The sequence below is a fragment of the Prunus mume genome, linkage group LG1, assembly GCF_029339155.1.
Source record: "Prunus mume cultivar Tortuosa linkage group LG1, ASM2933915v1, whole genome shotgun sequence".
Lineage (NCBI taxonomy): Eukaryota > Viridiplantae > Streptophyta > Magnoliopsida > Rosales > Rosaceae > Prunus > Prunus mume.
The window spans coordinates 13,082,867-13,154,955 of NC_142698.1; the positions used below are offsets into that span (position 1 = coordinate 13,082,867).

At 38.0% G+C, this 72,089-nt stretch overlaps 6 protein-coding genes and 1 pseudogene across 6 annotated transcripts; 3 read left to right on the plus strand and 4 right to left on the minus strand.

The window, feature by feature from the left end:
• Positions 1–4,429: 4,429 nt before the first annotated feature.
• LOC103340055 (protein SODIUM POTASSIUM ROOT DEFECTIVE 3-like) lies at positions 4,430–6,047 on the plus strand. Its single transcript, XM_008243424.2, has 3 exons — positions 4,430–5,222; positions 5,356–5,431; positions 5,631–6,047. Exons 1-3 carry the CDS (start codon positions 4,545–4,547, stop codon positions 5,804–5,806), a joined length of 930 nt encoding a protein of 309 aa, XP_008241646.2. The 5' UTR covers positions 4,430–4,544; the 3' UTR covers positions 5,807–6,047.
• Positions 6,048–6,994: 947 nt separating this feature from the next.
• On the plus strand, positions 6,995–7,680 carry LOC148921044 (uncharacterized; annotated as a pseudogene).
• Positions 7,681–10,865: 3,185 nt separating this feature from the next.
• On the plus strand, positions 10,866–11,995 carry LOC148921045 (uncharacterized). Its single transcript, XM_089043851.1, has one exon. The coding sequence runs from the start codon at positions 11,040–11,042 to the stop codon at positions 11,838–11,840; it is 801 nt and encodes a 266-aa protein (XP_088899977.1). The 5' UTR covers positions 10,866–11,039; the 3' UTR covers positions 11,841–11,995.
• A 6,248-nt stretch (positions 11,996–18,243) lies between these two features.
• Positions 18,244–23,540, minus strand: LOC103340045 (uncharacterized). Its single transcript, XM_008243414.2, is given in 6 exon segments — positions 18,244–18,543; positions 18,545–18,996; positions 19,355–19,541; positions 19,918–21,915; positions 22,130–22,218; positions 22,998–23,540. Coding segments are annotated over 6 exon segments (2,988 nt in total). The 5' UTR covers positions 23,095–23,540; the 3' UTR covers positions 18,244–18,378.
• Positions 23,541–28,595: 5,055 nt separating this feature from the next.
• LOC103341092 (uncharacterized) lies at positions 28,596–32,100 on the minus strand. Its single transcript, XM_089048461.1, has 2 exons — positions 29,322–32,100; positions 28,596–29,170 (listed from the first exon to the last, which is right to left on the minus strand). The coding sequence occupies exons 1-2, from the start codon at positions 32,032–32,034 to the stop codon at positions 28,752–28,754; spliced, it is 3,132 nt and encodes a 1,043-aa protein (XP_088904587.1). The 5' UTR covers positions 32,035–32,100; the 3' UTR covers positions 28,596–28,751.
• Positions 32,101–41,000: 8,900 nt separating this feature from the next.
• Positions 41,001–44,575, minus strand: LOC103341061 (uncharacterized). Its single transcript, XM_089043924.1, has 2 exons — positions 41,714–44,575; positions 41,001–41,593 (listed from the first exon to the last, which is right to left on the minus strand). The coding sequence occupies exons 1-2, from the start codon at positions 44,433–44,435 to the stop codon at positions 41,148–41,150; spliced, it is 3,168 nt and encodes a 1,055-aa protein (XP_088900050.1). The 5' UTR covers positions 44,436–44,575; the 3' UTR covers positions 41,001–41,147.
• A 21,708-nt stretch (positions 44,576–66,283) lies between these two features.
• Positions 66,284–69,747, minus strand: LOC103340036 (LRR receptor-like serine/threonine-protein kinase EFR). Its single transcript, XM_089043923.1, has 2 exons — positions 67,001–69,747; positions 66,284–66,868 (listed from the first exon to the last, which is right to left on the minus strand). The coding sequence occupies exons 1-2, from the start codon at positions 69,726–69,728 to the stop codon at positions 66,420–66,422; spliced, it is 3,177 nt and encodes a 1,058-aa protein (XP_088900049.1). The 5' UTR covers positions 69,729–69,747; the 3' UTR covers positions 66,284–66,419.
• Between the last annotated feature and the right edge of the window lie 2,342 nt (positions 69,748–72,089).

Here is a 72,089-nt window from a genome sequence, read left to right on the forward strand (position 1 = left end):
GCCCCACGTGGCTTCTTCCGATTGGTTTCTGTTAACGCTGACGTCAGAGGCTGAATTCATTTTATTTTATTTATAACCGTTGGCGCGTGAAATGACGTTACGGCTGACATCAGTAGCCTTCAGACAACAACCTAGTCGATTCTTGCATGTGGGCTTGCTTGGGCTGGTGGGTCTCACCCCTTGCCCGGACTGTATCTTGCTCGCTGGAGGGAGTTTTGGGGCCTGGGGCTGCCTTTTGCTTGGACTAGACCCTTGCGCTAGAGCTGCCCTTAAAGAAAAGAGTGGTAACTGTTTTTGTTGTTGACTTGTTTAGCAAGAATGACTATACTCCTTTGACTTCATCAAATTCTTTTATTTTAATTTCCTATACACGACAAAGGACTTGTAGCTCAAGGATTAAAAACAGTTACTCTTGTACTTGAGGTGTGTGTTCGAATCCTCTTTTCCCAATATAGCTTATATCAAAGAAAAACAAAAATCTTATATATGAAACCCCTTTAATCTAGAGATGTCAAACGGGACGGGCCGACCTAGCATGGCACGAGCCCAGCCCGTTTAAATGAGGTACGGCATGAGTACGAATAGTAATGGGCTATGCTCGGCACGGTACGAAAACTTGAGCCAGGCCGATATAAAAATGAGGTCCAATGGACCGGGCCACGGCTGAGCCCGCTTCAAGCACAGCCCACTTAACTTTTTTTTTCTTTCTCAAATGTCAAAATGCAAAAATTTGACATCTAATATCATTGTTTATATGGTTTTTTATTTTTATAATCATAAACATATATTTGATGTCTTTCATTTTAGGGAAATTTCTTGAATCCTAAATTAATTAAACATATCAACTACAAATTAATTTAACAACATTGGACTTGATATCTAATAAGTACATATGACATATAAGCTTCTCTTATAATCAAAGCAAGACATTTCTTCAAATATAAAATAATAAGTTTAAAGATGAAAAGTTGAAGTGGACTTTGTGGAGTTGCACACTTTTTGCCCTCCGCCTTTTATATTGTTTGGATGTTTGATTGATTAATGTTTTCAAATAATTCATCATTTATTGCCTCTAATTATATTTTTAATGTTTATAATTTGAATTATCAAGTGAAAAAAAATAAATCAAGTGAAAAAACTTCAAATTAAATGGATTGGTTCTTGGGCCCGAGTATGGCACGAGCACGAGCATGGGCACGGCACGAGCACGGCTCGGCCCGTTCCAATGTGGAAATGGACTTTGGATCGGGCCGGGATCAATGATTTTACTAAATGAGCTAGCACGGCATGGCCCGATAAATTAAATGGGCCGGCCCGACACAGCATGAAAACATTAAAAGCACGAGTTTAAATAGAACGGGCCGACCCGACACGACCCGTTTGACACCTCTACTTTAATCCCAACAGCTTTACCGACCTAAATTCAAGAAAGTTTTGCTTGTTGCCTTTTCTTATGATGGGTAGGTAAGGTTGGGATCAATGCATGCCCATGCATGCATGGTTTGGTCACTTGGTCCAGGGACCATATAATATATAGCTGCTAAAGGGGAAAAGTTGCAAACCCCATCTCATCGATTCGAGTGAATGAAAAGCTTTCTTCATACAGCACGCATCTATAATTTTCTAATAAAGTTATGACCAAACTTAAAGCAAGAAAGCCTACCTTCTAACATCCCCACCATTTCCACCTCCGTGCAACAGAATTGAATGTGCCATTTGGAGGCCCCTTGTTTAAGGCACAGTTTGAGATTGCTGTCACTTTTTAAAAAAGTTGTTTATGCTGTACTTTGAAAATAATTAGTTGTAAAGTAAAACATCTCTATGTTTGGTAAACAATATTTTTAAAGTGCTGTTAGTACAAAAAGCAGTGTCAAAACCGTTTGGTAAATTTTAATATAAAATTGTTGTAACTGTGAATAATGACTAAAATAGACATGATGTTAAAAGTGTTATGTACTAATCATTTGGTGGTAGTGGTAGTGATGAAGTGGAGGTAGTGGTGGTGATTAAGGTGGAGTTGGTGGTTGTGGTAGTGGTGGTAGTGGTGGTAGTGGTGGTGGTGGGGATGGCGATTGTGGAGGTGATGGTGGTGGTGGTGAAGGTGGTGGAGGAGGTGGTGGTGGCGGCGGAGGATGAGGAGGAGAAGGATGTGATGGTGGTGTCATTTTTTAAAATGAATGATGGTATTTTGGGAATTAAAAAAATTCATTAAAAGTTCATATGTGCTTTTTTTGAAAGCAGCTTTGAAAAGCAACCTGCAGAGCATGCTTTTAAAAGATCTGTCAAAAGGCCACTGCTTTTAAAATAATCGGAATATTTTATTTTTACCAAACACCTTAAACTGCTTAACTTTAAAGTGAAACATATTTTTGGCGAAAAAAAGCAATCCCAAACGGGGCCTAAAGATAATGATATCTAAATATAATCTCAACTCCATGAAGCTGCAAAAAACAGAGAGAAAATTCTCTCAATTTTCACCGAAGTCCCTTTTATGCTTTCACTTAAAGAAAAGCCCCCACGTAAATGTGGATTAGGTCAGTTAGCCAAGATGATATGCCCGCACTGCACTTGAGTTCGATCTCCTTTCCGTACATTTAGAGTAGTTTAGAATATATATCGCTTTGTCAAAAAAATAAAACCCCAATCTTTCAGAACATGGTGACAAACAAAGTGGTTTGAGTGTGGGAGAGACACTAGGTCAAGGTATAACACGCAGTGAAAAAAAAAAAGCAAAAAAAGAAGGAAACGTTTAGAATTGGGACTCTGCACTGGTGAAAGTTCATGGTGGGCAGGGGATATAAAGGAAGAAAAGGAAAGGAGTAGATGAATGATGAAAGTCATTTTACTGAAGCATCCGATTCCATGAGCAATTGCAAATGGTTTTGGGTCTTATCTCATCTTCACAAAAGAAAGAAAAATTCCAAATGGCTTTTTTTTTATAAAAAAAAAAAAAAAAAAAAAATCTGCTGGCAGCATTTATTCCACAGGAATCTAAATAATTGCATGCTAAATATCATCTGGAAAGATCTTTGTTCCATTTCTTGCTGGTATGGTATGATTGGTTTCTTGGTAACATTTTTGGTAGTAGGTCCTTTTCCTTTAATTATTCATACCTTTTTTGTATTTATTTTTATTTTTCAGTGATTTTAATTTCAATATGAATTAGCAGAGGAACTGAGGAAGCCGTTGGGGTGTCTCTTCTGAGCTTATATCATTTCGGAAAACTGAACTCTTATGGGGACAAGCTGCTGCGAAGCGTGAATAAATAGTGAATATAAATTCGTAGGACATGCATGCCCAGCAGGATTTAATGTACTTGCAGTTGCAGGATGTGCTTTTATAGTAAATTAAATTTCCTGCAGATATAATATATTTATGTTTATATTATATAGTTTTTAAGGATCAACGCATCCTAAGGAAATGTCACGGGTGCGTGCTCCACTCTTATCCAAGCCAAAAATAAGCACTTCAGCCTGACCACTGACCAACCATATGATATTTAGTACAGTATTAACATTATCAAATGCCCTAATTAAATAGCCATTTATATTGGTCTTAGTGCACCATCTGCAATATCATATGCAACCCTCTTAATTACTTGAAATAAAGAAATATACCAAAATGAAGGAACACCCAATTTTTTTTATTAAAATATTTAGCTAATAACCGACACTCGTAATTTACTTCATCTAATAGGCCTAATGCTAACTTTGAGTTGCCAACGCTCATGTTCGAACTTTGATGGCACCGTGATAGTGTGTGTACTAATTAACTTTGAGTTTGAGGTGGATTTGAGCAAACTTGAGTAGATACTTTTTTCTTGAGAGTTTTGAGGCTATATATGACTCAGTTTTAGGTCTAAATTGCATGTGTTTTCATAAGCAAATGATAGGTGAGAATGTTGAAAATTTATGACTCGTAATATAACTGGAAAAGGAAATAAGGCACTTACTACACATCATTTTCATCCATTGAATCCACAGAAAAGTTAGCTGCAGATCATAAAGATGACTTTCTGGGTAGGCTTCTGTTGAGGTAAAAGCTTACCCCACTTTCATTTTACCCTTATACAATTTAATCCAGGAATACCAATATTGTGCAAAAGTAAATTTTTCTTTACCACAATCTCAACATCAAGTCCTCTGTACTTGTTCTGCCCATGAACTGTGATTGGTTAATGACAAACTAGTAATGTTCGACTGTAAAAGTCCAATTTGGCAAATAGTCATTGGCATAGTAAGAATCAGAGTTCTGAAAATTTCACTATGGATGAAAACTCCATAATCTGCATCAATATTGTTTTTTTGTAGTATATTATACAGTTAAACTAGTTTTTTACTGTATAATTTGCTTGGAATCTACAACCATATTATTATGATTCTTCAAAATCTCCCCCTTTATCTGCAAGAGTAAGCTTGAAGCTTAAAAGCAGAAATTAAACTAAGCTCTCTCTCTCTCTCTCTCTCTCTCTCTGTCTTTCTTTCTCTCTCCCCTCTTTTATGCAGATTCTGTAAACCACTAGTTCCCGAGTCATCATTATCAAAATGAAGATGAAAGGCATAGATATCTTCTGTGCATCCCAAGCTTCAACAGCCATATGTTTGAGCATGGATCAAGCATCATCCTCCTCATCCTCATCAATCATTCAACTTGGTGGCAGAGCAATCGACCGCCACAACCCTATTATCAAAGATGCAAGAAGAAGCACAAGCACCAGAACTCTGCCCATTGCTCCATGCTCTTCTTCTCAGTCGCCAATCAATCCCAAGGCTTACCATCAACTCCAAAAGAGCAAGAAGAAAAGCTCCTCCTCCTCATCATCAAGACCAAGCACTGACCATCACCAAACCAAGAAGAAGAGCTCCTCTTTTAGCTCCACAAAAGAAAATGACCAGAAGAGGAAGAGCAGTGCTTCTAATCCCAAGCCAGATGATAATGTTAAGAAATTCTCCTCTGTTCCAAGTGAGAGTGTTACTAAGAGCTCTGCCAACCCAATTGATCTCATCACCCCTCCTGGCTCCTCCAGATACCTTTTGAGTGACACTGTGTACTTTGATGGGTTATCTGATTATGATCCAGTTTTGTCATTGGTTCCAGTTGGCCACAAAAAGAACCCAGCTACAGTGCTGAACCAAGAAAATCAATCTGCCAATAATTCTTCCACAGGCTCTTCCTCATCTCTGTCAAAACCACAACCACCACCACCACCTCCTTCCAACCAGGTTTGTCCAAATTGTTTTTTTTTCTTTCTCAAAATTAATCTAAAATCATATCCACCTTATGTCATATAAGCAGCTAGCTGTATGTATATCAGTAAAATAAATTTTTTTTAAAAAGTGTACGATTTGATTGCAGGTTGTAGTTTTAAGGGTGTCCCTGCACTGCAAAGGCTGTGAAGGAAAACTGAGAAAACATCTCTCTAGAATGGAAGGTAACCCCCTATGCTTTGTTACCATACAGTAATTGTTTAGCTCCTTGAAATTAAGATAAGAAATTCAACAAGATTGCCTCCTTTTTATCTATGTTAAGAGTCATAATCAAGAACTCATTCAGTAAATTTAAAATCCAATTAATGGTCATTCTCATAAATATATGAACTTAATATTACTGTTGTCAATTTATGTGAGCAGGAGTGACATCTTTCAACATAGACTTTGCAGCCAAGAAGGTGACAGTCAGTGGAGATGTAACCCCATTGAGTGTCCTTGCCAGTGTCTCAAAGGTGAAGAATGCTCAATTTTGGCCAACAGTGTCTGCATCGTCTACCTCACCAGCTTGTCCTACCAAACTAGAGGCCAAGAAATAATATAACAGGTAATTGAAGAGAGAGAGAGAGACTAGGCTACTGTAGCTGTATGGTTTGGATGTGAATGAATTAAATGAATTAATAATTAATCTTAGTGTAAATACACTATTAGCAGCATGGGTGGAGAGGAACCAGATTCTGTATTGCTTGGCAGGAACTAGGTAGGAAGTTGAGTGAGTGGTAGAATAGAATCCATATCATTATCATATTATGGTTCACTCTTTTTAGTTTGCTTTGAGTATGGGACCTTTGCTTTCTGTTTCTTATAACAAAAAAGGTGGAGTCTTTTAGGGTACCCTACAAATTAAAAGTCTGCTTGGCTGGCCTCCCCATTTTATTCTATTTAACAAGTCCCCGTGTTTTTGTTTGATTCTGCCAGAAGGTCCTTGTGCTTCCTAAAAGCTATTTTGTTCTGTATTTTACCACTGTTGTGCGCTGTAAATATTGCTTAGGAAACAGTAAAAATCTGATTGTTGGGTTGCCGGCTCCAGGACCATATTCTTGGTTGCAGCCAGGTAAAACCAACCAAGGTAAAGGCACCATTTTCTCATCAAAACGGTTAACTCTAGATGACCCAACTTTTTTTTCCCAATGTAGGTGGCATTTTAACATTTAGTTATCCAAAATTGTTATTTTTCTTCCCCCCTTCTGTAAACTTAAAAACATAAAGAAACAAGAATATTACTAAATGGGTCTTAAAATGTATCACAGTAACCCCTATACCAAACAAAAACGTCTGAAGCCCACACCAATTATTTGATCTTGACTCATGCAAGAGGTTCCAGTTGCACATGGCTGAACATAAGATGTGTCCAAGGGAGCAACTTACCATTCTATGTTTTGATACAAGCGATATTGGGAGAAGGGATTCGAACACAGAATCTCGGGTGCATGAGTGCTCATAACCACTTAAACTATAAGCTTCTTGTCCAAAAACATGTAAAAGCAAAAGAAAGTGAAAAACATGTGATGATTAGCAACTTAATTAATAATTAGTATTGTCCTAACAACCCTGACTCTTAATGGGCTATTCTTTTGGGCCGAATTCTTGTGAGCAGCCAATCAGAATATGCTTGTAAATTCAAATATGTACGAGTATATATCATAACAATCTTAACAAGTTTTTCATTTATAATTTTACTCTCATCAGAGCACTTATGATTGCCCACTACTTATTTTTCTCACAATCTGTTAAACCTCAAAAAAACCTTCAAAATTGATGAAAAAGATGAAGATTATCTACTAACCTTCTCTCTCGTCATATAAAACCCATCAACACCAAGCCCTACAAATTAACTCTCTCCCACATAAACCCTCCTGCCTCTGCCAGCCTCTCACAATGCTCAAACAGCGCAAACCAGAAGACATAGAAGCCCCATTCCCTTGGGCTGCACCGAAACGTGCCACGGTCCATAGTCTTGAATATCTCCATTCCAATCGCATCGGAATGATCAGCGGCCTTGTTCAATGCCAGAAGTGTGACGAAAGCTATGAGATTTCCTATGATTTGAGGCAGAAGTTCACGGAGATTGCGAGTTACATTTCGGAACACAAAAGCGCCATGCATGACAGAGCACCAACCGTTTGGATGAATCCCGCATTGCCTGATTGCAAGCATTGTGATCAGAGGAATTGCATGAAGCCTGTGATTTCCAAGAAACGGTCCATCAATTGGTTATTCTTGTTTTTGGGTCAAATGCTTGGGTGCTGTCAGACTTCTGAGTTGAAGTATTTCTGCAAGCACACCAAGAATCATAGGACTGGTGCTAAAGATAGAGTCTTGTATCTTACTTATTTAGGCATCTACAAACAGCTTGCTCCCCATTGGACCCTTTGATATATTTAGATTATGGGGCGCTATTAATTTATCTTAGTTTTTCATGGGTCTTCTTTGAATTATTTCACGGGTTTTCTTTTAATTTTCAAAGATTATATGTAAAATAAGGTTTTGTGTTGCTTATTTTGTTTCGTATGCAAATATTGTTTTTTACGTTTTACTTTAATCTTATTGTCAAAGTCAAAATCCTTAATTTTTTCTGACCAGAGAATATGGAATTTTATCTCATCTGCTACATTCGAATAAAAATCAAATATCGATCGCTAACATATATGTGCATTGGATTTGATCAAAAGAAAAGTGACAACCTCACATTGGATTTTGGATTTGACCCAAAAGAAATACAGGTTTTACTAATGAAATATCATCTGTATAAGGATAGGAGATTGGTTTTCACTTTTATGGATGCCAAAAGAGAAATCTAACTTGTTACATTTACCTACAGAGACTTGGTTGGGAGGTTTAACATTCAAAATGGAGGGTTTAACATTCAAAATGTAGGTTTTAACATTAGTTATGAATACAATTATTGCTTAATCTAAAAACAACAACTCTACTATTATTGATGCCAAACCCCATAAATACCAAAAGGGCAACTTAACATTCTGTGTTTTGAACACCAATTAGATGGGGCTAATTTGGCTAATTTTGAAATTATATAATTCTTGGGGGGCTTCCGTCATGTTCTCCATGCTTTATTATAAGATGACTAGATTATACTTCACTAGGAATTTTTTGAAATTTTGAAATTCTTTTATTTGATTTCATCCCTAGTAATTAATCAAGTGTTGGATATGGGGTTCACCAATTGTACAGGTTTTATGTGAAGCTAACAGAAAAAATGACAATGAATTCTAAAAAACTAGCCCCTTGGCACATGATTGGTTTTCTTTGTTCTTTTTTCTTTTATTTTAGAATTAAGAAAATATAACATGGGTAGTTATGTTCTATAAAAGTAGGACCTATTATCTAATTTTGTTTTTAATTTTAATTTTTTTAATATGAAAAAAATATGAATTTACCATATTATCATCATTTAATTAATAATTTCAATTCTTAATGTTTGAATTAACCAAGGGTATTTTATGGTATTTTGAATATTTCATCATTCTCTACCTTTTGCTTTATATATATAGATTTAGAACAATCAAGATTTGTCGGTGCTTGGACACTCAAAAGGAGAAAAGAAAAAAGACATATTGGTAAAAAAGGAAAAATAAGATATGTAAAAACACGGCATTGAAATTTGGAATGTGAAAATATAAGATAACCAATGAACCTATTGGTGGTTTATTGTTTCAGTTTTGTGGAGGAGACAAAGAAGAAGAAAATTTGGGGAAGAAACCTCAGAGGAGAAGAAAAAAAGACAAGTTTTAATTGAAGGAATATAATGGATTTTGAGAAAATAAGAAGTACTGGTAAATCAAAAGTATTCTGATGGGGTAGAATTCTAATTGTAAATTTTGATTCACTACTACTTCTTATTTTCTAAAATCTGTTATATTTTCAAAACAAAACTGTCTTCCCTGAAAAATTTCTTCCCCAAATTTTATCTGAAGCCTTCTTGTCTCCATTAAAAAAATTGAAACTCTAAACCGCAAAGCCCTCTAAACCCTCTGAGATTGATGAATAAGATGAAGATCTTCTAAACATATCCCTCTCAACTGGCCATAGCCCACCAATGCCTACAAACTCACCCCAAACTCCTCCCTTGACATCAACACCTTTCACCAGTGCCACAGCCACCATCCTCACCACAACCTTCTGATTTTCACCTCTCCAATCTCCAACACAACCCTACTGACTGACTGGAAGATCTAAGCTAGAAATATCTAGCTCTAACATGTAACTCATCTTGAAAACTTATATATGTGATATACTTGTATTTTTTATTTCGGCCCCAACCTTACAATTCTAACTCCACCCCTTGGGCTACAATGAAACGCACTCCTGTCCAATCGCATGAGAATGATCAGCAGCCTTGTTCAATGCGAGAAGTGTGACAAAAGCTACTAGATTTATTATGATTTGCACCAGAACTTCATGGAGATTGCAAGTTTCCTTTCGGAACACAAACGCACCATGCATGACAAAGCACCAGCCGTTCGGATGAATCCCGCATTGCCCAATTGTATGCATTAATTGTGAATAGAAAAAGTGTATGAAGGCTGTGGTTTCGAAGAACGGTCCATCAATGTCCTGTTCTTGCTTTTGGGTCAAATGCTTGGGTGCTGTAAGCTTTTTGAATTGAAGTATTTCCGTAAGCACGCCAAGAACCATGTAGAACTCATAATCCTTTTGTTTGCTTCATTTGAATAAAAATCAAATACACATTACATTGGACAAACGACAACAAGAATCTAACACATGTCTTCTTCCTCCTCCTCATGATCCATCACGAACTTTGAATTTGGGATACGACTAATTCAAATGTGTGACAAGTACTAAAGATACCAATTACTAGTCTAATCCACATGTCATATTATACGTGAATTTCTTGCATCACATATCAATAAATTAATGAAATATCGACGAATTCATTAAGTTCGTACTAGTTGATACGTTGACTTTCAATATGATGGTAATAGTTAAAACATTGACTTTCCATTTGGTCATTGTCATTCCCTGCTTTCAATTTGACAGTAATTCATATATCAAACAAAAACTTGAAGTTGCACATGGCAGAACTTACCATTCTGTGTTTTGAACACCATATAGTAAGTTGATTTTAAAAATCGAGGATTTGAAAGGGTGCTCAGCTACTTTTGAAGTATTTACTTTGTAATTGAACTACTACAGGTAATTTTGAAATATTTACCTTGTAGTTGAACTAGGTAATGTTGTAGGAGTGATATCCCACAAAACCTGCTGATTATATCCCACTGTCTTATCTAAATCAACTTCCTATAGACTAGGGACTAGGACTAATTCAAATCTAAAGTAATCAAAGACAACAAACCCTGCTAAAACAAAAGAAACTAAAACACAGACGATGATATTAGCAACTTATTTCACTATTTGTTTTAATTAAAACACATTAATTCGATGTTTAGCAAATTATTTCCTTGTTCCTCAGTTCAGAATTTTTTTTTTTTTCAAACAACATCGATAAATTCACGGTGGAGTTCCAAATTTAAATTGGAAAAGCAAATTATCCAAAATATCGTATCTACAAGCATAGACCATAACAATTGTACAAGGTTATCCTTTTAAAAAATAAAATAAAAAATTTAGAATTATAGTCTCATCAGAATACTTTTGATTCCCCACTAATTTTCTCAAAATCAGTTATATATTCCTAAACAAAAACAAAACTGTCTTCCTTCTTTGTCTTGTCTTCACTCAAATTCTTTCCAACGCCTTCTTTGTCTCCACCCTAGAAACCCTAAAAACACCATGAAGAAAAACTTCAAACCCTCTGAAATTGATAAAGAACATGAAGATCTCCTAACCCTTTCCCTCTCAACGCCTCATAGCCAACACATGCATTCAAACTCAAGCCGACCTCCTCTTTTCTTGGCTCCAACACCACCACCACAACGCTTGCCTCTCTTTTCAGCAGTGCCACAGCCACCGTCCCCACAGCCGCCTTTTGATTTTCACCTCTACCATCTCCCACACAACCCTCCTGCCTCTCACCATGACCTACCCGGCCCGTCCCGCCCGACTCGAACCCGAAGATCCCCTGCTCAAACCCTAAGCCAAGGCAAAACAGAAGCGATACCAGCCTCATACCCTTGGGCTACAACAAAACGTGCCACGGTCCACAACCTTGACTATCTGCAGTCCAATCATGTGAATACGATCACAGGCCTTGTTCAATGCAAGAAATGCGACCAAAGCTTTGAGATTTCTTATGATTTTCCCAAGAAATTCCTCGAAGTTGCGAAGTTCGTTTCGGAACACAAATCCGCCATGCATGACAGGGCACCAGAATTTTGGATGGATCCCACATTGCCCGATTGCAATCATTGTCATCAGAGCAAATGCATGAAGCCTGTGATTTCCAAGAAACGGTCGATCAATTGGCTCTTCTTGCTTTTGGGTCAGATGCTTGGGTGCTGTAAGCTTTCTGAGTTGAAGTATTTCTGCAAGCACACCAAGAATCACAGGACTGGCGCCAAAGATAGAGTCTTGTACCTTACTTATTTGGGCATCTGCAAACAGGTTGATCCCAGCGGACCCTTTGATGCTTAGATAATGGGGAGCCAATTTATTAGGTTTTCAGTTGAGTTTTCATGGGTTTTCTTTGAATTTCCTAGATTATGTAATCTGCTATCAATAGGGTTTTGGGTTGCTTAATTTGTAATCTTTTGTTTGATATCGTATTCAAGTGTTGATTTTGTTTTATATTCCAAATACCAAAGTTATACTGATTGGGAAAAACTTAATTACCATTCTTGTGTATCAGCACCTCATCGGTTCCAGATCCTTTGCTTTGATTTTCTCTGTCATGATCTACTTTACTTTTGTTCTCCATACGTGATTTAAAAGTTGACACATCATCCTAAAACAAAAAATATGCATACACTATCAAACAACGAGCATACACTTATTAATTATCTGATTTCTCAAACGCGAATTAACTTTACCCCAGTGAAAGTAAAAATATATAATGAAAAATTAACTGAAAAATACGAATGGTATCAAAATATTAATTAATCAATTAAAAGTTTAAAACTAAAACATGAAAAGAAAAAAAAAAACTCCCATTCTCTCAGATTGACCAAGATCTTGCTCCGATTTGATTGGAGAGAACGCTGTTTATTGCCTTTACTTTGTCCAAAAAATATATGATATATGTTATTTATTTCTAAAATACAAGTGCTATATTCTCTACCTTTGGATTGCTTTTTAATGATGTGGCAGCATTACAGTGAAAGTAAAGCAGATCATGACAGAGAAAATCAAAGTAGAGAATCCGTATTCCATTTCACCATGTATGTAACAGTCCTATTCCTAATCCATAGGGATTTCTTCCTAATACCTGAAATTTTATAAATATATAGTCATTTTAAATTTATTTCAAACGTATTTTATGTATAATTTTTTTCAAATTTATCTTCTAAAACTTTATTTAAACAAACCTAATCTTATCTATTTTTGTTGTTGTTGGAAAGCCTAATCTGATCGTGAGAATCGTCTCTCATTTTTTTGTTGGTATTAATGGGAATATCAAAAAATTACTCATTTACTACAAATGACTAAAAACCAAATACGCATAAAATTGCACAAATTAACTAATTTCTCATGTAAGATTAGTGGATTCAAATAGAAAATCATCTCTTTTTTATATTTAAAAAAAAGGGAATATCAAATTTTTTTCCTCATTTACTACAAATGACTAGAAACCAAATAATACGCATAACATTGCACAAATATACTAATTTCTGAAGTAAGATTGGTAAACGGCCCTTGAAATAGAAAATAAAATTTGGACAACAGGTGCATGGGATTTGACCAAAAAGAAAAGTGACATTCATTTGAGAAATCTGATTCTAAATTGTTATATAAGGGTCGTGTAGTGGAGATTGGTTTTCATATCCCATTCGTAATCCTTCAAATAACATGGCAGTAGCCTATGAAAAAATTTCATGGGTGGCCTCTCTGCTTGTGCTACTTTTAGGCTTTGCCTCATGCTCTTCACAGGGTGGTGGTGAATTTACCCACAGAAGCTTGAATTTTTGGAAAGCAGCCAGGGCCCGTGTTCCACCAACTGGACCTAACACTGGAACATCAAGAAAATTCAACTTTGGTACTTTGCCAAAGGGCACTCTAATTCCTCCGTCTTGGCCTAGCAAAAGAACTTCAAGACCTCCCCCTCCTCCTCCTCATCCTTCCAACTTTGGTACTTTGCCAAAGAACACTCCAATTCCGCCATCAGGGCCTAGCGGAAGAACTTCGGACCCTCCACCTCCTCCTCATCCTTTCAACTTTGGTACTTTGCCAAAGTACACTCCAATTCCGCCATCAGGGCCTAGCGGAAGAACTTCGGACCCTCCACCTCCTCCTCATCCTTTCAACTTTGGTACTTTACCAAAGTACACTCCAATTCCGCCATCAGGGCCTAGCGGAAGAACTTCGAGCCCTCCTCCTCCTCCTCATCCTTTCAACTTTGGTACTTTACCAAAGTACACTCCAATTCTGCCATCAGGGCCTAGCGGAAGAACTTCGAGCCCTCCTCCTCCTCCTCATCCTTTCAATTTCAGGATGCAGTATTCCGGGCCTTCACACGGTCCACCTCGCTATGAGATTCCACCTCCTCCCGCATTTTAGCAATTTCAAGCACCCTATTACTAGGGTGCCAACTACTATTTAAAGTTTTCTTTTTTGGGAGGAAACTACTATTTTAATTTTCTAGGTTCCAATTGATGTGTATGATATGATGATTATGATATTTATAATTTTAAATAAAGAAGGTTCATGATGAATCATATGTTAAGGTAATGAAATATTGTCACTCTAAGGTCAGTGCTTTATTTATGAATGGCATTGTAACGTGTTTTTTTTTTCTCATTTGAAAATAAGGGAAGGAATTGAAAATAAGGGAAAGAAATAGGGAAGAGAAGCCCAACTTGTTTCATGGAAGATGGGCTACATTGACCTAATTCATCAAGAAAATTCAATTTTGGTATTCTGCCAACTAGCATTCCAATTCCACCATCTCGGCGGCATAGCACAAAAACATCATCTTGCTTTTCATCTGTCGAGAACTTCAAATTTCGGGATGGAGCACTCTGGGCCTCATTCCTTTTGCGCAATTACTGTTGCGTTATCATTTGTCGCGACAACAATTACTAGAGGCGCCAATTACTCTTTTAATCATTGCATCATATTATTATATGTAAAATTCTTATGGAAATTCGCAAATAAAGTCCAAAATGGGTTTTATTGTAAATTTGGTTCTCTAATTCTTTGTTTTCAATTTACTTAAAATGTGTTTGCATAGTCACTCTATGGTACATCCAATGCATTGATGTATGGAACTTTTTAATCATTGAATTGAATTAAAAGATAAAAATAATAATAATAATTTGGCCGTTGCACCAGTTAATACATTGGATTTAGTGCATAATTACACTTGAAAACTCAAAGTAAATAAAATCACATAAAATAAATATTAGAAAAATTAAAATTTACGTTGACATAATAAATAAATAAAATCAACAACATGGACCTTCCAGGATACAACAACTAGTGAACTACTTGAACCTTTCCCTTGAGAAATAAATAATGCGGAGAGAAAGGAAAATTTTTTTTTTCTTCTTGACTTATAGATCATTGATCTCAAATTTATGTATAGTGGAACGATGTTAACTTGCCAAGTCTCGTCACCAATAATTGCACAGTGGTTCCAAATAATTGCTCAATGGAAAAAATGAATGATTTGGTGTGTGCGTGTGAGAAAATCCCCTCTCCTTCCTAACTTTAGCAAAAAAAGAAGAACCATGCTAACTTATAAAAGACTCATCTTTGTCGAAAATTAACATTGCCATAACATTGGTGGTGAGCAAAAATACATTTGTCAAAAATTAACACGGGCATATTACATAAAGCAGAAGTTTACACACAAAACATTGTTCACTGCACCTAATAGTATGGTGCTCAACGAAATTGAACAACATGAGATTAAACAAATCAACGTGTGGTATCCCAACTCAACATGATATTAAATTCTGTACCATGCCAGAATTTAATATTTTCTTCAATTTCTTGATGAATCTAGAAAAAGATAACCAAAATTCAGTTTTCCCTAAAAATGCTGGACCTGCGCCTTCTTTGCCAGGGCTAGATGGTGGAGATGGAACCTTTGATCATACACCAAAATTCAAATTTTTTAGTGAAGCTGAAAGCGTTGGCCTTGCATTGCCTCCTGTGCTTGGGTTAGATGGTGGATATGGAGTCTTTGGTAACATGCCAAAGTTTAATGGACTTGCATTGCCTCCTGTGCTAGGGCCAGATGGTGGATATGGAGCCTTTAGTAACATGCCAAATTTTAATTTTCTTGATGAATATTCTAGAACAACTGGACTCACACTATGTGATTTGCCAGAACTAGAAGGTGAAGTTGGAGTGGTTTTTGGTAGCCTAGGTTCACTGGAATCTGGAGAGCAAGAGGCAAAGCCCAAAACTAGCAAAAGCACCAAGGTTATCCAACACATTTTTTTGGGGGCACCTGCCATTTTCTTCATGCTTCTCTTCTTCTTCGTCTTCTTCTTTTTGACTTTGATTTGGGACTGAAAATCATATGCTCCACTCTGCCTTATAATTTGCATTCATCCCTAGCAATCAGCCACGATTTTCTCTTCCCACTCAATCACTTGATTGATTGATTGATTACTGTAATCGCTCCTGAAGACTTGCCGTTTCTTTTTCAGTCATTGATTTCCCTAAATTGTTAATTGTAATCAATCAGCTACTGATTAGGAAATTATAGTTTTGGTAAATTCTTTACTTTCTTTCAATCAAAGGCCTATAGGGTTCACCAATCGTGGAGGTTAATTATGTGAAGCTAAGAGGAAAATGACAATGAAATATAATAAATTTAGAGCAATCTAAATATGTGTCGGTGGTTGGAGGGAGCATTTTTGCTAGTCACTTTAACCCAAGGTGTACCCTTACCATCATTCACAACACTTCACACATGTCCATGGGTATAACAATGGTTCCATAAATACAAAGCAAAGAGTTAACTATAGTTATGCCAATAGATGCGTGTCAAGTGTTGAGAAGAGTAGTGATGATACATCTTGGATTAAAGTGGTATTACTTTAACTTAGTTAGATATGTAAAAAATTGACATCGAAAATCTAGAACGAGTACATGAATATATGAAATATGAAAAATAGGATAAAAACAAGAATGAAATATTCTTAACTTAGAAAATAGATTTTGATATTATGGTAGGTTGATGCTATAGGATTGTAAAAATCTTGGTATTATCCATGGAATATTACACTAAATACATGAATGATATGGAAAATAATCTATAGGATTGTAAAAATCTTGGTATGGAAAATAAATCGAAGGCCATTTGAGCCATTGAATGATAACCCAAGTACATGAACATGGCCACAAATTTAACCATTATATTAACTTATAAACAAACACTTCAGCCATTATAAGGAACACGTTTGTGACATTTATAGCAAATTAATTACCCTATCGATTATATGTTGCAAATTTAAATATTATACTAAGCTGGATACATGGTACATTTTGGTCGTGACAGATTATTTATCTTAGTCCTAGTACTAAGGTCCTTCAAAGTTGAAGCAAGAAATGAAGGCCAATTTCCAAATTTTGTCCAAATTAAAGGTAAAACGATGAGTTCGTCATGAAATGAAAAATCTCTTCAACTTTCATATTTCTGATTTTTTTAACATACTTGAAATTTGTGAGTTATCTAATCCAATATAATTCTAGGTACCAAACGTCGCCTTGTGGATTTGAAGGACTGGTCAGTGTTCTTCTGGTGGGTTCAGATGGTTGAATTGGTGCATCAACTTTATTTAAAAATCTGAAACAGGTGAGCTCACACAATTATCTGCTACTAGCTAGAACAAGGTGGTAGAACTGCAGTGCACCATTTGTAACATACCAAAGTCTAATTTTCTGATGAACTTTGCTGAGGAGGACTTGCATTATGCCTACCACCAGGACCAGACGGTGGAATGAGAGTGCCCTTTGGCAGCATAGAAAACTCCAATTTTCTTGGAAATGGAGGACTCAGACCATGTCCTTTACCTGCATCAGAAGGTTGAATTGGAGGGCCTTTTGGGAATACACCAAACTTTGATTTTCTTGGTTGACATGATAGAGGGGGTGGATTTTTGCTATGTCCCTTACTTGGACCAGATGGTGGGATTGGAGATCTAGTTGATAGCATGTGGCTAAATGTAGCCCCTCCTCCATGAAACTGCCCATGCTTCTCTCCTTTATTTGTGATGAGCTTACTTGCATCTGGGGAGAAAGAGGCAAAGCCCAACACTAGCACAAACACCAAGGCCACCACCAATGACAATTTTTGACAGGTTAGTGCCATGCTCTTCTTCATGAATCTCTTGTTTTCGCTTTTTCCTTTTTGTTGTTTCTGAGTGAAAATCATGCCATACTTGCTCATATAGGAATTAGGTTATACTTCACTAGGAAATTCTTTAAAGTTTTTACTTTATTTTCCTCAAGTGCTTGTTTGCTATTTAATAGCACTATCAATCCAAGTTAGCTCTATGCCATTGTATTTCATCTGTATATTCGTCTGTAGCCAGTAAAGTATGCCATATGAGGTTCACCAACTATGGAAGCTTATCAAATGTTTTCTTCGTTGAAGGATAGGAGGAAATTTTATCTTAAAGGAAAGTCATTTTCACCCTACTAGCCTGGTATTCATAAATATGAGTTCAATTCGGTTACATATAAATAGAATTCGATATCGATACATATTTATGGTAAGTTTCCATTGTGGCCACAAAACTTGGTTGTAAGTGTCCTGTTGTAGTCTGTAGTCTTGTAGACTCCCAAATTTTAAAAAAAAAGGTAACATCATTTTGCAGTCCCGAAGCATTCTATTCTCCATCATTTGTCATACCAAGTTAACAACTTTTGTAGCAAAGACTAATCTTTTTATTCATCTTTCTCATGAAACTACCATTTCATGGCTTCATTTACATACTCTACTTAAGCTTCTAGACCAACAAAGAAAAAAAACTTCAGTTGAAAATTTCCGCATTCTACACTACATAACCACTACCTCTGCTACTAGCTCATCTATCAACGAGTTCTCTACTTCCCTACCTATTAGGTCTATATCGTCTCCCAAATCCAACCACAGCGAGTCTCTTTCGAGCACTTTCTCCAGATTGTCCTCATTTGCGTTCTCTTCCTGGCTTGCCAGCAACTTACAGAACACCATGGAGTGCACTTCTATGGATCCACTTGGGACCAACTCTTTTGTTTGCAGGCCTTACCCATGGGTGTGGATCAGTGAATTGCTCAAACATCTCCAGAAGCCCTGAATTTATCCGGTCGAACAGTAATCTCCTCTCAGGCTTTGGCCAAGAAGTCTGATCAGAGTATTTCTTCTCAAGCTCTTCGAACAGTAAAGGACTCACAGGACATTCTGGAGTGTGCCATGTTGTCAAAAAGGTACCCGAGTCAGCACTGTTTAAACCAGATTCAGTTAAAATATCGGCCAAGTACAAGGACTCCCAGCTCCCTTGATCTCTACGAAGTCCTATTGCATCTGAAAACCCAGTAGACTCTTCACCAACATCTTCATCACTTGAGATTTCCATGGGTCCCTCTGCATATGGTTCTGACTCCAGCTTGAGTAGCTGAAGCTGCATCCGAAGCCCTAGCAACCAAATAGAATATGAAAATCAAGGCAAACAAAAGGAATTGATCAATTTACTAAACGAACGCGCAACACAGAAGGAAGAAAAGGTAATCATAGTCATAATAGAACTCAAAACAGATTCAGTTCAACAAATCCAATTGATATGGCAGACAAAATTTCAACTCCCACCAATGACTACAGCCCACCTTATCCAACATCTACACTCAGAAATTGCAAAATCAACTGACTTCTCGCACATGATATAATTGGAAAGCAGCAAGGCAATAGTTTATTCTATTCCAGCACCTACATATTCCATAGGGAAACTAGCACTAGAAACCTAAAAAATAATCAATATAAATGGTCTTCCAATTACCTTGCAGGTCAGCATTGAGACTCTCAAAGCATTCAGGAGAAGATGATGCATCATCAGTGAAAGGAACTTCCAGAACTGAAACAGGACTGGGTTGATCAGCCTCCTTAGTTCTTGCAGGCGATTCTATTCCAGGTACAGGGTGGTCAGAAGAAACTACCCGTTCCACAGGTGGCCTGATTGATGGTTCCTGGAAATTTATTGAAATATTTAAGAGACAAAAATATTCTTGATGCAAAGCTCTGCTTTCAACTGAGCAGGAAATGAATTCCAAACACATAGAATAGAAGTGACATACACAAAGTATGATGAATTGATACATCTACTTGTTTGTACAAAATGGTATATGATAAAATCAACAACAATAATTAACATCTCACAAAGAGTAATATGCAACAGGTTTTTTTTTGGTCTTTAGGAACATAAAAAATGAAATCATATAAGAGTTTTTTTGAATCAGTCCTGGGGATTTCAACATCAATAAGTCTCTACTAAGTCTAAATCATTACAGCATTTACATTATCCTATCACACAATCAAAAACCAAGCAGACAATTAAACACAAACCTGAGGAACTAGGTTCTCTTTGGGAGTAGAAGAAGAATCGCCTTCTACCAACATACGAGAAGATGATTCTGGAAGGAACGTATCAGGAGTTTCGTAAGGTATAGATGCATCCGCATCCACCAGTTTTACAGAAGCTGAACTTGAATCTGCAGCATTACTAGGTGATGACTCAAAGACTGAAATATTCTGCTGGGATTGATTGTTCTCTTCAAAGTCGGTTTTATCTTTACTCTGAGTAGTATGAGTTTCAGGTGAAATGTCAATAGCTTCCCTACTTAAGGAGCGAGAAGAATACGATCTTTTATTACTGGATCTAGAGTGTTTGCGGGCACCTTCTCTAAGATTAAGATTCCCCTTTACTAGCTGGTTTCTTTCGTGCTGGACTGTTTCTTTTGGTATCAGATACCTGTCATCACGTATAGTTTCACGGCGCATACTTGTTTTATAACTTCCAAATGCACTAGATGAAGCGGGAAGAGATTTCGATCTTGATAAACTATTGATACATCCATCCTTCCAGCCATCCCTACTGCTGATACCCAGAGGTCCACCCCGTGCAGGTGCATCTTCAGTAGAAAATTTATCTCTAAATCCTGACTCACCAATCATGGCATTCAATTTTTCTGCTCGCATTTCCTTGTCGGGGATAGCAAGCATTTCAGCAAGGGTGCTGCCCCTGCTAACAACTCCCACTTCTTGGGACTTGTGAGTCATTTTCCATCTTTCTGAGAGTCTCTTCTTGGCCTCTCTACTCACAGTTGATTCAGTAGAGCATGATGATGACGGCCTAGAGTGATTATTCAAGTGAAAGGAATGTCTGGAAGCCACTGACATCACCTCTGATTCATTTGCAGATTCATTCTCAGACATGCTACAAGAACTCTCATCACCAGCATATCCTTTCAAACCAGATGATGAAATACGTACAGAACCGGCGCTAAAGTTATTCCTCATTTGCCTTGTGATTTCCTTAGCAACTTCCCTAGATTCTCTAGACTCATGCGTCAAATGGCCATCTTTATCTTGGAAGTTTTTCCTTCCCCATGATTCTGTCTCCCTATTTCTAATGCTTGGAAACTCTGCGTGTTTCCTACCATCTAACATAGAAGCATGAGAAGAACAAGGTGATGAAATAGTTTTGGTAGCATTCAGCATCTTCCCAAGGTTAGGTTTCAGAACAACTATCCTTGTAGGAGGAATGGAAGATTCATTTTTCGCTTCTGATAGGTTTAGTGATGACTTGAGAGAACTATGACCAGCATGTCTACTGTCAGAGTGGCTAGAAAAAGAATCGCGATGCTCCTGAGGAGATTTACATTTATTCTTCCGAGGGGTTTCTCTCACTGATGTCCAGCCAAGGTCAATGTTCTCATACCTCTGAGCTTCTGATGACTTCATAGAGGCTATGCGACCACAACGGGAATGGGGGCCACCTTGCAGATCATGCAGATGCTTTGCGAACAATGAGTCTGGTTGCTGAAGAAATTTTAGAAGAAGATCCTTGTTAGAATCCAGCACCTCAAGTGCATCATGGAATTCTTTTGAATCCTGTAGCCTCTCATCTGTTGAAAGACGTTTAGCATCCATGAATTTTTGTCGAACAAAAGCCATCTCAGCATCACTGAGCTTCGAGTTAGCATTCCCTCGTGATGAGTAACTACGACCTTCTACATTTGAAGCTTCGAAAACTTCAAACACATCCTTGAATTCTTGTTGCTCCTTTGAGTTCTTCCTAGATGAACGGCGGTCATAACACATGCTGCTCTTCTCCTCTTTCTCTACCAATCTTGTCCTCTGAAGACAATTCTCTGCAATGCTTTTCTGTTGTCTATGAGCAGGCTGCTGAGGTGGCAGCCCATCAAGACCCATCAATTTGGCAATAACGCTTGGCGATCTCCTTCTGGGTTCAGTTTCTCTCAACATCTCCTCAGCTAATAATTTCTTTATTGGAGTTCCAACAACTTGCTTTGAAGATCGTCGCCCCAACTCAAACGTGAACTGCAAGGGAAAAAACAATACACTTGATCATGAATGCCATATCTGTATTTGTTATTTTGAAAATAAATCAAAATGAGGGAAGATTTCACAGAAAAGCACTATTCTTTGGCTCACTTCAACACAAAAAAGTGGTTACTCTGTTTGTGCTACAAATGACAGGAAAACAAAAACCAAATCATGCAGCTCAATATACACAACTAGAAAATGAGCGTACCGAGTCGTCCCCTGTAGAGCCACTACTGCAAGAACTAGAATCAGAGGCCAACTTTGGAAAGTTTTTCTGTTTCTGAACCTGCCTCTTTCCTGGAAATAAAACCAGAAACAACATCAGGATGTCCCTTCGAAAGCATAAACAAAGTGAGAAGGATCTACTTCATAAAATTTACAAGCAATTAGAAATCAAAATAACTAGTACCCAACCCAGTAAATAATCAGAGAGCGATTAAACAGTTCATGGGAAAAAGGGAAGAACTGGAACAATAAAACGTAGAAAACATGGCAATGTCTGGAAAACAGCATGCAGAAAACAGAGGAAATTTCATAATTGTCTTTGACTAATCAAAAAGAAGCAATTGAATTATAACTCATCATCTCCTAGAATTCATTATGGAAACAAAGGAAATCATGGCAATACCACCACAGAAAAGTCACAAACTTTACCAAATTACAGAGACAAACCAAAATAACCTGCATTGCACAGCCAGTAGAGAAAAGAAATTAAAGCTGATAAATAAATAAAAATTGTTGCCTTTGGTGGGATAACATGATAAAAGAAAATTTGAGAAAAATTCAAAGTGGTTATTAAGTTCAAAACTTTTTTATTTTCTTTAATTGGAAAAGAAGAGATTAGTAGATTCCGTTCAAGGGAGCTTGATAGTTTAGCTTAATCGTTGCGTTTCGAAAACACCGAGGGAAAAATAACTACTTTCAGCCAAAATCTGAATTTCGTCTTCCTTCTTTTTTTTCTTTCTTTCTTTCTCTCGGTTTTCTCGGAAAACAAACAGGGTCGGAATTTCAGACAACTTACGGAGCTGAAAAAACACAGAACAAAAGCAAAAAAAGCGAAAATCAGAGCACCAGACCTCCTCTAAAAGCTCGTCCAGTGGAGGCGAATCTTTCCTCGGAGCTCCTATCAGCAATGCTCGTAATCTTAGACCTCCTTGGCCGCAACTTCTCCATTTTTACTCATTAAAACACCCTCCCAGACCTAAAAATTAAAAATTTACACACACAAAAGTAATGCGGAAGAAACGGAGATCGGAAACTCCCCACAGACGCACGCAACACGAAGCTTCGGAGAAAATCACACCCAAAAGAAAAAGCCCTAAGTTTTCAGCTCCGCACACAGAAAAAAAAAATCAGAAAAAACCAGATCTTAAAAAGAAAGAGAAGGAGACAGAAGGCTGTTGAAACGGAGACAGAGAGATAGAGTGAGAGTAATAAAGAGGCGTCCGTGCCTGAGAACAGAGAAGAGAGGGAGAGAGAGGGGAATAGAGAGCGGGTGACTGGGTGTGAAAAGAAGAAAGCGAGAGAGAGGAGAGAGAGAGTGGGGTTGGTTTTGGTTTTGTTTTGTTTTGGGGGTTTTTTGAACTTTCAAATACCGATAGACCTGACAGAGGGGGCTCAGCCTCTGCGCGGGCAAGTGGCGTATGTAAAAGGACGTGAGGTGAAACAGACTATGGCTCTGCCCCTTTTTCCACGTGTCCTTACTGGGCTATGCCACGTCACTGTCCTGCTTGGTCCTCCATAGCAAGCTGTTGGCTTCACTCCTTGTATGCTTGGTCTTTTTTCGGACAATTTCATGGCTGTTCTGGTGTTTCTCTCCATGGTCGTATGAGGGTGATTGAAGATTGTTTTAACTGCCAAAAATTGCAGGAAATGCTTGTGAGTCTTGTAATGAATGCTATGGACATCTCTGTTGTTCAGATGATGTTTGTCGTATGAATAACAATTTGTTTACATGTAGATATGCTCTTGCCTAAAAGATCAATTTGCTGGGCCGAAAAGGGCCAATAACTGAAGGAGTATAGAATTACAGTTGAGTCATTTGCATTAGTAATTTAACAAGTCCACATAATATGATCGGTAAAGACAACTCCCCTAACATATAGCTTCTTAATAGGATACTATACATAGATGTCCGTATTCGGGTGGTGTTTGTCATTTGAATGACAGCTTGTTAGTTTGTGATATGTTCTTGTCTAAAACATCAACTTGTCGGTGATGAAAGGGCAAAAATTTATTATACTTTTATAGTAATAACATCCTATATATGCCCTTACATAAAATATCAATTTGTTAGCGATGAAAATGACCAAAATGTGGTCTATTGATGTACTAATACCACCGTATCTCTACTCTTATCTAAATTATTAATTTGTCGGTGACGAAAAGGGCCAAAATTTAGCCTTCAGTTACACTGTCATCGTATCTCTACCATTACCTAAAACATCTATTTGTTAGGGGCGAAAATGGCCACATTTTGGTTTACCTTTTGCATTGACACCATATCTCTGCTCTTACCTAAAACATCAATTTGTCAGCGACGAAAAGAGCCAAAATTTAGTCTACCTTTACACTGACATCGTATTTCGCCTTTACTGAAAACATCATTTTATCGGCGACAAAACGAGCAAAATTTGGTTTACCTTTACACTGACACCGTATCTCTGCCATTACCTAAAACATCAATTTGTCAGTGATGAAAGGCCAAACTTAAAATTTTAATTTGTCGGCAGCGAAAAGGCCAAAACTTCGTTTATCTTTATACTGATTGCGTCTCTCTACACTTACCTAAAACATGAATTTGTTAGTGTCAATAATGGCTTAAACTTTCTAACGACATTGCGTTCACATGCACCTTACTTGCAATTGAGAGGTGAATTCACAATCGAGTCATTCATGTTATGTGACAATTAATGTGTTATATTAATGAAAAATATAACTAGTATATACACATTAACTAACACATCTAACATTACACTAAAAATAATAAGGTAGCCAGTAATAAAAGATGAGGACAGATGTGAGGGCGGGCACAAAAACACTTAGATAGGTATGATTTTTTTGGTGATCGTGATTGTATAATTGTACACATAGGGTTCTTTTTGTTTTTCAACGGGAAAGTGATATTCAAACACCTTTATCTATTATAATATATGAAATACTTTTTCACAACATCGACCGAGTATAAATACCATGTTATTATGCCGTGTGCTGGCATATTTATTTATTTATTTTAATTTCCATTGTTTCGGATGAATGTGGCTCCACCATCTTTTATTATATGTACAAATGACACAGACCAAACAAAGAGAGGAATCTTGAATTCTCAAAGCAAATTCAATATGGGTAGCCATATGTAGGGGTACGTGTAGGAGAGGCAGTCTTGTAGTTACGGCAGCACCCACCCCATTGTTTTGTTGTGGTGGGGATCAAACAAATGTCATGCAATTATGGGACTTGTGTCCGTTTAATTATATAAAAATGGGTCAACTTAGACATATTGTTAATACATGTATTTAACAAATTCTGCTTCCATTCTATTTGATACGAGATTCATTTTATGACCCACAAGCAATCAACCTTAAGCTCTTGTTCGGTGTACCTAAAAGGCAAAGGCCTATTCTCTTCTAATTAACTGTTTATATGGTTTTTTATTTATTTATTAAAACCATAGTTATTAGCAAATGACCCGTTAATGTAGTGGTTTGAAGCAAATGCTCTCTCCAGAATAGGTCAACGGTTCAAGTACTAGCATCTGTGTAGTGTGTGTGAGTGAGTGAGTTTAGTATCCTATCGCCATTCTCAATAAAAAATATCCTTAAAAAACAAAAACACCATAATTATTAATTAATTAGAGCATAAACAAATAGAGGGTCATCCTTGATTTTGGATACTTTTGCCTCCTTCCTTCTCACATGCGCACTTAAAACTTCAATTTTGTACCTGAAAATGTTGAAGATTATGAATTATAAACCAAGCAAACTCTAAACCCATGATTATTGGGTTTTTGCATGCATGATCATGAAGTTAAAATACACTTAGGGGTCTGCATTAGAAACAAAAAAAAAAAACAAAAAAAGTTAATTATCAAAGTGCCAAAAAAATCGATCATGTGTCTTTTGTGTAGGAGCTGGGGGCAACCACTGAAAATCCACGTAGACATAGGCCATTGGGTGTGCTTTACTCTTACATATGATATGACCACCCAACCTTTGGCCCCCCAAAATTTGCATGATTTTGCTTGGCACCTTTATTTCTGTGTAATATGGAATCCAAGCAAAAAGCATCACAACATGGAGATCATTGTTGTCTCCAATCCCTACCATATAGTTGACAAATAAAGCTAGCCACTTAATTTACTTGTCCATTTGCATGATCATCAAGACGTTTCTCTATGTGTTTGATTTGTTGTTTTTTTTTTTTTTGGTTTCCTGTCACTTTTATGCTTCTTTGGGTAATAATTTTTTTTTCATAGAATCATGTGCAAAAGCAAGAGGGCGCCCCACAAGCCCATACATCCATCTACAACTAACATAGATGAAGTTTTTCCTTCTTCTGATGCCTGGAAGGACTTGAGTTTGCCAATTGCTGGAGTGTTCTGGTAATGATTAAAAGCAAAAGTTGAAAGCAAACACCATCTTGACTAGACTAAAGTGTGATTATTTAGGTAGAAATCCACAATCATGGCTTTTGAATGCCCGCAATCATCTGTTAACTTTTGACAAATTACAAATTCCTTGATTAATTAATGCAAACTATACCTGCATGCCACAACCACATTGGCCATCTTTCTAAGATTAGGACTTTGAGCTTCATATCTTAACTAGGCAGGCCTGCAGGCTTAGGACTTTCAACTTCATATCTCAACTGGGCAGGCCTGCAGGCTTAGGACTTTCAACTCCATATCTTAACCATCAAAATCTGATGCCAAACTGCTTTGAAATAGCTAGACACGTATAAGTATATTTATATGACCCCCAATCCTGTCTCTTTCTCCAATTGGCACATCGTGTAAAGAAAACTAGGATCACCAAAGTCATCTAATCTAGTTTTTAGCTGATTAATTAATTAAATAAGACAAAACCCAATACTAATCCGTTTCTAGAATATTAAACCTGCTAGCTTTTGGTAGGTCTGTCTTGCAATGAGCCTCTCATTGGCTTCTTATATTACTCTGTATATTGTGTGGTACTTTCAAATCTTGACTGCATGCATGAATTCCAAAAACAAATTTGCACACGCAAGTTGGTAGGTAGTTGATTTTCTCATAAATAATGTGCATCTTTTTTTTTTTATATATATGTTACTCCACGCAAAGGGTGTGTGAGACAGATGATTCTCTAAACTGTACTATGTCTTCTGCCACATAAAATCAGAACAGCTTGATGTTTTAGTTTTCTTTTTCTACCAACAGCCGAGGTGGAATTCGAATTTTGAATATCTTTCAATATTAAAAAGAAAAATCTCATTAAAATAAGAGCTGGTTGTCGGCAACTTGGTTAATATTCATATACCAAGACATCAAACAAGGTTTTCTTGTGCAACATGCATTGATACAAATTGGGTAAAGGTCATTTGGGTGCACCTGGGACAAGAAAATGGGGGAAGTTGTACCAAAATCTGCAGGAGATCATGTAATTGTCCAAACTAAGAAACCATGTATATTTACAAGTTTCATGAGGGCCACTTGAATTATTATAGGGCAAGGTAAATAAAGTATGGTGCTTGGAAGCTAGACAGGCCATGAGGCATGCCATTACAGAGGCTGGAGGAGAATCTCCACCAAGAGCGGGTGTGACTCAAATCAACACCAAAACCCAAGAAAAAGAATCTTAAGAAAAGAATATGGTGGGAAAGAAATTTAAAGATAAAAAAAAGGGCCTTATATTTCGGCTTCTGTCATCCATGGATGAGACATCCACATTTCATACTTATAAGATTTGGAAACTCAATTTGATTCAATTGTAGGCACCAGGGAGCGTTTCCTTGTATGATTGCTTCAAAGCCTTCAATGGCTCCCATAAGTACAAGAATTTATTTCGACCCAAAAAAAAAGAGAGTACAAGAATTGATGTGAAATGTGTCACGTCTGTTATATCTGCATCTAATTTTGAATTCTTGTATAAGTTATTATATGACTTTCACACAGATTATATTTCTACTGGGATCTGGCTCATCTCTGGAACCATACAGAACACAGACAATTTGTTGAAATCTCCCAACCATTTATTGTACTCAGTTCAGAGTTCAGACAGAAGAAAATAGAACACATTCTAAACCATTCTTTTAATGCTTATTTCAGAGTTCAGTTTCAGACCAAAGATAAGAGTACCTAGGAATTCTTGCAAGCTTAGTGGAAGTAAAACAGGTTTTGTATAAGTTGGACAGAACTGGACCTCTTGGTTGGCTCCTGAGGCCCAATGGGCCAATTCTTCTAACATGTTGCCATGGTGATTTCACTGAAGTAGCATTGCTGCTATTTGCAGAGGCTAAAGTCACTGCCAAAGACTTGACGCCCCATTCTAAATCCCTGGACTGGTAAGAGCAAGCACAACACAAGAACCGGCTGCTAATTGTTGGATATGTAGTTGTATGGATGTAACTATGGTAGGATGAAATATGTTTCAAGGTGTATATGAAGACGCTATCTTTCAGACTTTATTTGCCCTCGCTACTTTGTTGGCTCATGAGGCCCAATGACATCTTCATTTAATTTGCAGTTGAATAAGCCAAGACAAAGAAACCGAGGCATAAAAACAGAATAACACATCCTTACATAATGTCGCACGCATTGAGATTAAATAACAAACTTAGCCCTATCTTGCATATTGCTAGCTTCTTCTTCTTCTCAAATTGAGATACGAGTCTCTAGTATCCTTCATTTTGTTGACAACAACATCCATATGCATCCGCTCAGCTGGTAATATTGCAGAGCATGAGAGTCCTATCTGCATCACTGAAACCAAACACTCCTCCAATCTTGTTTCAAGGGTAGGGCTGTCATCTTGGTAGCCTATGTCATTTTTGTATCTTTCGTCATCACCATCTGCATAATCTCTTTCAATGAGCAATGAATGGTCAACTATGTCCATGGCATGGTCAGGCATTGCCATGGCTGTGAATTGGTGAATGGTCATACCATCTCCAAAAATGCCATCTGTAGGTCTTTTTCCTGTGAACATTTCTAGCAACAGTATTCCAAAGCTATAAATATCTCCGAGGATGGAAACTTGGCCTCCCATGCCATACTCTGTCATTCATCAATACATGCATTAGATCTTCTTTATAAGGCGATCATCTTTTTTATTTTTTTTATTTTATTTTATTGGAAGTGACTTAAGATAGCTTCGTCGTAGCAACTTATTAGGAAGAGAGAAAGAGAGAATGATATAAACTCATACCTGGAGGAATGTACCCTATGGAACCCTTCAGCCCAGCTGACAAGGTTAGACTTTGGGAGGAATTATCTGATGCTTCCAAGAGCAGCCTTGCTAAACCAAAGTCGCCAACATGGGCAACCATATCTTCACCAAGAAGAACATTGCTTGGCTTTAGATCACAATGAACAATGGTCTTTTCACAATGGTAGTGGAGATATTCTAAAGCAGAAGCAACGTCAATCGCAATATTGAGTCTTTGGGTAAGGCTTAATCTCTTACTTTGATATTGTTCATCATCTTTAGGATGCAGCCATGAGTCTAGACTTCCATTTTCCATGAACTCGAAAACTAGACTTTTGAAGTCATTACCCTGATTATCAATGCTTGAGCATGCAGTTATGATCTTGAGAAGATTACGATGCCTTATACTTTTTAAAGCTTTGCATTCATCAATGAAACTCTTGAAAGCTCCTGGTTGTTGAAGGTTTAATACCTTAACAGCAACTACTCTCTCATCACTAGGAAGTACTCCTTTGTAAACAGAACCAAAACTTCCCGAACCAATCAGTTTCTCGACTGAGAACCCGTCAGTTGATTGAACGAGTTCTAAGTAAGATAAATCTGATTTCCAACCTTGATAAGAATGTGAAGTTGCAAGGGAACCTCTCGACTTCTTGACCTTTGAACGAACAAGAATGAAGCATGACAGAGCAATTATGAAGGCAAGTGCACAAGCTACAGGGATGACTACCTTTAGGGCAAGTAGTCGTTGAGGTGAATGGGACTTTTTGATGGAGCATGCATGTAGACGTAATTTTGGGAGGCCACCACAGAGCCTATTGTTTCCAATAATTGAGAGACCACTTGCATTTGAAAAGATCCCTTCTTTAGGCAATTCACCCTCAAAATCATTATAAGAAAGATTGAGATAGTGAAGAAACGGAAACTTGCCCAGAAATTCTGGAATCTGCCCCGATAAGTTGTTGCGTGACATATCTATTTCTTCCAAACTTGTTAAACTTTTAAGAGATTGAGGAACTGTTCCTTCAAAATTATTTCGTTCCAAGTGCAGCCACCGCAACATAATACAACTGCCAAGAGTTGTGGGGATTTCACCGGATAACTTATTTCCCGAGACATCTAGCACTACAAGATTTACCAAATCACTCACTTGAAATGGTAATGGACCAGTCAAAAAATTGTTAAACAGTCTCAAATAAAGTGAAAGGGATGAAATGCCGACAAGCTCTCTGGGTATGGTGCCTGTCAGATTGTTATTAGAAAGTTCAAGTACGAGTAGACTTTGGCAGTTTCCAAGACTTTGAGGTATACTTCCCTCAAACCTGTTGTTGAACATGAAGAGCTTTGTCAATGAAGTCAAGTTACCTAGGGAAGAAGGTATCGGTCCAGAAAATTTATTACTATTCAAATTCAGTTCCTCTAACTTTTGAAGCTTTCCAATTCCATTAGGGATTGTACCACTAAAATTGTTCTGTTCCACCCCCAAAAGACTCAAGTTTTCGAGTTTTCCGATGTCATCAGGTATTCTTCCGTGTATCAAATTTCTGCCCAAATAAAGATATTTTAGTTGGCTAGAAAGGTTGGTTATAGATCTTGGCAACTCTCCTTGGAATAGATTAGTGTGAAGACCCAAGACCTCTAGGCTAGTACAATTAGCCAGGAAGCTGAGAAAATTCAAGTTGCCACTCTCACTTGTCAGCCAATTTCTACCAAAGGTCATCCAAACTAAGCTTTGCAAGCTGCCAAGATTTTCAGCAGGGAGTGTCCCAGTGAGACCATTTTCACTAAAATCAAGCTTCCAGAGTCTGGAAGAATTTGACAATGATGCAGGAATAGTTCCTGTGAATTTGTTGGCACCACCGTAAAATTCTCCGAGATTAGGAAGATTAATGCCGAGATTTGGTGGTAGCTCTCCATGTAGCTGATTTACAGCAACACTGAAAAGGTATATTGAAGAAATGTTATAGATTGAAGAAGGGACCTTACCAGACAGATTATTTCCCGGCAGTGAGATATTCTGCAAGGCTGTTAGACCCCTGAGCTCATTTGGTATGCTTCCATGAAAATTGTTTAGGCCAAGATAAAGGTCATGCAAAGAAGAGAAGTTTCCTATCCAACCTGGGATTGCTCCGGTGAGATTGTTAGCAGCAACGGATAGATAATTTAAATTCAACAATGAACTTAACTGGTTCGGAATGGACCCTATAAGCTCATTGAAAGTTACATCAAGCTCCCGTAGCTGTGTACAGTGAGATATATTAGTTGGAATCTTCCCGCCGAAAGAATTTCGAGACAGGGTGAGATATTGCAGGCTTCTCAGACGACCCATTTCTTGAGGAATTTCACCATGAAAACTATTGCTGTCTAGGTTGATTCTAGTAAGATGAGTAAGATTTCCAATAGAAGGTGGTAAGGAGCCTACCAGTTTTTGAGAACTCAGGTTCAAAATTACGAGTCTTTTATTGGAACATGCAACGCCAACCCAACTGCAGAAATGAATGGAATCATTCCATGAGCTCATGAGATGGAGAGGATCTTGAGTGATTCTTTTCTTCAAGTCCAGCAGCGCCAGCCGATCAGTTTCATTTCCAAAAGTAATACCACTGGGTAGAGTTGCAGAATTCGAAGGTGTGCTCATGCATAAACGAATGAGCCCATGAAGGAATGTAAACAAAATCAGCCTGCCACCATGAGTAGTGCGTGAATGCTCCATCCCTTTTTTTTTCACACAGATCAAATCAGAAACCAAGTTTGGTTTTACACGAATGCATAAGAAAGAAGAAACCCCCGCTCCGTATATGGGAAATAAATATAAAAATAAGGAACCAAATTAAAGTCAAGCTTTCACCGTGTCTATCAGGGCCCATCGATATGAATGGGAGAAATTGATGACAGTGATTTGGTTGATGAATGCACGTTTACAAGAAATTGATGACACCGTGTCTCTGTTACTTAATTATTTTGGATTCTGCTCTATCTGGTGATGTTATCATTTGGTTGTCTCTTCTTTGTGTCGCATCTGGACCTGCAAGTATTTACTTTTGGCCAAGACAGACTGCAACTCCCTTGAAAAGGCTATAATGAGGGCTTAAAGTGAAGAGGTTATTTGAGGAGGTCAAATCTCACCATCAACAAATGTAAAGAAATCATGGGACTTAAATATTTTAAATGTTTTGATGGTCGGATCGGTCTCCTCAAATAACCTCTTCACTTTAACTCCTCATTGTAGAAGCTCCCAAACTATCCGAAATTTTGAATCAATTAACTTTTGGTTTTGTAACTGGATTTCTTGGTTGGCCCAAAAGCCCAATGGGCCAATTCAGCTATTAGCTTGCTCTCATTTTTGCCAAACTAGCTTGCAGATGCTACGGTGTACTATGGTGTATTGGATCAATCAAGTAGAACACGATAAATTAAGTTGCAGTTGAGTAAGCCAGGACCAAGAAGCCCAGGCATAAACAGAATAAAACATCCTTACACTACATGGATAACATCCTTATTCGAATAGTTTCTTGCAAATTGATGAGGTTAACGATTGAGATCGGATAACAAACTTTGCCATATCTTGCATAATGCTAGCTCCTTTTTCTTCTTCCTCTAAAATTGAGATATGAGTCTCTAGTTGCCTTCATTTTGTTCACAACAACATTCATTTGCATTTGCTCTGATGGCGATAATGCAGAGCATGAGAGTCCTATATGAATTTGTGAGAGTCCGTTTTCTTAAATGTTGATTTAAAAAATTAAAAAAATAAATGTTATTATAAATACTCAAGTAATTATCTTGGTAAGAAGGAAATGTATATTTATAATTATTTTACGTTTACAATACCATTTCAATAGTTATATGAATATTATTTCAATATATATATATGTGTGTGTGTGTTTTTTCAAATAAAAAGGGTTTGTTTAAACTATATGTCTATTCATTATTCCTTGGGATGTCATTAGATGGTTATTGGGTGCTTTATATACATATATGTTAATAGCATGGATTAAGAGTTTAGATGTGGCATCCTTACATTGTTTTTTTTTGGAGAGAGAGATTGTTCTATCCCTGCATTACCATGCATTTGGACAGCTTATGCTTACAATTTGGTAACTAGGCTTTATCTTAGCTTGAGGTGGAGTTTACAATTTCAATAGGTGTCACAGCCCTTATAAAGAAATCTCCTGGCATTGACACATAGCAGTTTATATAAAAGAGTGGCAACCAAGTTATCTATTTGTATGGATAAGATAATGGCCTTTGTTATTATCCTCTCCATTGTTAAACGCCATCTCACCACCTATAAATAGGAGTGTTAATGAAAGGAAGAGATATCATGCAATGTGTGTGTGTGAGAGAGAGAGAGAGAGAGAGAGAGAGAGAGAGAGAGAGAGAGAGAGAGAGAGAGAGAGAGAGAGAGAGAGAGAGAGAGAGAGATTTCTTAGTGGCCTTATGCGTGATATTATAATTTGATGGATGTTCTTGATATTGGGTGTTTGCGTGTTGTTAATTATTTAATTAATGTTGGCATGATTATAATTTATATGTACATTGGTGATATTTTAAATGATTACTTTGGTTTTATGAGATATGTGAAAAGAAGAACTAAATCATGTCATGGAAATTATTTGGAGTTCTTGGGTTGGGAAAATAATAGTGGAAAACAAGGTAATGAGAATGATCTTTTGTGTAGTTGAGTCTAACTCTTAGTAGGTACAGGATCTCAGGGATCTCACAGTGCACATGATTTTTATTGGATTCTACTCTATCTGGTGATGTTATCATTGGGTTATTAGATCTTGACTTTGATCTCTTTGTTGTCTCTTCTCTATGTCGCATCTAGTCTTTCGCTTTCTATCTGCCCACCTTATCACTGTGGTCCTACAAGTATTGACTTTTGGCCAAGACAGACCGCAACTCCATAAATATATGAAATTTTGAATCAATTAGGGCTTGTTTGATATTCAACTTGAATCCAACTTTTTAAACTCAAAAACAGAATTTGAGTCCAAAACAAAGAAAACCTGTTTGATAGCCCTATTTTTAAAAACTTGAACTCAAGAACAACTAAAAATCACCCAAATTATTAAAAACAAAAAATATGTTTTTTCAATTTTTTTTTAACAACCTACAAGTTCTCAAATTTTTAAGATTTGAAAACAGTTTTGAAGTTGCATACCAAACAACTTTTTGAATCTTAAACATAAATTTAGGGTAATGATTTTCACACTTCAATTTTATCCACTTACACTCCATTTAAAAAAGGAGTGTAAGTGGATAAAATTGGAGTGAGAAAATCACCACTTTAAATTTTAGAACTCCTTATTTTTAAGAAAATTCAAAGTTTTTGAGTTCCCTATTTGAATAGGATACCAAATGTCTCCTTAACTTTTGGTTTTGTGTCTAGACCTCTTGGTTGGCTCAAAAGCCCAATGGACCAATTCTGCTCTTATTTTTGCCATGGTGATTTATTTTCACCAAACTAGCCTTGCAGAGACTACGAAGAAATGGTAGAAACTCATACCTGAGGAATGTAACAGATGGAACCCTTTAGCCCAGCAGAAATGGTTTGACTTTGCGAGGAACTATCTGATGCTTCCAAGAGGAACCTTGCTAAACCAAAGTCACCAACATGGGCTACCATATCTTCACCAAGAGGAACCTTGCTAAACCAAAGTCACCAACATGGGCTACCATATCTTCACCAAGAAGAACATTGCTTGGCTTTTGTTTCACAACAGTGGTGGAGATAATCTAATGCAGAAGCAATTAACTATACGATGAGACCAATTAATATCTATAAAGTATAAATTAATGCAACTAGCTAGAAGGGGTTTTTTTTTAGAAAAAGAAAAAAATAGTATAGCCGTGCGGCTAGACTCGGGGATTTCTTTTTAATAACAAACGAAACGCCGCCCGGCTATACTACGGTTTTTACTAAAAAATAGTTTAGCCGGGCGGCTATACTATTTTTGACAGGTAGCGAAATGGCCACTAGGCGCCAGCGGCTGGCCGATTTTGCTTATAGTATAGCCGCATGGCTATACGATTTTGGACACATGCCGAAATGGGTGCTAGGTGCTATGCACCATACGGTCATCTTTTGCTTTTTATAAATAGTATAGCCGACTGGCTATACCCAAATATTTTTAATAATAAAAATAGTACAGCCGGGCGGCGATACTAAGGTTTTTAATTATAAAAAAATGTATAGCCGCTCGGCTCGACTAGTTTTGACACGTGGCGAAATGGGCGATAGGACCCAAACGGTTCCCTTTTTTAAATAAATAGTACCGCCGTCCGGCTATACTCTGTGTTTTTTTTAAAAAAAGTATAGCCGTCCGGCTCTACAATTTTGACACGTGGAGCAGAGGCAGTGTAATGACGCAAATGCCCCCTTTTCTCCGTTATATTTTCTAAGCCGAACAGTTCATCTGAACGCTTCCCTTTTGCCCCTCCCCTTCGGATCCTCCTGTTTCGTTCGCAGAGACGCAGCGTCCCTTTCGAACCAGCCTGGTTGGGGGACAGCCATGGAAGATCTGGCTTCGCTGTTGAGGATGCATCTGGGGCCGTTGATTTCCGTTTGGGGGGTTGTGCTGCGAATCGGACCGCCCTTTTGGTCTTCGTCTTATCGATTTTCCTCTCAGATGTTGCGTTCGAGTGTTGCCTTTCCCGCTGCGCTTCATCCTTCTCATCGCACGGGTTTAGCTCAAAAGGATTTCTAGGTTTCGTAAAAGAAGGTTGGTTTTAACGTTCTTTTGGTTTTCTAGTTTGGTTTATTCATTTGTCATGTTGAAAAACTCAATTAAGGGTCGAGATTTCTAGTTTTCGAAATTCTTCCCTTTTTACTTTCACCAAAAAGATCAGATTGAAACTATGATGCCTCATTCAATTAAGGGTCGAGATTTCTAAGTTTCTCTAAACTTGGCTTTCCGAAACAGAGAATATGATTATATGTCAAATATTACATTGTCTTTTTTCAAAATTATTGGCAAGAGATGTAGCCAGAATGAACAACTATAATTCTAAGAGCCATTTACTTAATCTAAAATGGCAAGAAAGAGTCCTAAAACCCCAGCAGAGGAATGAGCTTAGTCAAGTATCTGCATCTATTTCACGTCTATATAGGCAAGTTGCGAGCTTTAAGGCTACATTTATGTTCCCTTCCTTTACAGTCAACGTGTTCTTAGTCTTAATTTTGTATGTTTTGCTATTTTAAATTGCACCTGTTGGCACTTTTTGAAAAACTTATATACTTATTGGGACAGAGAGAGAGTGAGAGAATAAAGGTAGGAAACCACTATGAATTAGAGATTAAATCAAGTTCCAAAAGAAATTGATTATAATGTAGTAGTTTCCTGTTAGAAACCAATTTCTGCAAACTAAAAAATACGTAATTCCCCTAGAAGTTCCCACCAGACAAGAATACAAGTATCATGCCCTGTTAATTTGGCCAGGGATAATGCTATTTTCTGGTACCTGGTTACATGATTGCTGCCGAGGGAGCCCATTATGGTCAATAATAGGTTTATACTAACTTCAGTTTTTCCGCTCCTCATCAGCTCTCAGTGACACATATCCATGATCAACCATCGTGTGAGTGAAGAAGGAACATGAAAAACTTAGCATTTATTAAGCAACCCAAAAATCAGTATATATGTCAGGCAATGCGAGTGACAAATAGGGCGCATAACAACTTAGTTGGAGCAAATGTTGACACAGAGATAGTTTGCTCCAAACAACAAAGTATTGGCTGGTTTACAAAAGCTTTATATGGAGATTTGTAACTGTGGCAGATCCCTGGCCTTTTCAACTACTTATAAGATTTCTTCATATAAAGCCCTTTGTTTAATATCTGTTTCTATTGAGGTCCCTTAGTTTTTGGTGGGTGTTGGCGTGTAAGTGTGTTTTCTTCCCGTTATTGACACTGAATCCATTTTTCTGGGAGGCCATAACCGTATAAAGTAGGTATAAATTTGGTCAAAATGCTTCTGTAGAGGACCGTTGTGTATGACATGTATACTTATCTTTGAGAGGTCTGTCATTGGAATGCATAATTGTATCCGAAAGCTTCCCGTGATGAACTTTAGGTCAAACTCATAAAGACAGAAGATTTAAATTCGTAAAGAAGGGGTAGTGTTCAAGCTATATCCCAGGTTATTATTTCAAATCTTTGCTCTGTCATGTTTTAAAGGTTTAAATTGTTTGTTAGGGTTTCTCAATGTGGGTGCTTGATTTCCGAATTTTAATTCTTCTCTCTTTCTAAGTTTGAAACCTACCTTCATTATCTGGTTGGAGTTGTTGAGACAACAAAAACCAGATTTTAGATTCAGTTGGGATTGTGGGGAGATAAGAATGGGAGATCTTTTTTGGCTGGCTCTTTGTTAGTTGGGAAGTTTTTTTTCCTCTTCTTTTCTTAATGCTGCTTAATTGCTGTTTTGCTTTAGCAAAGTGTTGAGTTTGTTCGCATTAATTTGATCTTTCTGTTAATAGAGCATAGGAATTAGCTAACGGCACCATATGAAAATGGGTTTAATTTTCTTTGGGTTTATAGTGGACAAGTTGATTATTTAAAAGGGTTTTTCTTCAAGAACAAACAGATAGTGTAATTTAAGAGAAACAAAAGGAAACTAATATGACAGAGGGAAACTTTTATTTAGAAATTGACTTAAGTTATGTATGAGATGGATGATTTTTATCTCTTTAAAATAAAATTGTAGTCATGGACCATTTGAATTGATTAAAGAAAGACAAAAAAGGCATTGGTTTGAAAATACTACATGCAAAACATACCTGGGTATAACAACAACACACAACTTGGTTGAGGTCATCTGGGACCGTTGTCAGAGTAAAGGCTTTAGACTATTAGACAATAAAACTTGCTCGCCTTATGGTTTAAATAATTTGAGGAGGTCTAATTCTGTTGGATAACGACTTGCAAAGTCTCAGCATTGACCAACATTGTGAATGTTTCGTAAATCCTTGAGCAGTAACCTAGGGGAGTCTAGATTGTCTAAAAAAACCTCCTTAGGGTCTGTTGCTTTGTTCAAATATATAATATATTTCCATTGTTTCTAGCAAATGCTACTTGCTTTGGTGTACATCTTTATTGTTTTTAGCTGTGGATAGATCTAGAATGCTTTTGTATCAATTCTTTGTTTATGTTCTGTAGAATAACATCATATGCTGGCTTTGCTAACATTGCAAATTATTTTTGGAAGTTTTATATTATACATAATTATTAGGGGTTATTGACTGAAATGGTCCCCCAACTTTCGCTCCAGTCTCATTTTGGTCCACCAGCTAAAATTTTCATTTCAACCTTCCTTCAACTCTACATTTAGTATCAAACTGGTTCTATCGTCAAAATCTGTCAATTTTATTGTTAAATTGAGGGGTAAAACTGTCCATATACAACTACCAAACTATCCTGACTCATTCCCCATCTCACGACTCCATCCCACATCTTAGCCTCCCCCATCTCACGACTCCATCCCCCATCTCAGCCTCCCTCATCCTCAACCCAGCCCCCCTTCCCCAACACCCTCGATCTCTCCAATAAAGTAGCAACTTCAAGCCCAGAGGAGCCTCGCAAATCAAGCCAACTTGATTCAAATATAAGTCATACCCAACAAAAACAACCCCATATCAGATTTGGGTTGGTGTATAGAGAGAGAGAGAGAGAGACCACCATTCATAAGTTTTCATTTTTGTAGCTTTTGGGTGGTAATTTTCGTGGATTTGGATTGTAGAGAGGGTAGGAAGTTTGGTGGTGATAGACGAGGATCATAAATTTTGGGGTGGGAGAGAGGGTGCGGGTTACGGTGAAAGCGATTGGGAGGGGTTGGGTGATGGTGGGTGGAGGCTGAGAGGGGGATGCTGTAGGGTTGGAGATGGGGGTGAGGGGAGGTCGCGAGGTTGGAGTGAAGAGGTGGGGTTTTCTACCGTTCCTGGGTTTGTTTGTTTTTGGGTTATTTTTTTAATTATTTGTTATTTATTTTTGTATTTATCTGATTTTAATTTTTTAAATTAATTTAAAGAGGAAAAATTATTACTTTTTAAGTTATTGTCAGCCTAAAAAAGCCATGTTGGTGGTAAGATTCAATGTTTTCAATTTTAAAATTAGCTACAAATTCCTATAATAGTTTTCTTTAATGTTTAATTATTCTATTAATATTTGAATTCATATGGACAATTTTATCCCTCAATTTAACGGCAACATTAATAGACTTTAACGGTGGGATTGTTTTGATACCAAATGAAGAGTTAATGGAACATTGAAATGAAAATTTTAGTTTGTGGACCAAAATGATACTAGAGCTAAAAGTGAGAGACAATTTCGGTCAATAATTCTAACTATTGACTAAAATATTGAGTTTATATGTAATTTGATGAGAATGGAGGCATTTGATTAACATGCAACATTTAGCCGCACGGCTATACTATTTTTGACATGGGGGAGCGGGCGCTAGGACATAGGCTGGTGGTCTCTCTTTTTATTATATCTAGTATAGCCGCTCGTCTATACTCGGGGGTTTTTGAAAAAATTAAAAAGCGTATAGCCGAGCGGCTATGCTACTGTTTTTACATGTGGCAAAGCGGGCGCTAGGCTCCAGTCGGGTTCTCAGGTCTTTTTTTAGTAAATAAGTATAGCCACGGCCTATACTCGGATTTCTTTATAATAAAAATGCTCTCGGCTATACTACAGTTTTTATTATTAAAAAATAGTGTAGCCTCCAGGGCGGTCATGTTTGTTTGTTTTTTTAAAAAAATAAATGGTATAGCCGCTCGGCTGTAATCAGTGGTGTTTTTTTTTGTGGCTAAGTTGTAGCAATAGTCCATGGACTAAGGCAAACTTTACTTTTTGTCCCTGATATTGTTAAATTGTTACGGTCGTACTTTAATTATGCCTCCATTTTCAGAAATCATAATTTCCGTCATCTCAGTCAACTTTTCGGTTAAACATGATGACATGACAATGACAAGTCCTACTTGGCATAGGCAAAAATAGTCTTTGTGCTGATACTCAATGTTCAGCTATGATTGAAACTTTTATAGTCCAATGTAAATTTGTGTTCATGGTTGTAAAATGATAATAGGGTCATGAAATCTACTCCCTTAATAATGTCTATGTATACATCTTACTTTTTAGCAGTCACAATATACCAAGCCAAGCCTAGGAGCATGGTTTCATAGTGGCACCAATGGAAAAAAGGACGAAGAAAGAAAAAAAGAGAAGGTATAAACAGAATAAAACATCCTTCCTTCCCATGCTCTGTATATAAAATGCTGAATTCAACCACAGATTGATATATTACAATATGCTAGGTTTCAGATTGAGATTAGGAAACAAACTTCGCCCTATCTGGCATATTTCTAGCTTCGTCTTCTAGATTTATTTAAGGCCCAGCCATAAACAGAAGAAAACATACTTCCCCTGTTTAGCTATATCTTCTGTTCAAAAATATACATTCTTTGTAATTGATTTCCATCTCTCTATACGTGCCTTTGTACTGTCGTTAATGTTTTGAGGTTCTTGATTTTTATGGATAAGCGGATCAATAAGCCTGATGTCTTTTTTACTACTTTATTATACGATTTTCAAGGATTTTGCCATATCTCTCTCAATACTATATACATTGAGAGCAACAGCACAAAAATGAAGAAGCAAAATAAGCAGCACTGTGAATATATACAAACAAAACGAAGAATCCCATGCATAAACAGAATAAAACATCATTACATAATGTCATACACATGGATACATATAATATCCTTATCCGAATAGATGCGGCCACAGACTTGAGATCAGATAACTTAGCCCTATCTTGCATACTGCTAGCTTTTTCCTCTTCTGCTCCCTCTAAAATTGAGATGTGAGTCTCTAGTTGCCTTCATTTTGTTCACAACAACATCCATTTGCATCCGCTCAGATGGTGATATTGCAGAGCATGAGAGTCCTATCTGCATCACCGAAACCAAACACTCCTCCAATCTTGTTGGAAGGATAGGGCTGTCATCCTGACAGCGTGTAATTGATCTTGCTTCTATGTCATTGTTGTATCTTTCATCATCATCATCTGCATAATCTCTTTCAATGAGCAATGAATGGTCAACTATGTCCATGGCATGGTCAGGCATTGCATTGGCTGCAAATTCGTGAATGCTTAGACCATCTCTGAACATGTCATCTGTAGGTCTTTTTCCTGTGAACATTTCTAGTAACAATATTCCAAAGCTATAAATATCTCCGAGAATGGAAACTTGGCCTCCCATGCCATACTCTGTCATTCATTACATGCCATAAGATGTCACAGTCAAAACATCTTTAGACCTTACATATTATTTATGATTATGCTGATACATGAAGGAAATGAAAAAAGGAGAGTGATAGAAACTTGTACCTGGAGGAATGTAGCCTATAGAACCCTTTAACCCAACTGACATGGTTTGACTTTGGGAGGAATTCTCAGATGCTTCCAAGAGGAACCTTGCTAAACCGAAGTCACCAACATGGGCTACCATATCTTCATCAAGAAGAACATTGGTTGGCTTTAGATCACAATGAACGATAATGGTGGTTTCACAATTGTGGTGGAGATAATCTATTGCAGAAGCAACGTCAATTGCAATATTGAGTCTTTGGATAAAGCTCAATCTCTTACTTTGAGATTGCTCATCATCTCTTGGATGCAGCCATGAGTCTAGACTTCCGTTTTCCATGAACTCGAAAACTAGACTCTTGAAGTCATTACCCTGATTATCAATACTTGAGCATGCAGTTATGATTTTGAGAAGATTCCGGTGCCGTATACTTCTTAAAGCTTTGCATTCATCAATGAAACTCTTGGAAGCTCCTCGTTGTTGAAGGTTGAATACCTTGATAGCAACTACCCTCCCATCAGTAGGAAGTACTCCTTTGTAAACAGAACCAAAACTTCCTGAACCAATCAGATTGTCCATAGAGAAACCGCCAGTTGATTGAACGAGTTCTAAGTAAGAGATAGATTTCCAACCCTTATAAGAATGTGAAGCTACAGGTCCACCTCTTGACTTTTTCACCTTTGAGCGAGCCACAATGAAGCATGACAGAGCAATTATGAAGGCAAGTGCACAAGCAATAGGGATGACTACCTTTGGGGCAAGTAGTCGTTGAGATGAATGGGACTTTTTGATGGAGCAGGCATGTAGACGTAATTTTGGGAGGCCACCACAAAGCTTATTGTTTCCAATAACTGAGAGACCACTTGTATTTGAAAAGATCCCTTCTTTAGGCAATTCACCCTCAAAATCATTATAAGAAAGATTGAGATAGTGAAGAAACGGAAACTTGCCCAGAAATTCAGGAATCTGCCCTGATAAGTTGTTGCGTGAAATATCTATTTCTTCCAGGCTTCTTAAATTTTTAAGGGATTGAGGAATTGTTCCTTCAAATTCATTGACTTCCAAATGCAAGTGCACCAACATAATACAACTGCCAAGGGTTGTGGGGATTTCACTTGATAACTTATTTCCTGATACATCCAGCTCCACAAGATTTATCAAATCACCCACTTCAGATGGTAACGAACCAGTCAAAGAATTTTCGGAAATGTCCAAAGAAATTGTAAGAGATGAAACCCCGAAAAGCTCTCCAGGTATGGCGCCAGTTATGTTGTTATGAGAAAGGTCGAGCTCGAGCAGACTTTGGCAGCTACCAAAACTTGGAGGTATATTTCCCTCAAACCTATTATCGTTCATGTAGAGGTGTGTCAAGGAAGTCAAGTTGCCTAAGGAGGATGGTATCGGCCCAGAAAATTTGTTATCATTCACATACAATTCCTGTAACTTTTGAAGCTTCCCAACTACATCAGGGACACTTGCACTCAAATCATTATTTTCCACTCCTAAGAGGGTCAAGTTTACGAGATTTCCAATTTCTTGAGGGATTCTCCCGTGTATCAAATTTGTCCCCAAATAAAGATATTGTAGTTGGCCAGAAAAGTTGCCTACGGATCCTGGCAACTGTCCTTCAAATAGATTAGTTTCAAGACTCAAGAGCTCTAGGCTAGTACAATTAGCCAAAGAGTTGAGAAATTTGAAGTCGCCAGTTTTCTCATTTCTGAGTCTATTGCTACCAAAGGACATCTCAACTAAGTTTCGCAAGCTGCCAAGATTTTCAGCAGGGAGTGCCCCATGGAGACCATTTTGACTCAAATCAATCTTCCAGAGTCTGGAAGAATTTGACAATGATGCAGGAATAGTTCCAGTGAATTTGTTGTCACCACCATAAAATTCTTCGAGATTTGGTAGATTAATGCCAACATTTGGTGGTAGCTCTCCATGGAGCTGGTTGACAGCAACACTGAACATGTGCATTGAAGAAATATTATAGATTGAAGAAGGGACAATACCAGACAGATTATTCGACGCAAGTGCAAATGTCCCCAAGCTGGTCAGACGCCCGAGCTCACTGGGTATGCTTCCTTGAAAATTGTTTTGGCTAAGATAAAGCTCATGCAGAGAAGAAAAGTTTCCTATCCAACCTGGGATTGCTCCAGTGAGATTGTTAGAATCAAGGGATAGATAATTTAAATTCAACAATGAATTGAATTGGTTCGGAATGGAACCTATAAGCCCATTGAGAGTTAGACGGAGATCTTTTAGTTGTGTGCACTGAGATATATTAGTTGGTATTTTCCCACCGAAGGAATTTCCAGACAGGCTGAGATATTGCAGGCTTCGTAAACGACCCATTTCTTGAGGAATTTCACCACTAAAGCTATTGAAGGCCAGGCTGATTCTAGCAAGATGAGTAAGATTTCCAATAGAAGGTGGTAAAGAGCCTACTAGTTTTCGAGACTTGAGTTTCAAAATCTCGACTCTTTTGGTGGAAGGGTTGCACGTAACGCCAACCCAACTGCAGAAATGAACGGAATCATTCCATGAGCTCATGACATGAAGAGGATCTTGAGTGATTCTTTTCTTCAAGTCCAGCAGCACCATGCGATCAGTTTCGCGTCCAAAACTATTACCACTTGGTAGAGTTGAAGAATCCAGAGGTGTGGTCATGCTCATGCTCATGCTCATGCATAAAAGAATGAACAAAATTACCCTACCATGACTACTGCTGAGTGAATGCTTCATCCTGTTTTTAAATACAGAACAGAGCAGAGTGTGTGTTTTTTTGTTTTTCCTTTTGTTGTTAAAAAGTAATGGACATTTGAGAGGAATCTAATCTACATAATAATTCTAGAAAGCTTGGTGGAAGAAGAGGCTAAGTCGGACATGATATGGTTCTAGAATAATGCAGCCAAGTCGGTGATTAAGAAATCTCTAGAGAGAGCCACAATGTGTGTCTGATGAGAGTCCTATGTCGGTTGGACAAGTCGGCAACAAGTCTCTATGAGATGCATTTCATGTATGTAATTAAGCTAGTAAGCTAGCAATCTAGCAGGATAATATAAACTAATCCGTTCCTCCTAGAAAAACAATCCTGCTCTTGTCGAATTTTCAGGGTTATTCTAGTCATTCAACTAAGGTAGGGACATTTTTTTTTGAAATTGACTGTATATTGATGTGATTGAATAATGTTGCATTCAATCAAACCTCTCCGATTGCTATACGCATTGACACTGACAGAAACCCTTTCCAATTATTTCTAGGGAGTTTCACTAAAACACCTAAAATGGAGGTTGAAATTATAAAAAAACCCAACACCCAAAACACTTTATAAACACACCTAAAACCCATCATTACACACACTCAAAACCCATTTATAAACACACCCAAAAAGTTGACTTTGGGGTTGATTTTGGGTGTGTTTCTATGTTTAAATAGTGCTTGAGTTTTTTTATAAATACATGTCTAGGATTGGGTTTATTTATAAATTTGTATTATTTCTACCAGGCTATTATCAGAGCCAGAAACATTTCAACCAAATAGTAGTAGAATGAACAGAATTAGAGAATTTGAGATATGAGTCTCTAGCTGCCTTCATTTTATTCACAACAACATCCATTTGTATCCGCTCAGATGGTAATATTGCAGAGCATGAGAGTCCTATCTGCATTACCGAAACCAAACACTCCTCCAATCTTGTTGCAAGGACAGGGCTGCCATCGTGATAACAACTGGCCTTGCTTGTATGTCATTGTTGTATATTTCATCATCACCATCTGCATCATCTCTTACAATGAGCAATGAAGGATCAATTACGTCCATGGCATGGTCAGGCATTGCCATGGCTGCGAATTGGAGAATTTAGACCTTCTGTGAACATGTCATCTATAGGTCTTTTTCCTGTGAACATTTCTAGCAATAGTATTACATGCATCAGAATGTCACAGTCAAATAATCTTTAGATCTTAGATCTCATTTTTTAGTTTTATAAGGAAAAAAAAGGTGATTAACTTATTAGGAAGAGAATGGTCGAAACTCATACCTGGAGGAATGTAACCCATGGAACCCTTTAGCCCAGTTGAAATGGTTCGACTTTGGGAGGAACCTTGCTAAACCAAAGTCACCAACATGGGCTACCATATCTTCACCAAGAAGAACATTGCTTGGCTTTAGATCACAATGAACAATGATTGTTTCACAACGGTGGTGGAGATAATCTAATGCAGAAGCAACGTCAAAATGCATTGCACAGACGCACATGGCATTTGATTTTGGCAGTCTTAACCAGAAGTTACAGTTTTGATTCAGCCATTAACTATATGATGAGACTAATTAATATCTATAAAGTATAAACTAATGCAACTAGAAAGGACATTCTAAAATAAGAAGAACGTATAGCCGGGCGGCTAAACTCGGGGGTTTATTTAATAAAAAGAGTATCGCCGGGCGGCTATACTACGGTTCTAAAAAAATAGTATAGCCGCTCGGCTACACTATTTTTGACACGTGGCAAAATTGGCTCTAGCGGCAGGCCGGTCCTTTTTTAAATAAATTTTTGCGGCTATACCACTGTTTTTATTATTAAAGAATAGTATAGCCGCTTGTCTATACGTTTTTGACACATGGCGAAGCGCGAGCTAGCGTCAGTGGCCCTTTTTATTATAAATAGTATAGCCGGTCGGCTATACTCGGATTTTATAATAAAATAGTATAGCCGGGCGCCTGTACGACGGTATTTATTATACATAAATAGTATAGCCAGACTATTTTAGACACGTGGCGAAATGGACTCGGGCGCCAGACCAGTCTTTTTTTATTTTTATAAATAGTTTAGCCGAGAGGCTATAATCCGTTTTTTTTTTAATTTTATAAATTGTAATGACTCAAATGCCCCCTTTTCTCCGTTGTATTTTCCCAGCCGCACAGTAAAATGTGCAAACTGCCCTTCCCTTTTGGTCTTTGTCTGATACATTTTCCTCTCAGACGTTGTCTAGTGTTGCCGCTCCAGCTGCGCTTCATCCTTCTTCTCATCGCACGGGTTTAGCTCAAAGGAATTTCTAGGTTTCGTAAAAAAAAGGTTGGTTTTAACGTTCTTTTATTTTTCTAGGTTGGTTTATTCATTTGTCATGTCGAAATTTGAGAAGTAAATCAGAAATTGAGTTTGCTTTGTTGTTACATGGAGAAGATCGAAGGAAAAAGAACTGGAGTAATAAATATAGGAACCCCCAGTCTGCCCATCAATCTGGTAATTGATGTCTGTGTGGCTGATTTTTTGTTATAGACTCCTCCATTTTTTATTTTTTATTTTGTGTGTAAGGTAACATGATAATAATATTGTAAATAATGGCTAGGAGAAGTCCAAGTCGGCGGGCTTGGAGAGAATGTTGAACAGTACTTGTATATGTTAAAGTCAGTCACGTCTCTCTTTATAAAGAATGCCTGAGTTGCGATACTTAGAATTGGACCCATGCATGAAGGAATGGAAACAAAATCCGTCTACCATGAGCAAATCAGAAACCAAAGTGCTTGTTTTTTCTTTCCTTTTGCTGTCAAAATAAGAAACCAAGTGTTTGTATATGAAAGAAGAAATCCCACTACAATGAATAATGCTAGTAATGCGAGGAGCCAAATTAGAGTCAAGCTTTCACCGTGTCTATCAAGTTGTGCTCGCGAGTCATGACTAACTTGCTGACTTGTTATTGTCACTAAGCATAGATGGCTGGCCCTGCAAGATATAATATGAATTGGAGAAATTGTTGGTTGTGATTGGATTGAATGCAATAATACTACAAGGAATCATGCATAGGCCCATCGATGCACCAATTTTCCAAGAGAAGTGGTTATTTGATCCTTCTCAATTTTCCAATTTTGTCCGGATTCATATATGTATTTGTAATTTTTATATAGGCACATCGATGCACTTTCAAACAAATATAGTGGACAAATACCAAAACATTCAAACAATTATGAAAGCGTGAAAAAAGAGAGGAAGAAATCATACCGGAGAAAGAAAAGCTCTAATACTAAAGTCAGTGGAAAAAAAAAAGTGGATGAATAAAAGTTTATAACAATTCTCCAAGTGGGTTTGGTAATTTTAGTGGATGAACAAAAATTTCAACACTTGGGAAAGCGATTTCCCTGTGACAAAATATCATGCCAATGACAGTTAGAAGAAAAAATCATCACGCCAGTGAATCTTGACGGATTAAAAAAAAAACAAAGATTGTCCCAAGCAAAGGTCGTATTAGAAACAGTTTGCCCACAAGAAGCTAAAGAAGAAGTGGTAAGGGTCGTACCAGGAGGAATGTAACCGATGGAACCCTTTAGCCCAGAAGAAATGGTTTGACTTTGGATAAGGCTCAATCTCTTACTTTGAGATTGATCATCGTCTCCAAACCACTACACTAGTAGGTCATTTGCTAACAGCACTTCATCTTTGTCATGGTGATTGTTACCCAAGCAGACTAGCAGCTGCAAGTTTAGGTTTACTCTATTATACTGGTTTGGAAAGTGCAAATCAAAAAAATGCATGCACAGACGCACTTGCCAATTTGATTTTGGCAGACTTCAAAGAACTAAATTGCACCAGCCAGGTAGAGAGACTGCACTTTTAACCAGAAGTTATAGCTTTGATTCAGTCATTAACTATATGATGAGACCAATTAATATCTATAAAGTATGTTGACGTGAGTTTCCTAATTAATCAAGGAATTAAGGGATTTACTTTCTTATTTTATATAGTTGACAAATCATTGTATAATTAGGAGATACTATCATAATTGATTACAATATATATTTTCTTGTAAACCACTGATGTAAATTCCTATATATACTTCCTTATGGAGAAGAATAAAACTTAGGGCATGTTTACGTATCAGTAACGGAGAAAGTAAGGAATCAGAGAATTTAGGAATCGAGGAACTACTGAATCGGTATGGGAAGAATCATTCTCATTAAGCTATTTACTAAACATATGGAATTAGCAAAGGAATGTGATTGATTCCCATTGTTATTGTTTACTAATTTACATGAATCATAATTCAAATTAATTTTAGAATTATGGTAAAGTGGTAAGGGTATTTTTGGAAGTTATTAAGGAAAACAGGAAGGGGAATCGTATCGACTACTACCCTCTAGTTGATTTGATACATAGTTTTGAGGAAATGTGATTACGGATTTTGAGGTGGGGCCCACTTATTTTTTCATTCCTTATTCCAAGTAAATGCTGGGGAAGTCATGAATGGAAATCATTCCCTTTCCTTGATACGTAAACATGCCCTTAACTTAAAATATTCAAACCATATTCATATTTTAGCATGGTATCAGAGCAATCGATCCTAGGTTGTCTCTAAACCCTTATCTCAAATTTCTCACATTCAAATCCAAAACCTTAAATCAAATTTCTCATATTTTTCCCCAAATCTAAATCCCTCAAATATAAGGTCCTCAAATCCCCTTCTCAAAATCCTTGTACACATACCCTCAAATCATATACACATACCTCTCAAATCCAATTCCTATGTCAAATTCATACATCAAATTCCTCCAATCAAAATTTCTCATATTCTCATATCACATCTTACTTCCACTGCGATGTCAAGAACCCCTATTATTCTCCCCTTTATTGTAGACTCACAGAAGCATGCGGTTAATCCTGCTGACCCGGCTACGGACTCGTGCTTCTATCACCACCACCAAAGGTTCTGCTTTTCGTACATTCTCTCAAAAATCCGTATGGATTATAGACTCGGGTGCTACGGATCACATGACATTTGATCCTAGCCAACTTATTAGTCGCAAATCATCCACTCCGTCGGTGGTGTCTAATGCTAATGGTACCCCCTCCTTTGTGGTTGGGGAGGGCTCTCTATCTCTCTCTACTTCCCTACATCTAAATTATGTATTGCTTGTTCCATCTTTAGACCATAACTTGTTGTCTGTTGCATAACTTACTACTACTTTGGGGTGTACTGTAACATTTTGGCCAAATCATTGTGTTTTTTAGGACATCCTCACAGGAAAGACGATTGAACCTGGCTCTGAGGCCATGTTAGTGTTTTAGGTGTTTTTAATTCAGAGATTGCAGAAGAAAACAAAGAGGGAAGGAGCAAGAAGAATTGACAAAATCTATCTGCTATACGTGTAGCAGAGAATGTTCATTTTCTATTCTCACTCTTACAACCTCACACACTTCGTGTGAGGAATATATCCGTCAGGCACAATAGTTGGATCCCTTACATCACAAGGTAATCTCAACCGTTCACTTAGGCAACCAATAGGAAGCTTACACTTGTCTTAAAAAAGAAATAAAACGAAGAACTAATTAAGCTAACTCTTAAGTCAGCAATTCCACAATGAGATGGAGAGGATTTTGAGTGATTCTTTTCTTCAAGTCCAGCAGCTCCAGCCGATCGGTTTCATTTCCAAAAGTATTGCTACTGGGTAGAGTTAAAGATTCCAGACATGTGCTCATGCATAAAAGAGTGAGCCCAAGAAGGAAGAAACCTTATCACACACAATTTTTAAAAATAAAAAATAAAAAAGCTTCACGGTGTGAGGTGGTGGAAAATTTTAGTGGTGGAAAATAACAAATGTCATGTACAGAGTGAAAAGAGGGCTTTTTATGTGCAACAAGCATCAAGGGTAAGGCCACTTTGGTGCATCTGGGACAAGAAAGATGGGGGACCGCTACCAAAATCTACAAGATCCATTTCATTGCCCAAACCCAGAATCCACTTGAATTATTCTAGACCTGCTTGGAACCTAGCTAGCTATGACATTACAATGGCTGGGGTATCTCCACCACAACCCCCAAAATATGGTTGGAAAGAAAATCAGATATAAACCTTATATTTGGGACCCTGTCATATTCATGGATGAGACATCCACAATATTTCACAAGTATAATTTGAAGTGGCAGCTCCATTGGATTCAATAGTAGCAGAGCACCAAGGAGCGGTCCATGTATGATTGCTTCAATGGCTCCCGATTAAGTACAAGAATTTGTGCTTGATGTATGAGTCATTATTAGGAAGAGAATGGTAGAAACTCATACCTGGAGGAATGTAACCTATGGAACCCTTTAGCCCAGCAGAAATGGTTCGACTTTGGCTACCATATCTTCACCAAGAAGAACATTGCTTGGCTTTAGATCACAATGAACAATGATTGTTTCACAACGGTGGTGGAGATAATCTAATGCAGAAGCAACGTCAAAATGCATATGCACAGACGCACATGGCATTTGATTTTGGCAGTCTTAACCAGAAGTTACAGTTTTGATTCAGCCATTAACTATATGATGAGACTAATTAATATCTATAAAGTATAAACTAATGCAACTAGAAGGGACATTATAAAATAAGAAGAACGTATAGCCGCGCGGCTAAACTCGGGGGTTTTTTTAAATAAAATAGTATCGCCGGGCGGCTATACTACGGTTCTTTAAAAAAAATAGTATAGCCGCTCGGCTACACTATTTTTGACACGTGGCAAAATTGGCTCTAGCGGTCAGTATAGCCGTCCGGCTATACTACTGTTTTTATTATTAAAGAATAGTATAGCCGCTTGTCTATACTTTTTTGACACATGGCGAAGGCGGCTGGCCCTTTTTTATTATAAATAGTATAGCCGGGCGCCAGTATAGCTGCGCGGCTAGACTATTTTAGACAGACTCTAGGCGCCAGACCAGTCTTTTTTTATTTTTATAAATAGTTTAGCCGAGAGGCTATAATCCGTTTTTTTTAATTTTATAAATTGTAATGACTCAAATGCCCCCTTTTCTCCGTTGTATTTTCCCAGCCGCACAGTAAAATGTGCAAACTGCCCTTCCCTTTTGGTCTTTGTCTGATACATTTTCCTCTCAGACGTTGTCTAGTGTTGCCGCTCCAGCTGCGCTTCATCCTTCTTCTCATCGCACGGGTTTAGCTCAAAGGAATTTCTAGGTTTCGTAAAAAAAAGGTTGGTTTTAACGTTCTTTTATTTTTCTAGGTTGGTTTATTCATTTGTCATGTCGAAAATTGAGAAGTAAATTAGAAAAAGAACTGGAGTAATCAATATAGGAACCCCCAGTCTGCTCATCAATCTGGTAATTGATGTCTGTGTGGCTGATTTTTTGTTATAGACTCCTCCATTTTTTATTTTTCATTTTGTGTGTAGAGTAACATGATAATAATATTGTAAATAATGGCTAGGAGAAGTCCAAGTCGGTGGGCTTGGAGAGAATGTTGAACAGTACTTGTATATGTTAAAGTCACTCACGTCTCTCTTTGTAAAGAATGCCTGAGCTGCGATACTTAGAATTGGACCCATGCATGAAGGAATGGAAACAAAATCCGTCTACCATGAGCAAATCAGAAACCAAAGTGCTTGTTTTTTCTTTCCTTTTGCTGTCAAAATAAGAAACCAAGTGTTCGTATATGAAAGAAGAAATCCCACTACAATGAATAATGCTAGTAATGCGAGGAGCCAAATTAGAGTCAAGCTTTCACCGTGTCTACACTCACTACTACGTTTCACTATTAGCGCGACGAAATATTGCGCGACGAAGAACAACTAGTCGCGCAAACATTACTTGCGCGACGAAAACAACTATTCGTCGCGCAATCCACTGAAAATTTGCGCCACCAAACTTTTTTGTCGCGCAAAATGTATATGCGCGACACAACAATTTTTCGTCGCGCAAACAGAGTTAAAAAAGCGGGGAATTTTTTAGCGCGAAACATTTGCGCGACGAAAATATCGTCGCCAAAGGCAACATTGCGCGACGAAGAAATTCTCCGTCGCTCAAAAAGGACAGTCCCCTCATTTAGCGCGACGGAAAGACGCGTTTCGTCGCGTAAGAGAACAAGAGATATTTTATTTTTGGCGCCAAAATGACCTGGGTGGGATATTTTCTTTGCGCGACGTAATTACATTTCGTCGCGTAAAGTTCAACGCTTACGCGACGAATATCTTGTTTTGCGCGACGGAATTTTATTTTTGCGCGACAATTTTGCGCGACGAACTTTTGCGCGACGGAAAATTCCAGCGTCGCGCAAAGTTAGATGTCGGCAGGTGGTTGTGCGACGAAAAAATGGGTTTGCGCGACGAATGATTTGGTTTTTGCGACGGGAGTTTGCGTGACGAATAAGTATGTTCGTCGCGCAAAGTCTTTCTTCTTCATATTAGAATTCTGCCATTGCAGAGGCAGAATGCAAAAACAAAGCATTCTGCCTCGCCTTTCTCTCAACCTCTCTGCCGCTGCTGGGATTTCAATACATTGATTGGGTAAGTATTTTTCGTCATTAGTTTAAAAGTATTAATTTAAGTTCGTACTAAGGTTTTTTAATTTGTTTTCGTTAGGGATATTTGTAATTAGCGATTGGTGGAGAACGATTGAGAAGGTATTTTATTTGTTTTATATATGTTTAAAATGTTCTTGTGAAGTTATATTTATATTATGTTGTGCGTAACGTAGTACAATCTGTTGTGATGTACGAAGTTAATTGAAATTAACTTCGTGCTTTTATTTTTATGTTTAGTAACACTTAGTTTCCCGTTCGAGATTAGTTGGATTTCGTGCATGGATGCGTAATGCATGACTGCGGTCCAATTAATTCTTGAATTGTCCCATTATTTGGACAGTTTGGTAATGCATAGTGTTGTCACGTAATCTATGGCTACAGGATTAGGTTTCGATTGTGGATATTTCGTTGTCATCTCGGTACGTTCTTCGAGTGGTACATAGGTATTTATACCTATGGCCACCTCAAGAACTATGCGAGATGTTGTAAATTCATCCACGTCGAAATCTAATCTCATGTAGTCGTAGGTTACGTGGCAGGAGTATGCATTCCCGAATGGGATAGGACCCTTACCGGAGGCATAAGGTGACATTATAACTTCGTATGAAGTTGTTGTGATTGTTGTGTTGTGATTCTGGTTTCAGGAATTATGGACAGAAAGTGGATACAAAACCCGAACAGATGCGCAGACGAATACTTGGATGGAATCGAGGATTTTATTGAGTTTGCACGTAGACACAACCCGGGTGCAACTAGAATCCGTTGTCCTTGTAGGAGGTGCAACAACACGTTATGGGAGACAATTGAAAATGTTGGATTTCATTTAGTAAGGAATGGAATGATTGAGACATATAGCATTTGGAACCTTCACGGGGAACAATTAGAGCATGCTTCGTCTTCAAATGCCACAAGAGTGGACAATGTTCAACCTATTGTGGATGCTAATGATCAAGTCATGGATATTATACAGGATGTTTTTCCATTTGCATCGACCAACATGAATCAAGAAGAGCAAGATGATGTGCCTACACCAATAGACAGTGCGGAGTTTGAACAATATGAGAAATTGTTAAAAAATGCCAACCAAGAGTTATACCCGGGGTGCGAGAGCTTTTCCGTTCTCACGGCCATTGTGGAGCTAATGCACGGAAAAATAAAGTATCGTATGTGGAACCTGTGTTTCGATTACTTTTTGGGGGTTTTCAAGAGAATGCTTCCGACGGACAATTGTTTGCCGAAAGACCATAAACAAGCGCAGAAGGTGTTGAATGGTCTTGGATTGGGTTATGAAAAAATTCATGCTTGCAAAAACAATTGCATGTTATTCTACAAAGAGCATGAATCGTTGGATACATGTCCTATATGCAATGAGTCGAGGTTCAAGATGACATCTCAGAATAGGACGACTAAGATCCCACAAAAAGTCATGCGTTATTTGCCCCAAACCTAGGTTGCAGCGATTGTATATGTCGACGCATACTGCCACAGTACATGAGATGGCATCAGGAAAAATGGGTAGACGATGATGTGATGCGGCATCCTGCAGATGGGGAGGCATGGAAAGAGTTCGATCGAACGTTCCCGAGTTTGCTCTGATCCCGAAATGTTAGATTGGGACTTGCCACGACGGATTCAATCCGTATGGGGTTCTAAACCAACACCACAACACTTGGCCGATTTTCGTATTCCCATATAATTTGCCGCCTTGGAAATGCATGAAAAAGAATACATGATGATGACTGTTTTGATAATCGAGGATCCTGGGAGGTCAATCGATGTTTACTTAAGGCCGGGTTGATGAGTGAAGGATTTGTGGACAAACGGTGTTTACACGTCACGATAAATAAATCGGGAAGATGTTCACTTTGCGGCAGCAGCTTATGTGGATCGTGAATGATTTCCAGCATATGCAATGGTTTCGGGTGGAGCACAAAAGGTTATATGGCATGTCCTGTATGCAAGGAAGATGTAACTTCTGGTTGGCATGCTGGAAAAGTTTGTTACCTTGGTCATCGGAGATGGTTGCCATGGGACCATGAGTGGAGGGAAAAAGATAAAGAGTTCGACGGAACACCGCGTCGCTTAGACCCAGAATGGTCCGGTGATGAGATATTGGACCAGCTTAACCGTTGATTTTGCTCCCTTCGGGAAAACAGTTAGTCGTATCGACCTTCTACACATATGAACTGGACGCACAAGCCTATGTTTTTTGAGCTCCCATATTGGTCGAAACTAAAATTGAGGCACAATCTAGATGTGATGCATGTTGAGAAAAATGTATTCGACACATTTGTGGGCACGATTCTAGATATTGAGGGGAAGACAAAGGACACGATCAAAGCTCGTCTTGATTTGGAAAGAATGGGCATACGAAGGGGTTTATGGATGAATAGGGACAATGATAAAGTAGAAGGGATCTTGCATTCTTTTCTATGAAACCGAATGACAAGAAAGAGTTTCTAAAGTTTGTATCGTCAGTAAAGTTTCCCGATGGGTATGCTTCTAATATCACACGTTGTGTGAATGTTGACGGGGTAAATTTACTGGACTTAAAAGCCATGACTGCCATGTGTTTATGCAACGCCTACTTCTGTTGGTATTCGACACCTATTGCCGGAAGATGTAGTGAAGCCAATCATTTTGTTATCCAGATTTTTTTCCCAACTGACGGCGAAAACTTTGCGAAAAACGGACATGTTTCAGTTGCGCCATGACATTGTCCAAGTCCTATGCAAGTTTGAGATGATATTTCCTCCAGCTTTCTTCACAAGTATGATGAACATGATGGTTCACTTACCAGAAGAGGCATTACTTGCTGGTCCTGTCAACTATCGCTGGATGTATCCAATAGAAAGGTATATAATCCTTATCATTTGTGTATGCATCATTATCACATGCTTGCTAATTTCAATCATATCGTTTTATTTTGGCAGGCTTCTCGGAGAGCTGAAAAAAGTGTACGCAGTATGGCCCGAAGGATCAATCGTAGAGGCTTGGGTTCAATATGAGTCGCTTACTTTCTGCGGAATGTATTTAAAAGATGTGGAGACGGTTTTCAATCGTCCTTCAGCGCAATCATGATGGAGGTATGAGAAATGAAAAACTTTCTGTTTTTGCCCAAAGCGCACGACCCTTCGGAGATCCTGGACGCGGAGAGTTGTTTTCTAGAAATGACATGGAGGTAGCGCATTGGTTCGTACTGAACAATTGTGATGAGATCATGGGATACTTATATGAGCATGAAGAGATGATGAAGCGAGAACATCCATCATATTTGGTTGCCCAGAAACACCGTGAATTGTTTCCACAATGGTTTTTGGATTCTGTAAGTTATCAGTGTTTGTTATTTGAGAAATATAAATGTTTTTTATAAATTTTGTCAGACTAACATATGAATGGTTTTGTATAATATTAGGTGAATAAGTTGAAATCATCGAATTCCCCAACTTACAGTGATGAGTTATATAACTTGGCGTTCGGCCCGATTCGCAATTGTTCTCGGGTTGTAATGTCAACGGTGTCAAATTTTTGGCCGAAGCACGAGATGACAAGTTGTGTACGCAAAACAGCGGTGTCCATGTCCCAGGTGGAGGCGAAAGTACGGACATTGATTTCTATGGCAAACTCACAACTGTCGTGCAATTGCTTTACAAAGATCGATACCAAGTGATCATGTTTAAGTGTCGATGGTTTGACACCAACCCAAATAGGCCGGGAAGTGTTAAAATCGATCATGGCTTACTATCTGTGAACATGAACAGAACTTGGTATGATGACGACCCTTATATTTTGGCAAACATGGCAACACAAATTGTGTATCTAGATGACCCTAAAGCCGGAAGCGGTTGGAACGTTGTTCAAAAGATGGATCACAGGAACGTGTATGCTATACCAGAACTAGACCCAACTGACAACAACGTCAACAATGTAGCTGACCAACGTTTAGAATCTTCAATGGAAAATGATGCGGAAACACTTCGAGATACTAATGTTATACAAGAGCCATTTCAAATACAAGGAGTGTCTTCAATCGAAATACCGATTCAGTCAATTACAATTGACCTCGGTGATCTTCCGCGATATGATGTTGCAGTTTGCCCGAGCAACGACGATGATGTAGTTATAGAGGAGGCGGAGGAAGAGGAGGAGGAAGAGGATTGGGAGACCGAAAGTGATGATAGCAACGATAACGAAAGTTATTATAGTTCAGATGATGAATGATTAATTTTTTTTGTAATTTTATTATGTTAGTGGACATATTTTGTGTAATGCAAATGTTTTCATATATGTACTTGTTATATCCAAACATTATATATAATACCAAGTGAAACATTATTAAAATAATTGTAGTTATAAACCATTGGTAAATAAATATAGCCAACTAATTTGTATCATAAAGTTTAAATTTATTTTCACAAAAAACTTTTACAAAATGAAAACCATATAACCGAAAAAATGAATACAAAGAATATAAGATTATCAACAATCCTTCCATTCTCAAATCGAAAGAAAATAAAATAAATCATACTTTCATACAATTAATTATATGTAATGATGAATACTTCAGATTAATAATATGTGAATGCAAATAATCTTGCGCGACGAAGGCATAATTGTCGCGCAACTTTTGCGCGACGGATAACGTACACGTCGCGCATACTCTATCATTTGCGCGACAAATAATATCGTCGCGCAAGTGCCTTTAGCGCGACGAAGAACAGACCTCGTCGCGCAAACATATACATATATATATATATATATTTCTGAAATATACACACGTATATAGTTGAAATTGACGATCGAAGTAGTTCACTGTATTCACATAGGGTTAAACAGTATAGCTGTAAAAAATCATCAAAATCAGAGTCAAAATAACCGTTAAATCATGACTTTTCGTTTATAACCGTCGAAACGCTTTTGTCCCGTTACTTGAGCTCAATGTTTTTTTCTCATTTTTGACGTATAAGATCTCGAAGTATAAACAAACATATTTGATGGCTAGATTACTGAAACTAGTTTCCTAGAATACGTATTCCATAAAAACACAATATTCATAAAAACTGAATAATTTCTTTATACATTCCTTCAGTCTAACATAAGATTATGTGATGTCTTGTACTGTAAATATCTGAAATTGAAGATCGAATTACATCTCTGTATTCATATAGGGTCAAGAACCGTAGCTGTAAAAAATTTCAAGATCGGAGTTAAAATCACCGTTGAATCGGGACAATTTGTTTAGAACCGTCGAAACGTTTTGTCCCGTTACTCAATCTCTGAATCTTCATTCATTATGATTTTTGACGTATACGATCTTGAACTATGAAAAAAGAAGATTGGCGGTTGGATCATTGAAACTAGTTCAGGAGTTCGGGTTTAGGGCTTTAGGTACAGTGTTTTAGGGTTTAGGGTACTAGGGTATGGTTTTGCGTGACGAATACGTGCCCATTCGTCGCGAAAATCAATAAAAAAATTCCCTCCTCCCGCTCCAACACTTAGTGAATTTTTTTGGCAAAAGCTTTGCGCGAAATACGTGCCCATTCGTCGCGCATAATCAATAAAAAATTCCTCCTCCCGCTCCAACACTTAGTGACATTTTTTGGCAAAGCGGTTTGCGCGACGAATATGTTCCCATTCGTCGCAAGAAAATCAATAAAAAATTCCGTCCCCTCTCGCCTAACACTTGGTGAAATTTTTTGGCAAAAGCGATTGCGCGAATCGTGTCCAATCGTCGCGCAAAATTTTGTGGCAACAGCTAGCATGCGCGACGAATACACATTCGTCGCGCAATCTCATAGCAATGATTTTTCCCGCGCAAAATCAAATCCCAAAATTTTGGGCGGCTGGACAAGTATGCGTGACGACACTAGTTGTTTCGTCGCGCAAGGTATATCTGTTCACAACTTTGCGCGACGAAATCATGTTTTTAAGTCGCGCAAATGTCAAATTTTTATAATGTTGCGCGACGAAAATTTTACTTTTGCGTCGCGCAAAGGTTATTTTAATGAACTTTGCGCGACGGATATCTTTATTCGTCGCGCAAAGTCGAATAAGTTTTCTGAAAATCGCGATCTTCTCCTTCTTCCCCAATTTCTCAAACCGAGCCCTAAACCTCCATTTCTCTCCGCCGTGACCTCAGCCCTACTCCGCCCCAAATCAGACCGCCGCCGCCACCGTCGAACCCAGGAGCTTCTCCGCCGTCGCCGTCCATCCTGCCGCCGTGAATTGCTCCGTTTAGGCCGAATCTTCGCCGCCGTTGTTCTCTCTCCTCCGGCCACCAACCGGCAATTGAGGTATGCTTTCGGGCTATTTTTCATGCTCTAGCTGATGGTTGTGTAGGATTTGATTGATTGTGTGCATAGGGTAGTCAATTTGAAACCCTAGGTTTCGGCCGGTTTTGAAATTGAAATTCAACGGCCACTTCCGTCCGTTTTTCGGGGTAGGTCCGAGAACAAAAGTGCCTCCAATTGATGTTTTAAACCTAGGGTAGGAACCTTGCCCCTTAATTTGTAGGATTTCCCGGGGATTGTTATCGCTTAGGGCACCCACGCCGCCGCACGTGGTGGCGCGTGGTAATCTTGTGGCATAGGCATTTTGTCCCAGTGCAAACATTTCGTTGTCACGAGCGCGTAGGTGTGCTCGGATTGGAATTTGGTTATCGTTTGAGTGTCGAACGGTTCGAACCTATTGTGCGATTTTAGGGTTTGATATGTTCGGACCGTTGGATCGAGCTGAAACTCACGTATGTGGTACCATGTATTTTTAGGATCATTTAGGAATCGACGGATCGTGGATCGGAGTCCCGGATACTCCGAAATCGCAAACCCTAGGTCAAACTATGATTTTAATTAGTTACTTCAATTTTTTACTGACATTGTATGTGCTACATTGGATTAATGAAATTGTGCAGATGTCAGACTTGATTAGACGTCGTAGGGCGGTGACGGCTACACCGAAGTTCGAGCCCTGGCCACCGGTATCAATCGCCACGCTCCAAAGATCGATGGAGCAGGACCACGTCTAGCCGGTCTGGGAATCCTGTGCAGTGCATCATCATCTTCTTGGTGGTGCAGCCTCTTAGCGCTAGGCGGCGACACCGCCCGCTACCACCACCGACACCACATCCATCGATCAGATCGGTGCCTCGGGGCACCTGTAATACCCTTCCCTTTCATTTTTTTAACATTTTTTTAATTGGGAATTTTATGGTTCAATTTGATTGTATATGTAACAATATTGTCATATCCCTTTGCAGCCAAGAGGAACACCCGAGGGCCGTGTCGGTGAAGACGGCGAAGGTCACCCGGGTGACCAACGACAAGATCGGATATGACGAGCGCCATCAGCTGCACCGACGGCGGACTTGCATAGCTCCTTGGCCCACGACATTGGGCACGTCGTTCGGACCCATTGCCCGATGCAATGGAAGTCTTGGAAGGTCATACCTGACGAGATCAAGATGCAAGTTCGCGGCCAATTATCGGTATTTTTCCTATCTTTTAATTATTTTTCTTTCAAACTTTATATATTTCTATTACTTAATGTATGTAATCAATTTATTGCAGACGAACTACGACTTAGAGGACATCAACGAGGAGACTTTGGCGTACGTCAACAGACTCTTCGGTGAGAGGTACAAGCAGTGGAAGAGCGACTTGCACCACCATTTCCAGGCGTTTGATGATCCGCAAGTCGCTCTTCAGGAGGGTTGCCCGAATGAGCTTGAGGGGCGGGAGGATAGTTGGGCGTGGCTCTGCGCTCATTTTCAGGCGCCCGATTATGTGGTATTTTTTTAATAATATTTGTTTAATGTTTATTTTATTTTTTATATCTCATTATTATTTAATTTATTTATAGTTCAATGATTACGTTTTATTTTTTGTATAACAGAATAAAGCCCAAGTGAATAAGGGCAATAGGAAGAAGAAGACTCTTCTTCACCATTCCGGCTCCAGGCCCTTCTCATATAGGATGGATGCACGGCGTCGGGTAAGAATAATATAATTTATATTTAATTTTTAATACGTCATTATTATTAATTTCTTTTGTTCATACTAATATTTTTCTTCTCTTGTTCAATTAAGGGGGGGTCGAAATTCCCAGAGATCGACGTCTTTGGTGACGTTTATGTTCGACCTGGGAATGAGTTGGCCGAGTGCCTTCATGTGAGTATTATGTATTTTTAATTCTTATGTTACACTTTCAATTTATATGCATTTTTTAATTTATATTTTATGTAATGTTAAACAGACGACGATGGTGGAGAGGAGCCAGTTGGTTCTTCAAGAGTCCGCCTCCCAACTTCCTCCCGAGACTCCGATCGAGTCTGTGGATCCTCCGCATGATGCTGGATTTCAGATTTTGACGCAGACGTTGGATCGGACTCTCGGGAGGAGGCCGGAGCGTATTGTAGAGGGATGGGAATGCCCGACGAGAGGAACCTTGACCGCGGTCATCGTCGCGAGCAAGCAATCGGTGACTGCTTTTGACATCGCGGTTGCCGAGCTTGAGGGTCGATGTCGCTGATTCTGCAGCCCTCGCGCGTCCGCATTCCAATCCCGAATTTTAGTGCGTCGACCTCCGAGCCCGTCCACCCCGAGCATCCCCAGCACACCACGGCCCTGCAGACACCCATACCTCCGAGCCGCATGTGGCAGACGACCAAGTAGATTTCGGAACATTATTTGATTAGTTTTTTATTTTTATAATTATTTTTACAATTTGTATACATTTATTTTATTTTATATAATAGATGTTTTCTTTACGATTAATTTTTTTTATACAAATTTATAAATAAACCCAATCCTAGACATGTATTTATAAAAAAACTCAAGCACTATTTAAACATAGAAACACACCCAAAATCAACCCCAAAGTCAACTTTTTGGGTGTGTTTATAAATGGGTTTTGAGTGTGTGTAATGATGGATTTTGGGTGTGTTTATATGTTTAAATAGTGCTTGGATTTTTTTATAAATTCAACCCCCATTTTGGGTGTTTTAGTGAAACTCCCTTTTTTTTATTGTAATTTCATTTTAATTATATAAAAAAAAAACCAAATTTATTTTTTTACAAAATTAAAAATCAAATAATAATAAATTTTTTTTAATAATATATATTGCTTTTGCGCGACGAAACGTAAATCGTCGCGCAAAAACATTTAAATAACAAATCGACAAATATATTTTAATCTTGCGCGACGAGTAATTTCGTTGCGCAAGATGTGTATGCGCGACGAAGAAGATGTCGTCGCGCAAGGTTCATGTAGCTCGTCGACGGACAATTCCGTCGCGCAGTTTTTTTGCGACGACCGCTGTTTCGTCGCGCAAATATTTGTGCGACGGACAATGAGGTCGTCCCCAAATGTTTTTGAAACGAAGTTGTTATACGTAGCGCAAACTGCGCGACGAATGACATTTGTTCGTCGCGCAAATCCTTTCTTCACGAACTTTGCGCGACGGACTGCGCGACGAAACTTCTGTCGCGCATAATGATGTGCGACTAAAATCATTTTTGCGCGACGAATACCCTTTCGTCGCGCAAAGACTAAAATGTAGTAGTGACTACTACAAAATAACCCTTGTGCGACCAAATTTTGCGCGACGAAAAATTATTCGTCGCTCAAAGTCACTTTGCGCTACGAAACTCAAAACTTCGTCGATAAAAACCTTGTGCGACCAACTTTTGCGTAACGAAAAATAATTCGTCGCTCAAAGTGACTTTACACGACCAACTTTTGCGCGACGATAATACATCGTCGCGCAAAGTCTTGAGTAGAGGCTACCCATATGAGGAATTGGGTGGGCAAGAGAAAAGTAGAACTACCCAAGAGTAAAGGAACTCAAAATTGGACTTTTAAAAAATGCATTGTAGTTTTCATTTAATTACTCTTTCCTTGGTCTTCAACCTCACCAATTTGAAGAGTAGAGGCTACTCAGATGAGGAATTGGGTGGGCAAGAGAAGAGTAGAACTAGCCAAGATTAAGGAACTCAAAATTGGACTTTTAGAAACTGCATTGCAGTTTTTATTTAATTACAATTGGTTTTTTGTTCTTTCCTTGGCCTTCAACCTCACCAATTTGAAGAGTAGAGACTACCCAAACAAGGAATTGGGTAGGCAAGAGAAGAGTAGAACTACCCAAGAGCAACGGAACTCAAAATTGGATAAAATTGTTCATATTGGTTCCTCCATTGTGCATCAATAAAATTAATTTTTGTTTATGAAGCTATTTTCATTTTTGTTTTTGTTTTTGTTTTAAACATAATTGATATCTACGTTGTATTTTTATTGCTGTTTTTATGTTTTTATTTGCAGTTTTTGTGTGAAAAAGTGTTGAAATGATTTTTTTTAAAATTTTTAAAAACCGTGGATTATTTATATAAATATTGTATAACTGAATAAATATTACAAAATCAAGTTTGGTGTAGTGGTTTGTGAGTGAGCCTTCCTTCTTTGAGGGTCAAAGTTCAAGTCCCTTCAATGACACAAAATCTTTTTTTTTTTAAAGGTGAATAAAGGGCAATGGAGTTGGTCCCTTGCAGATGGTGGCAGGCCAGTGGCGGTGGCGGGAGGTGGTGGCTAGATATGGACATGTGGCATAGTATGCTTGCTTTAGAAGGAGTGATATTTTGTGTAATTTTGATTTTTTTTAAATGGTATTTTTGTAAAATTAGGTACTACATTTTGGTCTTTGGCCTTATGCTAATTAGATGAAATTGTATTCATTCTTCCAAATTAGTAAACTATATTGTGTTTTAAAACTAAAGCTCCCTTTATATTTTTATAAATAGTATAGCCAACCGGCTATACTCAGATATTTTCCTGTGCACTGTTGAGGATGCATTTAAATGGGGCCGTAGCTTTCCGCTTTGGCGCAGTGTGCTGCGAATCGGACCGCCCTTTTGGTCTTCATTTGATCAATTTTCCTCTCAGATGTTGCGTTCGAGTGTTGCCCCAGCTGCGCTTCATCATCCTTCTCATCGCACGGGTTTAGCTCAAAGGGATTTCTAGGTTTCGTAAAAAAAAAAGGTTGGTTTTAACGTTCTTTTGGTTTTCATTCATTCGTCATGTCGAAAATTGTGAAGTAAATCAGAAATTGAGTTTGGTTTGTTGTTACAGGGAGGAAGATCGAAGGAAAAAGAACTGGAGTAATCAATATAGGAACCCCAGTCTGCTCATCAATCTGGTAATTTATGTCTGTGTGGCTGATTTTTTGTTTGCATGTGGTCATAAACTCCTCCATTTTTTATTTTTTATTTTTTATGACTCCAGATCAGAACCATAATTCTAACGGATGTAGCCAGAAGGTTGCGTGTTCTGAGAATTGTGTGCAGAGTAAAAATATACTATCTTTTCTCATCTTAATGCTGCTTGATTGCTGTTTTGCTTTACCATATTTTTTATTTTTTATGAACATAGTCTCATCCAACTGGGGTAATCAATAGAGGACTGTCATTAGTTTTCGAAATTCTTCCCTTTTTAGTTTCGCCAAAAAGTTCAGATTGAAACTATGATCCCTCATTCAAAAAGATGACCGACAATTTGACACGCCAAAGTTTCTCCAAACTCGGCTTTCTGAAAGAGAAGATTTGAATGACTGATGAAACAGAGAATATGATTATATGTTAAATATTACTTTGTTGTTTTTCAAAATTATTGGCAAGAGATGTAGCCAGAATGAACAACACAACTACAATTCTAAGAGCCATTTACTTAATCTAAAATGGCAAGAAAGAGTTCTAAAACCCCAGCAGAGAAATGAGCTTAGTCAAGTATCTGCATCTATTTCACATCTATATAGGCAAGTTGCGAGCTTTAAGGCTACATTTATGTTCCCGTCCTTTACAGTCAACGTGTTCTTTGTCTTAATTTTGTATGTTTTGCCCGACCGAGATTAATCCCATCCTTCGGGTGTGGGGACACGCCTTATGGTATTTTTAAATAAAAAAAGAAAAAAAAAAAATCCCACTACAATGAATAATGCTAGTAATGTGAGGAGCCAAATTAGAGTCAAGCTTTCACCGTGTCTATCAAGTTGTGCTCGTAAGTCATGACTAACTTGCTGACTTGTTATAGTCACTAAACATAGATGGCTGGCCCTGCAAGAGATAATATGAATTGGAGAAATTGTTGGTTGTGATTTGATTGAATGCAATAATACTACAAGGAATAATGCATAGGCCCATCGATGCACCAATTTTCCAAGAGGAGTGGTTATTTGACCCTTCACATTTATTTTCTATCTGCAGGGCCTTACTACAGTGGTCCTGCGAGTCTTGAAAGACTAATTAGGCGTGCCACAATGTGAATCGAAGAAAATCAACTCATGACTTTTGGCTAGTTGAGATGGTGAAATGTTATGATTACAATTCACATGACCAAGACAGACTGCAACTCCCAAATGTTGTTAAAAATGCATTTCCTGAGCAAATATCAGAAGTTTTGGATCAATTAACTAGTAAAGAGAAATGTGGGGCAGAAAAAAACATGCTTCAATTAACTAGTTATGGTATTTTTGTTCTCATGACGTTGTGAAATCTTACCCCCATTGCTATAACCGTGTTTCGATTTTGATGTTTCTTTAATCGGTGCGATGCTTAGAACTCTTATTTACAGTATAAGAGTGGCAAATAATAATAGACTTTAAAGCCTTGCAAGGGTTTATAAGAGCACTTCCATCCATTTTCCATGGCAAATGACAAGGATAAGTAAGGGTGGGTACTGTTCACGTGAATAGTATCTGCCATAGTAAGGTAATTCTTTCCGAAAGTCTTTGAACATTCAAATCAATGTAGTCCTTAATTTTTTGGCCCATACATCAGTTTGATCCTTCTCATTGTATTCTTTCAAATCTTTGTAAAAATAAGTCACATGACACAACTTATTGACCCATGACACAAAGTAAAGAAGACGGTATTAATTGCTCTCAACACAAAGTAAAGTAAGAAATCAAATTAGAGAAAGATTGTAGTGGACACTTTCAAACAATTATAGTGGACAAATACCAAAACATTCAAACAATTATGAAAGCGTGAAAAAAAAAAGGAAGAAATCATATCGGAGAAAGAAAAGCTTTAGCTATGAGTGGTTGAATTATCTGTTAGTCTTTGTGAGGATACTTGGTGTTGGGGTATGTTATAACTGTTCGGTAAATTTGTGTTTTATCTTTGTAAAATCATGAAATTTGCTCCCTTAATAATGTCTTTGTATAAATCTTACTTTTTAGCATTCACAATATACCAAGCCTAGGAGCATGGTTTCGTAGCGTAATGGAAAAAAGAAAAGACGAAGAAAGAAAGAGGAAAGGCATAAACAGAATAAAACATCATTACATAATGTCACAGACATGGATACATATATTATCCTTATTCGAATAGTTTCTTGCAAATAGATGCGGCTACATATTTGAGATCAGATAACAAACTTAGCCCTATCTTGAATATTGCTAGCTTCTTCTTCTTCTCCTTCTTCTCAATTTGATATATGAGTCTCTAGCTGCCTTCATTTTGTTCACAACAACATCCATTTGTATCCGCTCAGATGGTAATATTGCAGAGCATGAGAGTCCTATCTCCATTACCGAAACCAACCACTCCTCCAATCTTGTTGCAAGGACAGGGATGCCATCATGATAACTTCTAACTGGCCTTGCTCGACGTATGTCATTGTTGTATATTTCATCATCACCATCTGCATCATCTCTTACAATGAGCAATGAAGGATCAATTATGTCCATGGCATGGTCAGGCATTGCCATGGCTGCGAATTGGTGAATGCTTAGACCTTCTGTGAACATGTCATCTGTAGGTCTTTTTCCTGTGAACATTTCTAGCAATAGTATTCCAAAGCTATAAGTATCTCCCGAGATGGAAATTTGGCCTCCCATGCCATACTCTGTCATTCATTACATGCATTAGAATGTCACAGTCAAATAATCTTTAGATCTTAGATCTCATTTTTGAGTTTTATATGAACAAAAAAGAAAGGCGATTAACTTATTTGGAAGAGAATGGTAGAAACTCATACCCGGAGGAATGTAACCGATGGAACCCCTTAGCCCAGCAGAAATGGTTTGACTTTGGGAGGAACTATCTGATGCTTCAAAGAGGAACCTTGCTAAACCAAAGTCACCAAGATGGGCTACCATATCATCACCAAGAAGAACATTGCTTGGCTTTAGATCACAATGAACAATGGTTGTTTCACAATGGTGGTGGAGATAATCTAATGCAGAAGCAACATCAATTGCAATATTGAGCCTTTGGATAAGGCTCAATCTCTTACTTTGAGATTCATCATCATCTCTTGGATGCAACCATGAGTCTAGACTTCCATTTGCCATGAACTCGAAAATTAGACTCTTGAAGTCATTACCCTGATTATCAATGCTCGAGCATGCACTTATGATCTTGAGAAGGTTACGGTGTCGTATGCTTCTTAAAACTTTGCATTCATCAATGAAACTCTTGGAAGCTTCTTGTTGTTGAAGGTTTAATACCTTAACAGCAACTACCCTCCCATCGGTAGGAAGTACTCCTTTGTATACAGAACCAAAACTTCCCGAACCAATCAGGTTGTCCACAGTGAACCCGCCAGTTGATTGAACAAGTTCTGAGTAAGAGATTGATTTCCAACCCTTACAAGAATGTGAAGTTGCAGGTCCACCCCTTGACTTTTTCACCTTTGAACGAGCAATGAGGAAGCATGACAAAGCGATTATGAAAGCAAGTGCACAAGCTACAGGAATGATTACCTTCGGGGCAAGTAGTCGTTGAGATGAATGGGACTTTTTGATGGAGCATGCATGCAGAAGTAATTTTGGGGAGCCACCACATAGCCTATTGTTTCCAATAATTGAGAGAGCACTTGCATTTGAAAAGACCCCTTCTTTTGGCAATTCACCCTCAAAATCATTATAAGAAAGATTGAGATAGTTAAGAAACGTAAACTTTTCTAGAAATTCAGGAATCTCCCCAGATAAGTTGTTGTGTGAAATATCTATTTCTTCCAAGCTTTTTAAACTTTTAAGAGATTGCGGAATTGTTCCTTGAAATTCATTATCTTCCAAATGCAGGCGCATCAACATAGTACAACTGCCGAGGGTTGTGGGGATTTCACCTGATAGCTTATTTTCTGATACATCCAGTTGCACAAGATTTACCAAATCACCCACATCGGATGGTAACGAACCAGTCAAAGAATTTTGAGAAATGTCCAAAGAAATTGAAAGGGATGAAACCTTGACAAGCTCTCTAGGTATGGCACCTGTTATATTGTTCTTATAAAGGTCAAGTTCGAGTAGACTTTGGCAATTCGCAAAACTTGGAGGTATACTTCCCTCGAACATATTATTGCCCATGTAAAGATATGCCAATGAAGTCAAGTTGCCTAAAGAGGACGGTATCCGCCCAGAAAATTTGTTATCATTCAATGAGAGCTCCTGTAACTTTTGAAGCTTCCCAATTACATCAGGTAAACTACCACTGAAGTAGTTGTTATCCATTTCAAGTTGATTTAAGCTTACAGGATTTCCAATGCCGTCATGGATACTTCCGTGTATTGAATTTTGCGCTAAAGTAAGAACACGTAGTTGGGTAGAAAGGTTGGCTATAGATCTTGGCAATTCTCCTCCAAAATGATTAGTGTCAAGAGCCAACGTCTCTAGGCTAGTACAATTAGCCAAGAAACTGAGAAAGTTCAAGTCGCCAGTTTTCGCATTTCCCAGTCTATTGCTAGCAAAATTTAGCCAATATAAGCTTTGCAAGCTTCCAAGATTTTCAGCAGGGAGTGTCCCAGTGAAACCATTTTTACCAAAATCTAGAGCCAAAAGTCTAGAAGAGTTTGACAATGATGCAGGAACATTGCCTGTGAAACTGTTGACACCAACGTAAATTTCTTCAAGATTAGGAAGCTTAATGCCGAGATTTTGCGGTAGCTCTCCATGCAGCTGGTTGTCAGCCAAACTGAAACGGTATATGGAAGAAATATTATAGATTGAAGAAGGGACAATACCAGACAGATTATTCAATGCAACTGTGAATTTCCTCAAGCTTGTCAGACGCCCGAGCTCATTGGGTATGCTTCCTTGAAAATTGTTCTCGGTAAGAAAAAGTTCATGCAAAGAAGAAAAGTTTCCAATCCAGGCCGGGATTGTTCCAGTGAGGCTGTTAATATCAATCCATAGAATATTTAAATTCAACAATGAACTAAGTTGGTTAGGAATGGACCCAATAATATGATTGGAATAAAGATCCAGCACACTTAGTTGTGTACAGTGAGATATATTAGTAGGAATTTTCCCGCCCAAGGAATTTTGAGATATGTTGAGAGATTGCAGGCTTCGTAGACGACCCATTTCTTGAGGAATCTCACCATGGAAACTGTTGTCTCTAAGGTTGATTCCGGTAAGATGAGTAAGATTTCCAATAGAAGGTGGTATAGAGCCTGCCAGTTTATGAGAACTCAAGTTCAAAATCAAGACTCTTTTGGTGGAAGGGTTGCACGTAACGCCAACCCAATTGCAGAAATGAATGGAATCATTCCATGAGCTCAAGACATGGAAGGGATCTCGGGTGATTCTTTTCTTCAAGTCCAGCAGCACCAGGCGATCAGTTTCACTTCCAGAAGTATTACCACTGGACAGAGTTGCAGATTCCAGAGGTGTGCTCATGCTCATGCTCATGCATAAAAGAATGAACCCATGAAGGAATGGAAACAAAATCAGCCTACCAAGAATAGTGCGTGAATGCCCCATCCCTTTTTCTTTTTTTTAATAAAAAAAAAATACAGAGCAAATCAGAAACCGAAGTGTTTATTTTTTCTTTCCTTTAGCTGTCAAAATAAGAAACCAAGTGTTTGTATATGAAAGAAGAAATCCCACCACAATGAATAATGCTAGTAATGTGAGGAACCAAATTAGAGTCAAGCTTTCACCGTGTCTATCAATTTGCTGACCAATTTGCTTGTCGTCACATTTAACTTGTGCCCGTGACCAATTTGCTGACTTGTTATAGTCATTCAACAATACCCACTAAACATAGATGGCTGGCCCTGCAAGAGAATATGAATCGGAGAAATTGTTGGTTGTGATTTGATTGAATGCAATAATACTACTATGAATGCACCAATTTTCCAAGAGGAGGATTACTTGACCAGATTCATATTTGTATTTGTATCCTTAGTTTTGACCTAGTCCATCTACAAAGCCAAATTAGAGTCAAGCTTTCACCGTGTCTATCAAGTTGTGCTCATGAGCCATACTTGTTGTAGTCACTAAACATAGATGGCTTGCCCTGCAAGATATAATATGAATTGGAGAAATTGATGGTTGTGATTTGATTGAATGCAATAACACTACAATGAATAATGCATAGGCCCATCGATGCACCAATTTTCCAAGAGGAGTGGTTATTTGATCCTTCTCAATTTTCCAATTTTGTCCGGATTCATATCTGTATTTGTAATTTTTATATAGGCACATCGATGCACTTTCAAACAAATATAGTGGACAAATACCAAAACATCCAAACAATTATGAAAGCGTGAAAAAAGAGAGGAAGAAATCATACCGGAGAAAGAAAAGCTATAATACTAAAGTCAGTGGAAAAAAAAAAAGTGGATGAATAAAAGTTTATAACAATTCTCCAAGTGGGTTTGGTAATTTTAGTGGATGAACAAAAATTTCAACACTTGGGAAAGCGATTTCCCTGTGACAAAATATCATGCCAATGACAGTTAGAAGGAAAAATCATCACGCCAGTGAATCTTGAAGGATTAAAAAAAAAAAGATTGTCCCAAGCAAAGGTCGTATTAGAAACAGTTTGCCCACAAGAAGCTAAAGAAGAAGTGGTAGGGGTCGTACCAGGAAGAAATGGTTTGACTTTGGATAAGGCTCAATCTCTTACTTTGAGATTGATCATCGTCTCCAAACCACTACACTAGTAGGTCATTTGCTAACAACACTTCATCTTTGTCATGGTGATTGTTACCCAAGTAGAAGTTTAGGTTTACTCTATTATACTGGTTTGGAAAGTGCAAATCAAAAAAATGCATGCACAGACGCACTTGCCAATTTGATTTTGGCAGACTTCAAAGAACTAAATTGCACCAGCCAGGTAGAGAGACTGCACTCTTAACCAATAGTTATAGCTTTGATTCAGTCATTAACTATATGATGAGACCAATTAATATCTATAAAGTATGTTGATGTGAGTCTCCTAATTAATCAAGGAATTATGGGATTTACTTTCTTATTTTATATAGTTGACAAATCATTGTATAATTAGGAGATACTATCATAATTGATTACAATATATATTTTCTTGTAAAGCACTGATGTAAATTCCTATATATACCTCCTTATGGAGAAGAATAAAACTTAAGGTATGTTTACGTATCAGTAACGGAGAAAGTAAGGAATCAAAGAATTTAAGAATCGATGAACTACTGAATCCGTATGGGAAGAATCATTCCCATTAAGTTATTTAATAAACATATGGAATTAGCAAAGGAATGTAATTGATTCCCATTGTTATTGTTTACTAATTTGCATGAATCAGAATCCAAATTAATTTTAGAATTATGGTAAAGTGGTAAGGGTATTTTTGGAAGTTATTAAGAGAAAACAGGACGGGACAAAGGTGCCAAAAGGACCGGCTCAACCCCAGCGTCACCACCTAGCCCTTCCTCGACATCGACCATCGCCCACCAAAAAAGGTGATTTTAGGCCGGTTTTCACTGAATTTCGCTGCCCGATCTCTCTTGTTCACGCCATTTTTTACGATCCAGGTATGGAAATTCATCTATTCCTCAAGTTCTAGATGATGGTTGGGTAGGATTTCATTAATTTTGAGCCTAAATTGTCTGATTTTTGAGTTAGGGTTCGGCCGGTTTTGGGATAGTGATTCCGGCCACTTCTGGTTAGTTTTTGGGATATGCCCAAGAACAAAAGTGACTCCAAATAGGGTGTTACACCTAAGGTAGGAGTCTTGAGCCGTGATTTTGGATTTTTCAGGCGATGGGTTATCGCTTTGGACACCCACGTGTGGCGGCGCGTGGGCACTGTAGAAAAAGGGCATGATGTCCCGAGGTGATCTCCTGGTCCTCACGAGCGCGT

Bases quoted from the DNA above. Each gene is read 5' to 3' on its own strand.
- LOC103340055 (XM_008243424.2), top strand. From the start codon at position 4,545: ATGAAGATGAAAGGCATAGATATCTTCTGTGCATCCCAAGCTTCAACA. The intron at 5,223-5,355 runs GTTTGTCCAAAT...ATTTGATTGCAG, and splicing joins CACCACCTCCTTCCAACCAG to GTTGTAGTTTTAAGGGTGTC. The intron at 5,432-5,630 runs GTAACCCCCTAT...TTATGTGAGCAG, and splicing joins ACATCTCTCTAGAATGGAAG to GAGTGACATCTTTCAACATA.
- LOC148921045 (XM_089043851.1), top strand. From the start codon at position 11,040: ATGAAGAAAAACTTCAAACCCTCTGAAATTGATAAAGAACATGAAGAT.
- LOC103341092 (XM_089048461.1), bottom strand. From the start codon at position 32,034: ATGGAGCATTCACGCACTACTCATGGTGGCAGGCTGATTTTGTTTACA. The intron at 29,171-29,321 runs GTATGAGTTTAT...GATGAATGACAG, and splicing joins CATAGGGTACATTCCTCCAG to AGTATGGCATGGGAGGCCAA.
- LOC103341061 (XM_089043924.1), bottom strand. From the start codon at position 44,435: ATGAAGCATTCACTCAGCAGTAGTCATGGTAGGGTAATTTTGTTCATT. The intron at 41,594-41,713 runs GTACAAGTTTCT...AATGAATGACAG, and splicing joins TATAGGCTACATTCCTCCAG to AGTATGGCATGGGAGGCCAA.
- LOC103340036 (XM_089043923.1), bottom strand. From the start codon at position 69,728: ATGGGGCATTCACGCACTATTCTTGGTAGGCTGATTTTGTTTCCATTC. The intron at 66,869-67,000 runs GTATGAGTTTCT...AATGAATGACAG, and splicing joins CATCGGTTACATTCCTCCGG to AGTATGGCATGGGAGGCCAA.